The sequence below is a fragment of the Gossypium hirsutum genome, chromosome D09 (assembly GCF_007990345.1).
Source record: "Gossypium hirsutum isolate 1008001.06 chromosome D09, Gossypium_hirsutum_v2.1, whole genome shotgun sequence".
Classification (NCBI taxonomy): Eukaryota; Viridiplantae; Streptophyta; class Magnoliopsida; order Malvales; family Malvaceae; genus Gossypium; species Gossypium hirsutum.
Window position 1 is genome coordinate 6,670,384 of NC_053445.1, and position 72,089 is coordinate 6,742,472.

Here is a 72,089-nt window from a genome sequence, read left to right on the forward strand (position 1 = left end):
TAGAGACTTGTTTGACATGGGCAGTGGAAGTAGAGATGACATTGACGACAGAACACAAACTTTGCCATTTCCAGAACAGAACTTAAACGAAAACATCCCTAGTACTAGTACACAATTTCAATGGGTCCGCCAGGATACGGATGAAGAGATTTACGAATTATAATTTAGTAAGCTTTTACGATTATCTAATTACATCTACGAATGATGATATTTCAACTATTTTATATGTGATATTATTGTTGTAATTGTATACTAAGTTTTCAACTAATTTATTTGTATTGCAGATAAAATGCCTAGAAGAAAAGTGCGATCGCACCGCATTGTTCAAGGTACTCCAAACTCGGCGGAAACAAACAGCACTGAACAACAGACTACTATTGGATCTTCGAATGTTCCAGTTACACCTGAGGAACCTATAGAAGTTCAAAGTAATTTAACATTTAATTTACATGTGTGTTGACTTCTTGTTTGTTTTTTTTTAAATTTCGTATATTACAATACTTTTATTTTTCAGATGAAACTGGTGGGACGTGGAGAGGTCGCGGACGTACGGTACTAAGCGATTTATACGACCTAGATCCAGTCGAGCGTGTCCAAGTATCCAGTAATAGCTTTGGTCAGCCTGTTGGATCAGAAGCTCGCCTTTTAGCAGGATACATAGGCATTCTAGCACGAAATGCAAATATGTTGCCAATTAACTTCGAGTCGTGGCATAAAGTGCCCGAGAGTAACAAGAACCAAGCTCTCGATAACATTAAGGTAACAAAATGTGTATGTCATTTATAATACTTGGGTTTAAGTTTCGTTTACATTTACTTTCTTAAGTTGTGTTTTTTGTAGGCGAGATTTGCTCTAGAGGTCTCCGATGCTTATGTAAAGAAGGCATTGGGAAAATATGGAGAGACCATAAGATTACTTTAAAGAAAGACTATTTTAAGACAAAAACAACACTCGACGAGAGATTACAAAATGTCCCGCCGGGAATGCTGAGGTATCAGTGGGAAGAGGTCGTTAGATTTTGGACTTCGAAGAAAGGAGAGGTATGTGTAACTTATAAAATTTTGTAATTATTTTGGTGTTTAGTATTTCCTAATTAACGTACTAATAATTTCATAATGTAGGATCGTGAAGAAGTTGGAAAAAAAAGTAGGCAGCAACAAAAATTCACTCACACAGTTGGGTAGAAAAGTTTTGCGTGTGTAGCTCATGCAGAGGTATTTTCAATTTTTTAATATTGGTAGATATTTATTACTTAATTACATTAATATTTTAACTATTGTATTGTAGGAACTGTCGTCCGGTCAAAAAGTTGGACGCCTTCAACTTTTTAACATTACACATAGGAAGAAAGATGGAAACCCTATGACTCCTGAAGCTGCAGAAATTATGGTACGTTTGCTTAATTAATACAATTTCACTTGTTTTAATAATTTATAGTGTTTATTTTCTAATGATTTATTTCATTTATTGTAATGCAAATATTATTAAGTTATGTTGCATTGGGTTTTTTAATATATATTGCGTTCCTAACTATTTGATTTATTTTTTAGGAAAAATTAAAGGATAAAAAAGCGGAGTACGAAGCGATTGCTTCCAGTGATAGTTCTGTTCATATTGACGACATTGATAATCAGATTATCACTGAAGTTTTGGGTCCTGAAAGGTATGGTCGGGTTCGATTTCAATGATCTTTTGTTAACCCATCCCAATATTTTAGATCTGGCTCGCAACAATATATGCCTTCAGGGAGTCGAGCCGAAGCTGAAGTTCAGAGGTTAAGAAACCAGATGGCTCAGATGCAAGCGACAACAATTGAGCAAATTACACAACTTAAAGCGGAGGCAACATCGAGAGAAGCTGAGGTTCAAAAAAGATATGAAGAACTCCAGCTACAACTGAAAGCAGATGCAGCAGCGAGAGAAGCTGAGGTTCAACGAAAGTATGAAGAACTCCAGCAGCAGCTTAAAGCAGATACGGCAGCAAGAGAAGCAGAGGCGGCAGCGAGAGAAGTACAGGCTGCAGTTAGGGAAGCAGAGGCTAAAGCGAGGGAAGCAGAGGCTGCAGCGAGGGAAGCAGAGCAGCGTCAAAAGTTCGATGAACTCCAGCAGCAGCTTCAGAGTATGATGAAGATGTTTTAGCAGTCGCAACGGCCGCCGTCTTAGACTATCGTGTAAATATACTTAGATTTTGACTTTTAATTATCATTTTAACTTTTAACATTTTTGTAAGAATAATACGAATTTTATTTTATTTATTGATATTTATTATTTTATTTATTTAATATATAGATTTATTACTTTTGGTTGGTTTAGATATGATTTCTTCTGATTTGTTTTTACAGGAGGGCTGAAAATATAAAAAAAATTTATTTTACAAATCTACCAAATTTAGTGGCGTTTTTGGTCAAAGCGCCGCTAAAGATAAGGGTCTTTAGCGGCATTTGTGGAAAAAACGCCACTAAAGATCATGGTCTTTAGCGGCGTTTGTGGGGAAAGCGCCGCTAAAGATTAGGTTCTTTAGTGGCGTTTGTGGTCGAAGCGCCGCTATAGATCAGGGTTTATTGCGGCGTTTGAGGGAAAAGTGCCGCTAAAGATTAGGTTCTTTCGTGGCGTTTGTAGTCAAAGCGCCGCTATAGATTAGGGTCTATTGCAGCGTTTGAGAAAAAAACGCCGCTAAAGATTAGGGTCTTTAGCGGCGTTTCCACTAAAGCGCCGCTAAAGGTCTTAGTCTTCAGCGGCGTTTATGCTAGAAGCGCCGCTATAGAACAACACCTTTAGCGGTGTTTATTTCTAAAAATGCCGCTAAAGTTAGCGGCGCATTCATTAGCGGCGTCGGTTGCGGCGCTTTTCAAAGCGCCGCTAAAAGTATCTGCGGCGCTAAAAAGCGCCGCTAAAGGCCTAAAAAAGCGCCGCTAAAAGCCTGTTTTGGTGTAGTGATATCAAACCACAATTGTTTATACATTGGCATTAGTCATTCAATACTCAATTCATGAGTACATAACTCATGTATCTCATTTAGTCACAATATATCTTATTTTCACTTATGTTCGGGTCAATATTCAACAATTAACAAATCTTTCAAATTCCTTTAACAATTTACCTTATCGAGATTTTTCATACGAAGAACGACTTACGGATAAGAGTACATCATCAACAGAAGCTTATAGAGCTAGTCCACCAGAACACACCAACAGAAGCTCATAAGAGCTGAACAGAAGCTCGTGAGAGTTGATCCACCCAAATCGCTCCAAACAGAAAGTAAAACACGAGAGTTCGCAACAGATGTTGAACCCCAGTTTACTTGGGTAATATTCCGATGTCTCCCTCCAATACCACCATACACCAATTTACGAATGTACTCGAATCCTGCATTCAATCCAAACTGAATATTAAATTCGATAATATATTTCCAATAATAATTCAATTCCAACAATAGAACACACACATATATATATAATATCCATCACCAAATAACATTCACTTTAAGCAAAATTATACAGAATATAGTTCATACGAACTTACCAGGCTAAATTGTAGAAATACCAAGATTCAGGGGCATTTTGATAATTTTCCATTTCTCTCGATTTTCCACCCGATCTTGATCTAAATTAATAATTTCATTAAATTTATTAATTTAAATAATAAAACAATTCATTTCATGCAGTTTGTTTTTTTGACATTTGTTGAAACCATTTTTTGATAAAACAAAAATTTAGTTGTCGACTTTAAAAACAAAAACTGGAGTCGCCACCGATCCTTTATCGAGGTGTGATCGGTTCACCTAAAAAATAGTTTTGGCCTACGAAATTTGAGAAAATAGGTTCGGGAGTCAGTTACGCACGAGGAAGGGTTAGCACCCTCGTAACGCCCAAAAATCTGTACCAAATTGATTATTTAATGTCTTAGTGTCGAGAATTTAAAAAGATCTTAAAAAAAACTCAAATGATGAAACTTGAAAAGGATAATCAATTGTTCAAGCTAGATAAAGAAATCGAGACCCAATACGTTAGGGTACAATTTCTCAAAACCCCCGAACTTTGAATATCTCTTTTTAGTTTTTTAAAGAAAATCTTCATTTCGAGAAAGCAAAATGTCATGCCTAATACGTTAGGACACCGCAAATTAAGTTCCCGAAAATGATTTTTAAACTTATGCGTTTTGAATAACGAATATTCTCGGTTATTTGGAATTAACAAAGAAAATCGGAACCCAAGACGTTAGGGCTCAATTTTCTCAAAAATCCCTAACTTTGAATATCGTTTATATTTTAAAAGCCTTTGAATAAAAATAAAAATAAAAATAAAAAAATGATTTTAATGTTTTGACAAAATCAAAATATATTTTTAAAAGATATGTTAAAAAATGTGAATGCAATATGAAACAAAAATTTTAATTTAAATTATATGTACACATAAGTATGATATATAAATGAATTTTGCAAATATGTATATGGATATGAGAGAAAAAAAATGCATAAGCATTATAAAATGTTAATGCATATATCTATATGAATACATAAGTCATAAGAATAAAACAATAATAAAACACATATAAAATATATTCATACATTTTTAAAAAAAAGTATAAATATAATATATTAGTAAATATAAAAACATGGAAAACATTTATAATAGCTTTGAATAGTGTATAAAAATATATATGTACACATTATAAAAAAACATATATAAATTATAAAATATGGGAAACGTATAAATATTATGAAATAAAAATGGGTATATTTATATATAAAAAAATTGTAATAATAATAATAATAAAATATGTATATAGAATATATATTTAAAACGTTTTAAAAATATATATATGTATTAATATGCATATGCGCATATAAATAAGTATAATAATAATATATCATATAATAATAAACTAATAACAATACAGTAATAATAATATAAACAGTATTAAAAATAATAATAAATAAATAACACTAAAATAACAAACTAAAGGTTAAGTAAAAAAAGGCAGAATTTAAAGGTTAAATTCCTAAAAAAAAAAAAACAAGAAAGGGAGCAAATTAAAACATACGTAAGTGGAGGAGGCCCAAAAAACAATTTACTCAAACCACCCAAAGCATTGCGCAACATTGGATTAAATCAAAACATTAATAATGTTTCATGAAAAAATTTGAAAATAATAAAAAGAAGCGATTTTGAAAATAATAAAAACATGAAGGGCCCGAATTATAAATAGCCCATCAACTTAAAACATGCAGATCTAATCGGGTTTTGGGTCAGGTCATACGGGCATTCAGGTACACCAAATACGGCGCCGTTTTTTAGATCAAATAAAAACCCCTTTTCCAACCTTAAAAACCATTTTCTTTCTTTCTTTGAAGTTGCGCCGTATCTCTGCCCTCAAAATCCTTCCCCTGCTCCAATGGCAACGAAATGAAGGGGCTTCAACGACGCCACACCGGTAAGTTTCCTTCTACTCCCTTTCTTTATTCTTTTTTTTTTGTTTTTATAAACGAAAAAAAAAACAAAAACAAAGTAAAAACAGTAAAAACAAAAGGAAAAACAAAATCTATCACCTTCAAAAAACGTTTTTCTCCTGTAATTTCTTTTTTAATTTTCAATACAAAATTTTGCTAACCCCTATTACAGATTCGATTTCCCTTTTTATACCCTCCCCCCAAATCTTTTCCATTTGCTGCATATCTCCTCTTAATGTTGTTCGTGGTTCCTTTGTTGCCAGTATGTGGAAACTGCCCGGTGTGCTGATCGTGACTTGTTTCAAAAAGACTAGAGGAAACGTGCACAACGTGCAAGGCTGCTGAACGTGGGAGAGGCAACGTGGGGCGACATTTGCGGAGGTGGGCGAGGGAGTTGTGAAGCGCGTCCTAGGGTTTCTGACTCCTTTGCCAAAAACATGTTGTAGGTCAATTGGGCCGATTTCTGCTGTTTGCGTTAAGCTATTGGGCCGATTGGGTTATTTGTAAAAATGTACTATTTCTTGCATTTTTATTATCTTTAAGGTTCATTTAGTTGGGCCCGGGCTAAAATGGCCTATTACAATATTTTTACAAAATTACCCCTAATATTTTACTTTTATTCAATTTAGTCTTTGAGCCCAACTCATGTAAATTAATCATTTTTAATGCAAGCCCATGCTAGCCGAGTATTCATGGCATTCAATACAGCCTAATTTTGCAATAATTTCACAACAAACCCTTGTATTTTCACTATTTCAACAAATTAGTCCCTAATCAAAAAATTCATCAAAATTACTTAATAAAATACTTTTAAATATCAACCAACATCTCAAATTCATCATTTAGTAACTAAAATCATATATATGCATCAATGGAAACATTCAAAATCTTTAACAAAATAAAAAACTAGAGTAAATTTTAGTTGGACCTAATTGTAACAATCTCAAAAACATAAAAATTACAAGAAACGGGTAAGAATTGAACTCACATTAAGAGAAATTGAAGAACCAGCTCAAGAGCTCTCCCATGTCTGTTTTTGAACCGAAAATTGGAAGAAGAATAAAGAATTGCCTAGAAGCTTTCTAATTTCACTTTTATTTTATTTTAATTTCAATTTAATTACAATTTTGCCATTTATGGCTTTATTTTATTATTTTTCCCATGTTATGCTGCCTCATCTTTTCATTTAGGCATAATTGCTATTTAGGTTCTTCTTTATTTATTAATCAAGCCATTTAGTCATTTTATTATTATAATTAGTAAGTTTTGCACTTTTTTCAGTTTAGTCCTTTTTAATTAATTAACTGTCGAAATGTTAAATTTTTTTAACGAAACTTTACTACTACCTTAATGACACTCTGCAAATATTTATAAAAATATTTACTGCTCGGTTTATAGAAACGAGATCCCGATACCTCATTTTCTAAAACAACTTGAACTAGTGTTTTATCACTCGAATCTAATAATTCATTATAAAACATAAATTACTAATTCAAAATTTTTTTAAAACCATATTTGACTCATAAATATTAAATAATAAAAATACGAGCTTACTCGCCAGATTTGATGGCCTCGAACCACTGTTTCCGAAATCACTGAAAATCAGGCTGTTACAGTTGAAGTTTTTCATTCATATTTAAAAATGAAGTAACCTTAATGTTAATTACTATATATATTTTGCAGACATCAGCTGTGCAACTTTCATGCAGTGAGACCAGTCCTTGTAGAAACATCACCATGAAAAACATGAACTTGAGAAATGAGAAGCAAAAAGGCAAAACTTCATCGTATTGCCTCAATGCTCATGGCTTGAGAAATGGAAGGGTCCATCCTAATGTACCTTGTTTGGACAAACATGATAATTTCTAGACTTTTCGTAAATGCACAATTACTTTATGAATTTTACCATCGAGTAGTTTAAGAGTATTTTTTTAAAAAAAATAGTATTATATATTTCACTACATTGAGATTTAGTATACTAGATTTATAAATTAATTAAATTTAATTGAAAACATTTTATTAAATAATAATCATAATTAGAGTTTGATAAAAGCTCTTTTAAAATTTCATATTTCAATTTACATCTTCAAGAAGAAAAAATATATGTTGTAAACACATTTAACACTAATAAAGATAAAAATATAATTAAAAATCCATAAATTATAAATTAAATTTATATTATTTTAAATTAGATTTTTTTTCATAATTTGTCAATAATTTCTTTCAATATTTACAACTGTAATGAAAAATTATTAGTACATTTAATTAAATTAATTTTATTCTGGCCCAGAAAATTATAATTTTAATGTTTAGGCCCAAACAATTAAGTGAAAGCCGCTACAATATGGGTCAAAAGGGCCATTACACTCCCAAAAAAAAAAAGAAACAAAAACGAAAATGGCTTTCGCCTTCGGCTTTATATTATAGGGTTTTGAGAGCATTTGCTCATTTTCTTCTTTCTTTTTTCTCGCAGATTAGCGGTGTATTGGCGGTGACAGCCATAAAGGTAATTTTTTTTAAAAAAATCTGGCTTAAATTTGTTTCTTCAATTTTCTTGTTTCCAATAATTTTGTAGTATCAGTTTTAATGAATTCGTTCTTTTTTATTTTTATTTTTTGGGATTTTGATGTTCTTTTTGCATATTGAATTAGATTTTTTTAATTATTTTAGTGTGATTGAGATGTCTTATTTGTACAAGTAACTCTCTGAACATGTTCACTTCAAAGATTGTTCTTAAAATTCATTTTATTTGATTTCATTAAAAATATTGTAAATCTGAGTTTTTCTTGTTCTAAATTAGGGATTTTGTTGATTTTTTTTATGATTGTAAAAACCAGAAGGTTGAATTTTGTGTTCTGCCCTTAGTTTCTGTTTCTTTGAGCTGTTTATGATACACACACACACGTATAAAATCATCCTTTTGCGCCGATGGGCAGCCATGCTTGTAAATAGGTTGTCTTGTTGAATATGTTGGAATTATTTCCGGTTTTACTCATTTTAACGTCGGTTGCTGTTGTTTTAATTAATGATGTTGTTAAACAGCAGCTTTTAAGCTAGCCCTTCATCAGGACAGACATACGATTGACTTGCTTGTTTCTAGTTATTAGCTTTTTCCGCCATCGATGTATGTTGCTTTGAGCTGCTATATACTTATGATTATCTTCTTTATGGAACAGTTGCTATGGCATCAGATATGTTTGTGGTTCCACAAACAAGAGGTACTGTCTTGTGTTGCAAATGTGGTATTTCAATGGCGCCAAATCCTGCCAACATGTGCGTAACATGTTTGAGGTCTGAAGTTGACATCACGGAAGGTTTACGAAAGCATGTGACCATTATGCATTGTCCCGATTGTGATAGCTACTTGCAGCCCCCAAGAACTTGGATAAAAGCTCAGTTGGAATCGAAGGAGCTCTTGACGTTTTGTGTGAAACGGCTGGAGACTGATTTGAAGAAAGTTAGGCTGGTAAATGCTGAATTCATTTGGACTGAACCACATTCTAAGAGAATCAAGGTCAAGCTGAAGGTTCAAAAAGAGGTTCTTAATGGAGCGATTTTGGAGCAATCTTATGTTGTTGAGTATGTTCAACAAGATAACATGTGTGACTCTTGTACGAGGTTTCAGGCGAATCCTGACCAGTGGGTGGCTTCTGTGCAACTCAGACAGCGTGTATCCCACAGACGAACCTTCTTTTATTTGGAACAGCTCATCCTGAAACATGATGCTGCTGCCCATGCCATTAAAATCAAGCAAATGGATCAAGGAATTGATTTTTTCTTTGCTAACAGGAGTCATGCTGTGAAGTTTGTCGAATTTTTAGGTAAAGTTGCTCCAACAAAGAGTAGACATGACAAACAGCTTGTGTCTCATGATCCCAAGAGTAATAATTACAATTACAAGTACACATTCTCGGTCGAAATATCCCCCATTTGCCGTGAGGATTTGATTTGTTTGCCTCCAAAGGTGGCTACTAGTTTGGGGAACCTTGGTCCGCTTGTGATCTGCACGAAAGTTACGAACAACATTACATTGTTGGATCCGTTTACTCTGAGGCAGTGTTTCTTGGACACTGACCAGTATTGGAGGCATTCCTTCAAGTCCCTACTTGGTAGCAGGCAACTGGTGGAATATGATGTCTTTAACATTGAAGTTGTTTCTCCTGAATATAATCTTGGGGGCTCGAAATATGTAATGGCAGATGCTGAGGTGGCTCGTGTAAGTGATTACGGGAAGTTGTTTTACATAAGAACACATCTAGGCCATATTCTAAAGCCTGGAGATCGTGCACTCGGGTACGATCTTTATGGGGCCAACAGTAATGATATCGAACTCGATAAGTATAGAGGACTTGTCCTTCCTGAGGCAATTCTGATAAAGAAGAGCTATGAAGAAAAACGCCAGAAGAAGCGTGGGAAGCCTCGTCCATGGAAGCTTAAGTCCCTCGATATGGAACTAGACGAATCTAAAGGTAGAGCGAACGAACAGAAGCTGGACACAGAATATGAGGAGTTCTTGAGAGATTTGGAAGAGAACCCTGAGCTAAGGTTCAACTTATCACTGTACCGTAACAAAGATTACCAGCCATCAGAGATGGTATCGGTGTCAGATGGGGATGATCTGCCTTCGGTTCCATTGGAAGAGTTGCTGGCCGATCTCGAGCTGAGTGAACAAGAAGATGGTGAAGATAGCATGAGAGAATGAATCTTTGTTGTACTTCTCGTATGCTACTTTTTTTGAGTTTTGCCTTGAAATGATGTTTTGAGTTATTGCTTTGTGTTTTTTGTTTCCTTTTTTTTGGGGGGATATAGTAAATAAATTTTCTGATCATGAATTTTATCTCTCTTTTTTTTTTTTGCATTAGGGCTTTCAAAAATATTTTATGTAACAAAATAGTATAAAGTAGCTGTTCAAAGTTGGTACTAAGCCTTAGTATTACTATGAGTAGTGTGTTTATTTACGGTTAGTGTAAAAATAATGGTGGTAGTGAGATTAGTTATTGTAACAATATTGTAGCGTAAGACAAAAAGTAAGTTAAATATCGTTCCGTATTTCATTGTCCATCCAAACTCATCTTAATTGTGAAAAGTTATAAAATAATCACTTAATTATTTGTATCTTTTTTTATCACCAAATAATAAATTGACAGAAAATAACAATTTTAATCAACATTTATATATTGTATTAATTTAGTCTTGATTCTAAAAAATTACTCTCGAGATTTGCACATTGTGTAATTCAGGGTTTTTTCTTTTGTAGTTTTATTTTTATTTGTGATATTGAAGGTTAATTTCAAAAGATGTCAAAATTATTGTCTTAAATTTTTAGGTGTTCTATTTTTGATCAAATTTTATTATAGATTTGATTTCTTTCAACTTTTTTAGGTAATAGGATCACAAAGAAAAGCAAAGTTGAAAAAAAAATAGAAGACTAAATTATGTAATGTGCCAATGTTGAGGGTTAAATTTTTTAGAATCAAGACTAAATTGACATAATTTATAAATATTAAGAGTTAAAAAGTTACTATTATGCCAATTCTAAAAGCTATCACATAACGGTTGATAACTAAAAAAGAAAAAAAAAATATTAATAATTGAGTAACTGTTAATGTAGTTTACTGTAATTGTCAAACTAGATAATTCTCAATTTGATTCATGAAGTTATTTGATAACCATGATGAGTTCCTCAATTCTATCATAAGCGGGAAAAAGATCAATTTATTAAAACCCTAAATTCTTTGAAGAAAAGTGAAAAATAAAATAAAATCTGCACCTTGGAAAACTTGAATGTATTGAATATCAGCATTTAAAAATTTTTGCATGAATTGTGGAGAGAGTAAATATTGAGCATCGATTTCGAATTAGATAGTTTATACATAATTTAAAAAATATATGAATTAAATTTGTTGTTGAAGGTTATTAATTCTCTTGGCATAAATTTACTTATTGTTAATACATCGATAGGAGTATTATTTCGATACATAATTTTTTATAGAGTTCATTAGTATCGAACTCATTAGTTTATCCCATTTATCTGAATGATCGGTTTCAACTCGAAAGGAAGAATTGATAATAGACATAAAATCATCCATTCTAATTCTATATTTGTTTGAATAAGATGTTTAGCCAATTTCATGCATGTTTTCCCATTCATTACCCACGAGGTCTTCTTCCCCTAATTATTTTCATTCTATCACCGAATAATCAATAAGAATTCGTAAATCTAGATCAACTAATTGTTCTCGAATAGCACTTGCTCCGTTGAATGTGACCGTTCTTTTTTATTAAATTTCAACGTGAAACGACTTAACTAAATCTTGCTTTTAGTATGAAGCTTTCTCCCGTGTCAATATCTGTAATCAGGGTTTGATTTTTCATATAAAAAAAAGCTAAACTATTAAAAGAGGGTTTAAATTAGTCAAATTTTGTTAAATAAATCTCAATATTTTTATTGTATTGAAATAAGTCTCCAGTTTGTTATTTGTATTTTTTTTTGTTTTAGAATGAAATATTGATTAGGTAGATTGAGTTTTGACTCCGTTGATACTATTGTTATTATAATAATTAAGAGAATATAAATTCGAGCGAACTGTTTACAGATAAAAAAAAACTTTATAAAAATTTTACCGTTAAAGATTAAAGTTGATTTGGATAGAAAATTAGAGGTTTGAAATATGTGGATAGTGGTGACAAATCAAAAGAATGGTCCAATAATAGTTGCAAGTGGCATAGATGTGATTATGTTAATGGAAGAAGTTGGATTTGATCAATTTTGGAAGTTTTAAAGGCTAAATCCATTCAACATATGGTGGAGTTCAGCTGGATCATCTAAATTATAAAAAGAAGAAAAAAATTAATAAAAAAAATGAATAGAAGTTTGGGCCCTGGGAATTACATGGCCCAACAAAGTTAGATCAAATCAAATTCTGTTTGAAAAAAACTACATTTGGAAAGGTGTTGCGTGAAAAGTTGAGATAGGATGCTGGAAATTAATTTAGATAATATTTAAGTAATTTAATATAATTATACACAAAATATGTTTTTTAATAATTAATAAATTTAATTATACATAAGATATTTTAAAATTTTAAATATAATAATACATTAAAATAAAAATTAATTTAAAATTTGTATACCATTAATACAAATAAAAATATTTTGATAATTTCTCTCCCCAAAAGTGAAAACCAAAAGTCAAAAGCTTATTTGAGCTGGTAGGAGTTTTATGAAATTTATTCAGCTTTCATTTCTTGATTTTGGATTGCAATTTTTTTTTTTATAATTTTGAATTTTGTATAACTTCAAATACATTTTAATGTTATTTTTATATTTTTAATATGTTGTTTAATTTTTATATTTTTTAAATATTTCACAATTCCTAATAATATTTTAAAGTTTCTTTTATAATTTTTAATATTGTCTAATACTTTTTTTATTTTCCTAAATTTTTAATCAATTTCTTAAATTTTAATTTTTTTTAAATTTTACAATCTTCTAATAATTTTTAATTTTTATATTTTAGATATTTAAAAAAATTAGTAATTTTTTAATAATTTTCTAAATTATTTATAATTTTACATTTAAAAAAATTTATTGATGTTGACCGCCACATCAACTACAAAATGATTGAGTGAACAATAGTTAACCGTCATGTCAACACATTAATCGTGAGTGATAGAAATCATTATTCCAAGAGCTTAGTTTATAGGTTCTTAACATTTGAGAGTTTAATTGGGTGTGTTTTTCATGGAGTGGTTTGATTGTTTTTTTATTAATGAAAATTATAAAGTCTTTTTAGAGTTTATTTTATCTATAAAGGCTCATTTCTAACTTTAATTACGGGAATGGGCCAATTTTTTCATTATTTATTGGAAATAGTCAAAAATGACAAAACACGTCAACGTAAGAGCATTTTTGGGTAAAATTTCAGCAAAACGCGCCTTTGGGGGATTGATTTTGCCATGTCAGCACAAAACGCGCTGACGTGGAAGCGTTTTGCTGACGTAGCAAAATCGTTCCCCCGGGAGCGCATTCTGCTCCGTGTTTTTCTAGGTTAGGGCTTTTTACATGTTTAGTCCCTAGAGTTTTTGGGTTTAGGGTTAGAGTTTTGTTAAACTTTTTTAGGGTTAGGGTTGTAGGTTTATGGTTAAAATAATTTAGGTTTAGGGTTTAGGGATTTTAAAAAATAAATTAGGGTTTGGTGTTTTTTTAAAAATTAATTAAATTAGGTTTTAGGGGTTTTAAATAAATTAATTAAATTAGGGTTTAGAGTTTTTAAGAAAATTAATTAAATTAGGGTTTATTTTTTAAAAAAATAACTTTGTGTTTAGGTTTAGAGTTTAAGGAAAATTGTATTAACAATAAGGATTTTTTTCTATAGTAGTTCCTGAAAAAATAATTTTGAAAAAACGGTTCTGAATAAATAGTGTCAAAAACGCTTCAAGTAGGATGCATTGTCAGCAAAATTGATGAAAAAAGCTCCCACATGGACGCTTTTTTTTCTACAGTAGTTCTTGAAAAAATAATTTTGAGAAAATGGTTTTGAACAAATAGTGTCAAAAACGCTTCAAGCAGGATGCACTGTTAACAAAATTGATGTAAAAGCTCCTAGGTGGATGCTCTTTTTCTACAGTAGTTCTTGAAAAAATGATTTTGAGAAGATGGTTCTGAACAAATAATATCAAAAACACTTCAAGCAGGATGCACTATCAGCAAAATTGATGAAAAAAGCTCCCATGTGGACGCTTTTTTTCTACAGTAGTTCCTGAAAAAATGATTTTGAGAAGACGATTCTGAACAAATAGTGTCAAAAATACTTCAAGCAGGATGCATTGTCAACAAAATTGATGAAAAAAGCTCCCACGTGGGCGCTCTTTTTCTAAAGTAGTTCCTATTTGGCCTTAGGCTATAAATGAGCCAAATTTCATTATTAGGTTGCATAAGTTACAACAAAAAAAAATATAGAGGCTAAGCAGAATAGAAATTGAAGATGAGTGAACGTGTTAGTGCTATTATTTACTACGATGGTGAGGTCCATGACACCAAGAACAGCGTTATTTTTTATCGGAAAACACAACACGACTGGTTTTTAACCAGAACATAGATTTGACAGAACTTCGTAAAAGAATTAGGCGCAAAATCTTCGGAATGATGCTAATGAGGGTTTCTTCTATTAAGTATCGATTTTATGTTTTGATTGATCTCGTGACATATGACTCATTTGATATCAAAGGTGGTCGTAGCTTGGAGGCGATGGTGCTGACTCATCTCGCTAGTGGATCACCCTATCTTAAGTTATATGTACAATCTTCATCGCCAAATGAAGCATTTGCAACTTCAACATCTATTGCTGTTCGAGAGGAATACACGACCCCTATTCGACACTCTGTTAGTGGGAGGCAGAATACGTAAGCGCTCGTATTTAGTGGCAATATAGAATACACAACTCCTGCACGACACTCGATTAGTGGATAGGACATGCACATCGGTGGGTCGATGTTCGATGTTGGAAATACGTATTGAGAATGACATCAACTTCTAGTAGTTGGCAATTCACATTTGATTAGGGACGTTACGAAACATTCACAAGAAGGGATGATGTGCTCCCTACGGTGTCCATCAATGAGGGGACCTCGTACGTTACAGATGATGGTGGGTTAGATGATGAGTCCGATGTGGATCTACCTTGAAAGCTCAACCCTGATGGTACAGAAGTTGCATTATTTTCTGAACCAGAGCCTGTTCTATTCGAACCTAAATATATTGAAGGAGGTTCAGATAAAGAAGAAAAATATCCGCGATTCAGAGCGTACTCGCCTCTAGCCCACATGCATACTGTCGATATATCGGCAGATGATGCGTTGGAGTTTTCAGATCTACCACACAGAAGGCGTGACCATACAAGTTCATCATAACTACAATGTGGTTAAATATAAATTTGAGAAGTTCGAGGCCAAGTGTACAGTGTAAGACAGTACATGTTCATGAAAAATCATGTCTTCGGTTAAGATAAAGACAGACTTGTGGGAGATAAAAAAGTACAAAGGTCCATATACCTGTGTTGCCGATATAGTATCACTGGGTGTTTAGGGCTTTTGAATAATAATATTGTTACTTAAAGTTTCATTATTTAACATACTTCGTTGACAGGTGTTTCACAATATCATCCCAATATGGATTCAGCTATGATAGCTAACTTAATACTACTGATGGTGAAGGCGAATCCCAGGACTTTTGTGTCGGTCTTAATTGCCAATATTCGTAGCCAATTGAGGTACACGCCCTCTTACTGCAAGCCTTGGATAGCTAAGCAGAAGGCGTTGAAAAAGATGTATAGTAGGTGGGACGCTTCATATAATGAGGTGTGGCAGTGGTGTCAAGTGCTAGAGATGTATGTCCCAGGTTGCATAACAGACCTTAAAATGAGCCCTGCGTACTACAATGACCGATTGCTATGTGGATGCCAAGTGTTCAAGCGTCTATTTTGGAGCTTTAAGCAATGCCAAGACGCATTTGTGTACTGCAAGCCATTAGTACAAATTGACGATACCTTTATGCATGGTAGATATACCCAGACGGTGCCTCATGTGATCCCTCTGACAACTATGGCCTATATATCGGGGGTTGAGTAGGAGTCATCGGGAAAAGATATGCACCGAGACATGCATTCTAACCTGGCATAAAACTGGAAAAAGGAAACATATAAGGGTTAGGATACATATAAGAGCTAGGATACGCACTTGGTATAACCTAAAGAGGTTGTGGTGTAGGTGTCATCGGTTGAGGCATTGGGCCAGGTGATTGTGTGGGCGCTGTTGATGGGCTCGTGCCGTCATCCCTTCTCATTGAATTTAAAGGGCCTCATCATTCTCCTTGGACACGGATTTACCGACGCCTCTGCTCTTTCGACAGCAAATATGGCTTACTATGATCCTAAACCATGACATGTAATTCAGTACGCACGTTAACTCTGGAATAATGATCGGTTCGCGAGTAGGTATATGATCATATCAATTTTCCCAAATTTTGATATATTCCAAGAAGAATATCGACCAATTCGTATTCGTTTACCGTAAGTCAATTTTGTACTCATCATCGAGCACCTCAGGTGCCTCGAGAATTGATTGTCAGAATCTAATTTTTCGTAACACTCTATCCGTCTGGTGCATCTCAACAGTAGCATAGTTGACCAATGGGACCTTAACATGCCAAATGTTCAAATTTTGAAAGAATTCATTCGGAATTATTGCCCGAATTGTTGGATCCTCGTATGGTGTCCATTGAAACTATATGAACGTGATAAAAATATTAGTTATATACATAATACTAAATACTAAATATGAAACGACTATTTTATGCATATATATTTTATTTAATACTTACTTGCGCTTCCGACTATTGGACTAATAAAAGCCGTATATCTTCAAGAGCGGTAGATATTCCAACATAACTCGCCGAATGGTTCTACCTAATTAAATAAAATTTTAGCATACAATTATATTTTAAATTTATGTAATAATTGTAAAATCAAATATAAATTTTACCTCGTTATGAGTGAAAATATATATGGGTGGTTCACTCGAGGATGTAAAAATGGAAAGCGAAACCGAGCCCATGGTTGTAGTAGTGATAGGCAATACCTCCGATTTTGGCTTTATTTGGTGGCGTCGCCCTACACATCTCCCGGAACAACGTTGCCAACACGGCAGACCCCCAACTAAATTCACCAGCTGCTCTAAAATCAACGAGTTTCAGCAGCCACCTCAGATGTATGGGGTTTCGTGACAAGTCTGACATCAAATAACCTTCAATCATCTCAAGGATGTATGCCCGAACATATCGTATTCTTTCTACTTCAGTCGAATCATTCCTCGGCTCTAGGAATGTGTCCTGTAACTAGCCCATGTCGATTCGACCTTCGTAAATATTATCCGAAATCGCACCCAAAAAATCGTAGCATACGGCTCCTCAATCAGCAGATTGAACAGACCCGGTGAGTGCGAACTCATCCACCAGCAATCCCAATTGTAACTACACATCCTCCAAAGAAATGGTACACTCTTCGCATGAAAGATAGAACATGTACGTCTCGGGTCTCCACCTCTCTATTAACGCACTGATGAATTTCGAGTCCAACTTGCACCTTCGGCCTATAGTGACCACGTGCGAAAAACCCGCTTCCCTCAAGTAATTTTCTATTAACGGTGATGGAGGACCAGACATATTATGAATATAACATTGTAACACCCGATCTACAGACTGTTATAAAAAATTATAAAATAAAAATTAATTAAAATTACATAAAAGAAAAAATATTAAATAATATTCAAAAATTAAAATTAACCCTTACCATTTTCATTTGTTCGACGAAGATATGTTTATGATCGAGACGAATTAATTCCCCAGCCATTGCTAACACGATCAAATATTTTTGAAATTAAAAAAAATACTAATTTAGAAAAAAAATTAAAAGGAAATAATTCATTAAAGAGAGCTTTGAGAAATTTAAGGAGAAATTTGAGAGCTTTGAGAAATTTAGGGAGAAATTTGAGAGTTTTTTGCCAAGTTTTAAAGAAATAAGGTGTGAAAAAAATAGGAGGGGGTTTTTATAGAATTTCTTTTTGACCGTAGAACCCTCAATGGTCAAAAAATCAAGTAGCTGTTGGAAAAAAAACACGGAGCAAACCGCGCCACTAGGGGAGCGATTTTGCCATGTTAGCAAAACGCTTCCACGTCAGTGTGTTTTGTGCTGACATGGCAAAATCGCTCCCCCAAGGTCGCATTTTGCTAAAATTTTACCCAAAAACGCTCCGACGTAGACGCATTTTGTCATTTTCGGCCCTTTCTGGTAAATAATGAAAAAATTGGCCCATTTCCATAAATAAAGTTAGAAATGAGCCTTTATAGGTAAAATAGTCCTTTTTGGACCATTAAACGTTTTTATTATTGTATATTTTGGATTTTGTTAAGTATTAGTTTTCATAAAAAAAAAAGTCAGTAGTGTTGATTAATTCTTAGTTCAATTGGTATCATTGTTATAGCAACAACTAAAAGGGTGTGAATTCAAACTATTTAAGCTCGTATTTTTCTCCTATTTAAAAGTAGGCTAAGTTTAAGTGAATGTCCCTTGGAGGTCTCTCTATGATAAGAATTTGATCAAATTAGTCTCTCTATTAATAAATGGACCGATTTAATCCTTGTACTATTAACACAAAGTCAAATTAAAATAGAGTTAACATTCATTGTTTTAAAAAATAATTTATTATTTAATAAACTAAAAATTTTAAGGTTTTACCTATTCAAAATATTTTAACTATTTTTTATTATCAGTTAGATCTTCAGCCCATTTCTAACAACATTAATTAAAAATTATTAGAAAAATCTTTCTACATATCAATTTTAGGAGAAATGCTAGATTTGATTATTTTAAGACATCTTTAAATTAAAAAAAAAAAGTAGAGATTAAAGGATGGATAATTAAAATTCTATGCAATAAATTGGAAAATAATTGTTTTGATGATGATTTGATAATGATTAGAAGTGATAATTGTGATAGCCCGAAATAGGGCCTAATCGGAATAGTGGTTTCGTAACCACAAATCCGAAGTGAAATAGTTTTATTTTATAAATTTTTATTAGTTACTGATTGATTGAAATATTGTGTGAAAATATTGATAGAAAATTTTAATGATTTAGTGCCAAATTGAATTTTTAGGACTAAATCGAGAAAAATGCAAAGTGTGTCTAATTAGTGATTAAATGAATTAATTGAATTATTGCATGAAATTGGAAGTGTTTATGTGGCAATTAGACCATAAATTAGTGTTATGGACACAAAAGGGTAATTCTAGAAAAATATCTAAGTAATGGGTCAAGGGCATTTTTGTCCAAATTGAGAAAAAGACAAAATAAAGAGAAAATAAGTGTCCATCTTCTTAAAATAAGTGTCCATTTTTGTCCAAATTGCTGCCGAAAGTTTCATGTTACCATAGCTAGGGTTCTTGATTTTTCTAAGCTCAATTGTAAGTAATTTATTGCCCCGTTTTTAATTATTTTCGTATTTTTATGCTTATTGATGCTTGAATTTCATGTTTCTACTATTTAATTTAAATGAAATTAAAGTTTAAAATTGACCCATTCATGATATAATTGTAAATTGATTAGTGATGTTAGATAATGAATGTTTGAAGTGTTAATTACAAGTTTTACTAGATGAATTTTGATGAAAATGTTGAAAAAGGGCTAAATTGTGAAAGATGGTAAAGTGTGCATAAAGTTGTGATTTTGTGAAATTGAGGGCTGTTATGAGCATGAAATATGATTTAGTGAAGTTTGAAATTTAAAAATTTAGTGAATTTTATTTTTACGAGCTTTGGGACAAAAGTGGAATTTTTGAAAAGTTATGGGGAAAAATGTAAATTTGCCAAAATGTTGTGTATGAATTGTATTTGAATGTAATACTGATAAAATGTATTAAATTGTGTTAATATAGATCAAGAAAGAATAAATAGTGGAAGTGATCGGGGAAAAGAGAAAGTTATCGACTAAATTACAAAAATAGTCGTTTTGCATCCGAGGTAAGTTACGTGTAAATAATAGTTATATTTTTATAAATTGTGAATTATATTTGATATGTGAATTAATATTCAATGTGGAAGGAAAATTATTCATGAATTATTCAAGTGTTAAAGTGTTGAAAATAAAGTGTTAAGTGTCAATTCCCGGTTGAACTTAGGAATAGAAGTGGATACAAGTGACATGTCACTAGAGATCAGTGTTACAGTGTTACAGTAAGTCCCGGGTGCTGGGTGATCTAGCATGTGTTGCAAACACCTGACAGCTTGTGTGAATAGGCCCGTGAACATTTCCAGTGTTATTGATCAGTGGTAGCTTCGGCTACATATCAGTGTGGCACTTATGTGCTAAATCTCTATGTATCTGTGTATATTCCGAGTGTTCAACGGGATTAATAATGAGTTAAAGTGAATATGAAATGAAGTGTGTATGGAGGTACAATTGAAAGAATTGAGCATATGTGATAAATGTTAAGTGTGAAAATGTATATGCAAGTGAATTGGTAAGATTGTGCATGTGTAAGTGATTGAAATTGCTAGGAAATGTTTTGATTAGTTATATGTTAAAAGTGCGAATTATTAAATGAGTAGTTATTGTTTACATGTAACTTACTAACACTACACCAAAACAGGCTTTTAGCGGTGCTTTTTTAGGCCTTTAGCGGCGCTTTTTAGCGCCGCAGATATTTTTAGCGGCGCTTTGAAAAGCGCCGCAACAGAAGCCGCTAATGAATGCGCCGCTAAAGGTGTTGGTCTATAGCGGCGTTTTTCTCTCAAACGCCGCAATAGACCCTGATCTATAGCGGCGCTTCGACCACAAACGCCACGAAAGAACCTAATCTTTAGCGGCGTTTTCCCCTTAAATGCCACAATAGACCCTGATCTATAGCGGCGCTTCGACCACAAACGCCACTAAAGAACCTAATCTTTAGCGGCGCTTTCCCCACAAACGCCGCTAAAGACCATGATCTTTAGTGGCGCTTTTTCCACAAACGCCGCTAAAGACCCTTATCTTTAGCAGCACTTTAACCAAAAACGCCACTAAAGGCCAACACCTTTAGTGGCGTTTTTTTAAAAAACGCCACTAAATTTGGCAGATTTGTAAAATAAAATTTTTTATATTTTCAGCCCTCCTGTAAAAACAAATCAGAAGAAATCATATCTAAACCAGCCAAAAGTAATAAATCTATATATTAAACAAATAATATAATAAATATCAATAGATAAAATAAATTTCGTATTATTCTTACAAAAATGTTAAAAGTTAAAATGATAATTAAAAGTCAAAATCGAAGTATATTTACACGATAGTCTAAGACGGCGGCTGTTGCGACTGCTGAAACATCTTCATCATACTCTGAAGCTGCTACTGGAGTTCATCGAACTTTTGACGCTGCTCTGCTTCCCTCGCTACAGCCTCTGCTTCCCTCGCTGCCGCCTGTACTTCTCTCGCTGTCGCCTCTGCTTCTCTTGCTGCCGCATCTGCTTTAAGCTGCTACTGGAGTTATTCATACTTTCGTTGAACCTCAGCTTCTCTCGCTGCTGCATCTGCTTTCAGTTGTAGCTGGAGTTTTTTATATCTTTTTTGAACCTCAACTTCTCTCGATGTTGCCTCCGCTTTAAGTTGTGTAATTTGATCAATTGTTGTCGCTTGCATCTGAGCCATCTGGTCTCTTAACCTCTGAACTTCAACTTCGGCTCGACTCCCCGAAGGCATATATTGTTGCGAGCTAGATCCAAAATATTGGGATGGGTTAACAAAAGATCCTTGAAATCGAACCCGACCATACCTTTCAGGACCCAAAACTTCAGTGATAATCCGATTATCAATGTCGTCAATATGAACAGAACTATCACTGGAAGCAATCGCTTCGTACTCCGCCTTTTTATCCTTTAATTTTTCCTAAAAAATAAATCAAATAGTTAGGAACGCAATATATATTAAAAAACTCAATGCAACATAACTTAACAATATTTGCATTACAATAAATGAAATAAATCATTAGAAAATAAACACTATAAATAATTAAAAACAAGTGAAATTGTATTAATTAAGTAAACATACCATAATTTCTGCAACTTCAGGAGTCATAGGGTTTCCATCTTTCTTCCTATATGTAATGTCAAAAAGTTGAAGGCGACCAACTTTTTGACCGGACAACAGTTCCTACAATACAATAGTAAAAATATTAATGTAAGTAAGTAATAAATATCTGCCAATATTAAAAAATTGAAAATACCTCTGCATGAGCTACACACGCAAAACTTTTCGACCCAGCTGTGTGAGTGAATTTTTGTTGCTGCCTACTTTTTTTTCCAACTTCTTCACGATCCTACATTATGAAATTATTAGTACGTTAATTAGGAAATACTATACACCAAAATAATTACAAAATTTTATAAGTTACACATACCTCTCCTTTCTTCGAAGTCCAAAATCTAACGACCTCTTCCTACTGGTACCTCAGCATTCCCGGCAGGACATTTTGTAATCTCTCATCGAGTGTTGTTTGTCTTAAAATAGTCTTTCTTTAAAGTGCTCTTATGGTCTCTCCATCTTTTTCCCAATGCCTTCTTTAAATAAGCATCGGAGACCTCTAGAGCAAATCTCGCCTACAAAAAACACAACTTAAGAAAGTAAATGTAAACGAAACTTAAACCCAAGTATTATAAATGACATACACGTTTTGTTACCTTAATGTTGTCGAGAGCTTGGTTCTTGTTACTCTCTGGCACTTTATGCTATGACTCGAAGTTAATTGGCAACATATTTGCATTCCGTGCTAGAATGCCCATGTATCTTGCTAAAAGGCGAGCTTCTGATCCAACAGGCTGACCAAAGCTATTACTGGATACTTGGACACGCTCGACTGGATCTAGGTCGTATAAATCGCTCAGTACCGTACGTCCGCGACCTCTCCGCGTCCCATCAGTTTCATCTGAAAAATAAAAGTATTGTAATATACGAAATTAAAAAAAAAACAAACAAGAAGTCAACACACATGTAAATTAAATGTTAAATTACTTTGAACTTCTATAGGTTCCTCAGGTGTAACCGGAACATTCGAAGAACCAATAGCAGTCTATTGTTCAGTGCTATTTGTTTCCGCCGAGTTTGAAGTACCTTGAACAATGCGGTGCGATCGCACTTTTCTTCTAGGCATTTTATCTGCAATACAAATAAATTAGTTGAAAACTTAGTATACAATTACAACAATAATATCACATATAAAATAGTTGAAATATCATCATTCGTAGATTTAATTAGATAATCGTAAAAGCTTACTACATTATAATTCGTAAATCTCTTCATTCGTATCCTGGCGGACCCATTGAAATTGTGTACTAGTACTAGGGATGTTTTCGTTTAAGTTCTGTTCTGGAAATGGCAAAGTTTGTGTTCTGTCGTCAATGTCATCTCTACTTCCACTGCCCATGTCAAACAAGTTTCTAGGGATGTTACGGAGTACAACGTACCAACCCTCATCAGTTGAGTCTTTTGAGTAAAAAACTTGTTTGACTTGAGAAGAAAATACATACGAATCATCAATCAATTGTTGTCCTGTGTGAATCAATTGAGCGAAGTTTACCATTGTGAAACCAAATTGATCTTGCTTGATTCCACGTGCAGTATTAACATCGGCCCAATTACCTCGAAATAAGACAACTTTCCATTTGCCGTAGTAATCCAACTCAATTATGTCAGTAAGAAGTCCAAAATATTTCACATTTCCCTCCACAGGATTATTGTCCCTAGCACTAGCATAACTTGTAATTGAGGAATTAACCACTATTCCACAATTTTGCGTTCTCCTCAATCTCTCGCGATATTTTGTATGAAATCTGAATCCGTTTATGAGGAACGCACTATATCTTTTAACCACCCGATTTGGACTTTGAGAAAGCCATTTAACTTCGTCGGTGACGTTTTTCCCACTCCAAACCTATTGAATGGAAAGTAAACTGCGTAATTAAAAATGTTTTGAGTAAATATTATTATTTGTCGGTGAAAGCTCCAATTACATACCGTTTGGCTTAACCATTCATGAAAAGATTCTGTAAACAACTTATTGATATCTCGATGTTGTATTCTTCGGGAGCGCGAACGAGATCTCAATATTTGTTTGTACTCACTATGTTAAAAATATGTTCAGTTTGTTAGACTATAAACAATTTTTAAATGATGAATATTTATCAAATTTCTAGAACTTACTTGGGTAAAGGTTCCATTAATTCGTGGTGAAACAAAACATATCGATGTGCTTGAACCCACGATAAATCATCTAATTCTGCAATTTCAACTTTATCGATTGGTTCTCCAAAACTTTGGAACAAATAATTATCGGCAAAGTTATGATCCGTGAGTCCAACATTTCTATTTGGTCTGTTCAACCTTGTTTCAACATCTTCCAAATATCTTGAACAGAAGGTCATACATTCCTCTGCCAAGTAGCCTTCAGCAATCGATCCTTCTGGATAACGCTTGTTGCAGCAATAAGACTTTAATTTGGATAGGAACCTAAACGCGGTATACAACATTATCAAAAGTTGTAACTAAAGGCATATAGGTGAATGAAGGAAAATTTTAAAAATTGTAATTAACACATTTCTATGGGATACATCAATCGATAGAAAACGGGTCCGCCAAGAATTGCTTCATGCGGGAGATGGATTATCAAGTGAACCATAATAGTGAAGAAGGAATGTGGGAAGATTTTCTCCATGTTGTATAAAGTTAAAGCGGCTCGATCCTGTACCTTCTAAAGTTCTTGAACATCCAAAACTTTGCCACAAATGGCTTTCATTATATTGGATAGTTCAATTATACAAGACGTCACCTTCTTCGAAATACAACATCGTAGAGCAACTGACAGTAAATCTTACATCAAGATGTGATAGTCATGTGATTTTAGCGAATATAGTCTTCGATCTTTAACACTAACACATCGAGATATATTAGATGCATACGCATCTGGAACCTTTATATCCTTCAACACCATGCAGAACACTTCTTTCTGTCTTTGACATTGAGAAAATAGAAGGCGGCAACCGATATTTACCATTCAAAAGTGGATTCAGATGAAGATCAGGTCGAATTCCCATCTGAACTAAATCAAGTCGACTTTGAAGATTGTCTTTTGATTTCCCATCTACATTCAAAATTGTACAGACAATGTTCTCGCAGACATTTTTCTCAATATGCATAACATCAAGATTGTGTCGTAAAAGGTGGTGCTCCCAATAAGGCAACTCAAAAAAAATACTTCTTTTTTTCCACAGGTCCGCCTCATTAGGATCATCCTCTTCATCGGAGTTATCATCAGCTTCATCATTTGATCTTCTATTTCTTTGCGTGTTTGCCGATTGATTCATCTTCCATAACTGAAATTCATATCTTCCAACATTAACAAGATTTCAGATCCACTTGTCTGCGAAGGAGCTTCTCTGAACTCTTCAGTACCGTCAAATGCCGAACTCTGAGATCTAAATCTATGATTTTCTGGTAACCACCGACGATGCCCCATGTAAGAGAACTTCTTCCCATTGTATAACCATTGCGAACATGTTTGTGCAGCACAACAAGGGCACGCATAACGACCCTTGGTACTCCAACCGGATAAATTGGCATAAGCGGGAAAATCATTAATGGTCCACATCAAAGCTGCATGTAAATTAAAGTTCTCCTTTCTCAGCACATCGTATATCTCGACACCAGCCCATAATTGTTTTAACTCTTCAATAAGTGGCTGTAAATAAATGTCGATATCATTCCCGGGCCCTTTCTCTCCAGGGATAATCATAGATAAGATAAGGGAAGATTGCTTCATGCAAATTCACGGAGGCAGATTGTAAGGAACAAGCACTACTGGCCAAGTACTGTATCCAGTACTCATGATCTTGTAAGGATTAAATCCATCAGATGCTAGGCCAAGCCTCACACTCCTGGGATCGCTTGCAAAGTTTGGAAATTTATTGTCAAATGATTTCCAAGCTAAAGAATCTGCCGGATGCCTTAATAGTCCATCATCGGTTCGTCCTTCATGGTGCCACGTCATTGACTCCGCTGTCTTCGACGACATGAAAAGCCTTTGAAGCCTTGGTATCAGCGGAAAATACCGTAAAATCTTGATCGGCTTCTTTCTTGGCTGTGCATCATTTTCATCGTCGTTCCCATCTTCTGTGTTTCTATTCATCCAACGGGATTCGCCGCATACATGACAGCACTGCTGGTTTCTCCGATCGCCCCAGTACAACATGCAATCATTCGGGCAACTATGGATTTTGTTGTACCCAAGACCTAAGTCTTTTATCATTTTCTTCATATCTTTGCATGACTGAAGGATTTTTGCAAACGGAAACATTTCTCTCAAAAACTCTAACGGCATTGTCAATGAGTTCCCGGTCCACCCTCCCAAACATTTTAACTGGAAAAGACGAATGCAGAAAGATATTTTTGAAAATTTCGATCCCTCATATAGTTCTTCGTTCATCTCATTAAGTAGCGCGTAGAACTTTGCCGCTTCTCCATTCGGCTCTTCATGATGTACACTTCTTACGGGTTCGGTAAAAGCATTTCCACCGAGATTACAATCATCAGATGGCACAAAGTCGGTGGGAACGACTGTAAACCATGACTGTGAATATTAAATGCTTCCTGCAACATCCCTTCCATGTCATCCCCTCTAACAGACTGATGGTAAGCAGTACTATCATAAGATACATCTATCCTTGAAGAGGAAGTACTAGGCGGGCATTCTCCATGAAAAAACCATTGTTTATAACCACGAACAAACCCATCAACAATTAGATGCTTGTATACAACTTCACGATAATGCCAGTTTATGTTGACACACTTCTTACACGGGCAAAGAATCATGTTCTCTTGGCTTGCATATTGAAATGCAAAATTTAGAAAAGTTTGTACTCCATTTCGATAACCGTCGCTTACCCTTGACAAATTCATCCAAGACCGGTCCATTTCTTATTTCTTGAAGCCTAATCTTGACAATAAATTGCACAGGTTTAGGATTTAGGAATAAGTATAGTTAAGCTATGTAAGTTATGTATTATGTAAGTTATTCATTACCCAAGTTATGTAAGTTGTGTATTATGAAAATTATGCTATGTAAGTTATGTAAGTCATATAAGTTATGTAAGTTGTAAGTTATGTAAGTTATTTATTATGAAAATTAAGTAAGTTATGTAATTTATGAATAATTAAAAAAACGTAAGTTATGTAAGTTGTAAGTTATGTAAGTTGTAAGTTATGTATAATATTAATTAACTAACTTATGTAATTTAAGTATAATATTAATGTAAGTTATGTATAATATTAATTAACTAACTTATGTAATTTAAGTATAATTAACAAAGTTATGTAATTTATGTATAATATTAATGTAATTAGTTATGTAATTTATGTATATTAATTAATTAAGTTATGTAATTTATGTATAATATTAATGTAAGTTATGTAATTTATGAATAATTATAAAAATGCAAGTTATGTAAGTTGTAAGTTATGTAAGTTGTAAGTTATGTAAGTTATGTATAATATTAATTAATTAAGTTATGTAAGTTGTAAGTTATTACTGTAAGCAATGTAATTTATGTGTAATAATTAATTAAGTTATGTAATTTATGTATAATATTAGTGCAAGTTATGTATAATATTAATTAATTAAGTTATGTAATTTATGTATAATATTAATGTAACTTATGTAATTTATGTATATTAATTAATTAAATGATATGTACAAGCTTATGGAAGCTAAGAAAAAGTAAAACTATCCTTTCACTTTTGTGTTTCCTCTTCTCTCTTATTCTTACTATAGTTCTTTTAGTTTTATAATGTCTTGATATATAAATTAGTCAAATTTTAATTTTGGTCCTTATACTATTCTTAAATTTGAGATTTTATATTTATATTTTAATTTTTGACATAATTTGCACTCTCAATGTTTATAATGCTATTAGTTAAATGAAATATCTTATTTTAATTAAAATGCTTATGAGAATTTTAAAATTTTTTAATTTCATTAAAATTCTTTGTTAAATTCAGGTCCATTAAATGTGTTAAACTCTTATAATGTCACAACAACAAATTTAACAAATGAACTCCAATTTTAAATTTTAAAAATAAAGAGACTAAATTATTAAAAATAAAAAATTGGAGATTGAACATCAAATATACAAAGAATACAAAAGCTTGAAATTTTAATTATTTAGTCTAAAATTAATTAACCCAACCCGAGACATAAATTGAAAACCATATTAATTTTAATAACTTTAATGTTGTTTTCTAGGCCCTAGCTAACCATTTTTCTAAAGATATTTAACAAACGAAAAACATAACCTCTGAAAGATGTTTTGCGTAATGTGGAAATTGGGTGAAAGATAAAAATATATTTATTACATAATTGAAAATAAATTTATTTTTCTGCTGTACGTTAAATAAATTAATAATATATTTATAATTAAATAAAACAATAAAAGCTAATTTTAGTAAGTCATGTATTTAACATTCTGTTAAATCGGGCAGCCCATTTTTACAATGTATATACAATATCCAAATCTCCTGTGTAAGAAAAAACAGCAGAGAACTAACAAACTCATTCAACAAAGCAGAACAGACATGTAGGAACTCGGTGTAGGAACAAAGCAGAACAGACATGTTGGAACAGACATGTAAGAAATCGTGTAACATAGTTTAACATTGTTTACCAACTACAGAGCTAATTACAAAGTGCTACCAAATCGATTACGTTGTAAGAAAATTACTTTCAACAATTGTTACTGCAACATGGTAAGGCAGCAAGGACATTTTGATTAAAATAATATCAGGAAACTTACCTAAATACGAGCTGATCAATAAGGCAGTAACAAATGGTTAATCCACAATTTTTCCGTTTCAAATATCTTTAACAGTTTGGCAAATGCAGTGTTAATTCTGGGAAACAAAACTTGAACATAAGACAATGGGTAATTTTTAACTCTTCAACAATGAGAAGAACAAAGTATTTAACTAAATTACAATTTCCTAAAACAACTCTAAATTTCTTAAAACAAGCACAACAAAGAAAATAAGTGATACACAAGAAGCACAGTTACAGGTCAGTTATGCTCAACTTATCAAACGCATAAGAAAACAGTTGAATAAAAAAATGGTGTTTTTCCATATAAATAAGCTATACAAAAAATTGTTACAAATGAAGAAAAACTGCAGGGAGAAGAACTGGAAACATTTATCCACAACACTAAATAGAAATTTCAGTTGAAGCAAAATAACAGTCCAAAATATTTGTATATTTAATATGAATTGATTTTAAATGTGACAAAATTTTTATTGTTACTTTTCAAACCCAAATTTCTGGACTCTCCTAAACTAAACCAAAATTTCTTGTTAAATTGTATCATTTAACAAGTCTCAAATTATAAATTAACCTTCAACCACATATGAATCCACAAACATCATATTAACAGAAGAATTTAACAAGTCCCGAAATTTTGCTTTCTCCTCTCAAAATCTTCTAACACCACATGCAAGATTAAATTGGAAACAGAACCATCATATTCCAACGTGCAAAAATGGTTCAACTAAAGCTCAATTTGTCAAGGAAAAGCATTTATACCAACATGGTTCTATTGCAGTAAAACTCGATAAAACCATAAACTCCAGATACGACCCAACACCTAAACAACCATAGACCAAGTTGCAGGGATGCCATAATTTTCATAATTTATATCAACACTCATTATGGTGATAACTACAGAAAATAATTTAACAATAAATGCCTTTAGAAGTATAACCTGTACATTGCTGAAGCCGGAAACCCCGAATGATTTTTGAGAAAAAGAGGAAAACCTTACCGATTTCTTCGACGGCAGAGGAGTGCGATGGTAGAGGACTGCGACGGTCGACGAATGCGATGGTAGACGATCAACGGCAGAAGGGACGGTTATTTTCAAAGCAGCAGATTTGGGGAAGGTTCGGGTCCTGGAGCGCAGCAGATTTGGGGAAGGTTTAGGGTTCTTGCCTTGGGGAAATTTTGGGGAAAATTTAGAGGGAATGAAGATTTCGGGTATGGGAAAAATGAACTGGGGAATAAAATGGGAGGGGAATAAAACGACAGCATCTTTTTTGAACCAGAATGAAACCTTGCGGCGTTTTTAACACAGCGCCACTAATACCGTAAAGGCAAAACGGCACCGTTTAGTTTAAAAAACCCGAAACTTTGCGGCGTTTTCACCATAGCACCACTAATGTCGTTAATGTGCCAGGGAAAACGACACCGTTTAGTTAAAAAACCCGAAAACTTTGCGGCGCTTTTACCATAGTGCCACTAATGCCCTTAATGTGCTAGTTAAAACGACACTGTTTCATTAAAAAAACCCCGACAATTTGCGGCGTTTTTGGCGTAATGCCACTAATGCCGTTAATATGCCAGGCAAAACGACACCGTTTTGTTTACAAAAATGATAAAATTTTGCGGCGTTTCCATAATATAGCCGCTAATGCACATTTAGTGGCATTTTTCCTAACGCCGCTAAATCCATTAAATTCACAGCCAAATACTTCACTGTTTCGTCTATATTATTAGCAATTTTTGCGGCGTTTTTGTCCTAAACGCCGCTAATGTTAAATAAAATTCTTTATTCAAACGGCGCCGTTATGGGATATTTGAATACATAGTTTTTTTAAGTTATATTTATAAAATTAAAAAATTTTGTTTTTTAAGTAATATCTATAAAAAAATAGATTAAATTAAAAATTTTAGAGTTTTTATATTTCATTTTGATTTTTGTATTTTAATTTTATTTTTAATTTTATTTCTTAAGTAATATCTAAATTATCCATAGCAAGCTATTACTTTTTTTAACTTATTTATTATTTCTTTTTAAGGTTATATTTAAATATATCAAATGGTTTAGATTCAATTTTTTTAAAATATAAAAACATTAATTAATTAATTGTATAAAATTTCAAATCTCAAGTGAACCTTAACCTTAACCATTGAAATGATATAAATATTTAAGTCTATATATCTCTCTCAAGGCATAATTTAAACCCTAAATTATACATCTTTTACAATTAATGCATAAGAACATATATTTAAAATATAAATAAATAATAATAATCTAAACCCAAAACTCTAACCCAACCTTCTTAAAACCCTAAACCTCTTAAATCCCTAACTCTTAACCACTAACGTGCAACCCCTTATTAAACCCCTAACACCTAAACCATAAATCACGACCAACCCTTAATCCCTACTCCATAATCCCTAAATCCATATATACTACTCCCTAAACCTTAATTTAAATATGAACTCCTAAACCAGCATTAAATTTTAAATTTATCATATACCCTAAACTAATTAAAAACTCTAAACAAGTTTATTATTATCTTTTACAACTACATAATAACGTATTTAAAATATAAATAAATAATAATCTAAACCCAAAACCCTAACCTAACCTCTGGAACCTTAAACCCTAAATCACTAACTCTTAACCCTAACATATACCCCCTACACCCCTAACCCCTAACCCTTAAACCTTAAATCCCAACCCTTAATTAAACCATAATATACCTAATCCATAATCCCTAAATCCACATATATATTCCCTACCTAAATTAAAACCTTAAAATATGAACTATTAAACCGACCTTAAATCTTAAATTTATCATATACCCTAAATTGAAAACCCTAAACTATATATAGTGATAATTAATTCAATATTTTAAAATTATTAATATCTCTTTTATGATTATATAAGAAATTTTTTAACATATAAATTAAAAAATAATAGTAATCAAGTTTACATATATAACTTTAAAATTATTTTAAATAATAGTCTTTTAATTTTTCCATGTCTTTTATTTCAAATTATTTCTATGTGTTATTTTTTTCTGAAGATTTTAAATATTCAATTAGGAATAGGTTCAATTTTAAAAAAGTAATAAATAAACCAATTAAGGTAAAATGTTTTTAGCGGCGCTTAAGCAGAAACGTCGCGAAAACCCAGAACATTTGAGGCGCTTTAACAAAAACGCCGTTAAAACCTATATTATTCGCGACGCTAATCTAAAAACGCCACTAAAGTCACCGAAGTGTCTCCAAACGACGTCGTCTGGGGTTTAGTTTTTGCGGCGTTTTTATAGAAACGCCGCTAATACTCATATTATTAGCGGCGCTATTCAAAAAACGTCGCTAATGTCACCGAAGTGTCTCCAAATGACGTCGTCTGGGTTTTAGTTTTTGTGGCGTTTTTATACAAAATGCTGCTAATACTCATATTATTAGCGGCGCTACTCGGAAAACGCCACTAATGTTACCGAAGTGTCTCCAAACGAAGTCGTTTGGGTTTTAGTTTTTGTGGCGTTTTTATACAAAATGCTGCTAATACTCATATTATTAGCGGCGCTACTCGGAAAACGCCACTAATGTTACCGAAGTGTCTCCAAACGAAGTCGTTTGGGTTTTAGTTTTTTCGGTGTTTTTGTAGAAACGCCGCTAATACTCATATTATTAGCGGCGCTATTTGAAAAATGCCAGTAAAGTCACCGAAGTGTCTCCAAACGACATCGTCTGGGGTTTAGTTTTTGCAGCATTTTTATAAAAACGCCGCTAATACTCATATTATTAGCGGCGCTATTCAAAAAACGCCACTAATGTCACCGAAGTGTCTTCAAACGATGTCATCTGGGTTTTAGTTTTTACGGCATTTTTACAGAAACGCTGCTAATACTCATATTATTAGCGGCTCTATTCGAAAAACGCCACTAATGTCACTGAAGTTTCTCCAAACGATGTCGTCTGGGTTTAGTTTTTGCGGCGTTTTTATAGAAACGCCGCTAATACTCAATCGGTTGCGGCGTTTTCAGTAAAGCGCCGCTAATGTACGATTTGTTCCGGCGTTTTTTGTATAAACGCCACTAAAAGTGCCCTAAAAGCCTGTTTTGGTGTAGTGTAAGCTATTAGTAGCTTACATCTTTCTTCTTTTCCTTTATTTTATAGTGATTTGAACTTGGTCGAATTGGGGATCGTCGGAGCTCGTATCACACTATCATAATCATCTCGGTATTATGTGCTTTTCAAAATATTTAAACTATGGCATGCATAGAGTCTTAATCATTTTGAGTATGTTCATATGATATGGCTAAGATTAGCTATTGAAATGGTTAGTAAAGATTATGTTTTGGTATTATGTATGTGTAAATGATAGCTAATACAAAGAAGCAGTTTCTTTGATAGCAGCAGTGATGTGAATGTGAAAAATCACCATAAATAGTAGAAATATAATTAGAGAGTGAATTGTATATGAAATTAAAACTTATCAAGTCTATTTTTATATGAAAGAAACGGTGTAGGAAAATGAATTCTGTATTTTGAGATATTTGAATTTTAGTGAGACAGGGTCAGAATGGTTTTTGAAGTCCCCTGTTCTGACTTTGGAAAATCATTATAAATTGTACAGAAAGAATTATGGGTCATAATTTATATGTATAGATTTCTTAGCGAGTATATTTTCAAAAGAAACAAATGATAAACTTATATGGATTCTGTGCAATGAGATAATTTATTTTTAGTGCCAAGAGGTCAGACCTGTCGAGCTGTGAAACAGGGGATACTTTAATGAATAAACTGTACTAATTTGCTAAGTCAAAAATTCTAAAAATTTTATGGTAAGTAGGAATATGAGTCTAGTTTCAGGTAAAATTTATGGATTTAAATTTCGAGTCTCGTAACTCAAGTTATAATTAAATTAGTGACAGTCACGCAGGTGGACAGTTTTGTTGTGAACAGTGAATTTAATTTTAAAAGCAAATTTTTATGCTCCGATTTGGTAAGTTAAATTGGATGACATCTCGTACTTGATTCCGGCGAAGGTCTCGGATAAGGGGTGTTACAATAATGGGCTGGAATGGTCTTGCAAGGTATCTAGACCAATTTTTCAAGCTCGGGTCTAGTTCAATCTGACTCGAAAAATGAATTTACTTTTTTATCCAAATCTGACCTAATTTAAGAAAAGTAAATCCGAGTTCGACCTGACCTGCCCATATTTAGTTTTTTAGATTAGTTTTTATTTAAGAATAAATTTAAAAAAATTATAATACACTAAATGCACTAAAAAACGTTAAAATAAAAGTTTCTAACGCATTTAAAATACATTAAAAGATATTATTATTAAAAAAATATTATCATAAATATATTAAAATTTTATTGTATTAAAAAACACAAATAAATATAATAAATATTTTATTGTATTAAATATATTTTTTAAAAATTTATATTTTGGGTTGGGTTATATAGTTGGGTAAATTTTTTTTAGGTTTTGGGTAATGAGTTTAATAGTTATTGGGTTAGTGATTTAACATAAATATAATTATTATTTAACATATATAATTAATATAGTATTGCTTTATAACATAATATTCGGGTCAGATCAGACTCGAGCAAAAAAACTTTCCCAAGGCATGATCTATATAAAGAACGAGCTTTAAATTTTACCCAAGTCTATTTTTCGAATCTCGTATGTTGTCCAAACTCTTTTATTTTCCAGACGTATTTTCAGATCTGGACAAATGACCCGACCCATGATCATGTCTAAAATAATCAACTTGGACACAAATTGGAAAAAGAAAATGTATAGGTAAATAGTGAAAAAGAAATGTAATAAAGCCAAAAAAATAAGGAGAAGATAAAAAAGGGGAATAAAATTTGTAATTCCACTAAGTGGCGTATGGTGATGGAAAAGGCACTTGGTAATTTGGCTACAACCACACCAATGAAAGTGATTGTCGTCTTTGTCTCTTTGTAAAACATGTTTTTATTAGGCAAAATATAAACCTACCTATATGCAAACGTGGCTTTGTCTCAATGGAATTTTATGTATCTTAATATTCTCTACATATAAGATCAACCCTAACCTAAATAAAAAACATTGAACAAAACAAAATCTTTTGAGTATATCACTTCCATGTTCTTTTTCTAACATCTGATTTTCTTCGTCTAATTTTGCCTCTACTCTATCCTCTTTTTAAAAATTTACTTTTGATTTCTGCTGGTTGGATTTTAAAATTAAATTCCTATTTATTAATTTAAAATTTTATAAACTTATTTTCAATTTTCAAGTTTTAATATGTTCACGTATGAACTTATATAATCTAAAAATATAAATTCTAATTTAAGGAAACTTCATTAACGAGGTGCGTAATTAAAATTTTTAATTCAGATAAGGAAAATGGTTAATAATTTAAAATAAAAATAAATGGAGTTTATTTCGGAAAAATACAGTAATATTTTTTTAAAAAAAAATTGTTTGTTGATTTGGAATATGCTAAGATCACTGTTGGTAGTTAGCAGCACAGAGATGAAAATTTTTTTTATGCTTATTTATTTGGTTTCTCTCTCTTGCCCAAGCTGCCCTTTTTCTCTGTTTCAAACTGCCCAATCTGCCCTTTGTTGAAACACTTTCTCAAGCAGCGCTTAATCTCTCTCTCTCTCTGTCTATCAAAAATTGCCTTTTGACTAAATTTCATAAACTGGGTCTTAGTGATTAACAGCTAAAAATCTACTTTTTATTTGTATTTAGATGTTTTAAGATTAAAAAGTTGTCAGTTTTATTGAAAGGAGGAAAGAAAAAGTTGCTTTCTTTGAGAAGAATTTGGATGGTTTTAGAAAGATGGGGTTTGGCCATCAATCTGAAAGAGAGAAAAAATCATCAAGGAAGAACAAAGATGAAGAAGAAGAAACTGGATGTTGGGTTAAATTAAGATTTTTGGGAAGTTGCATGTCTTCAAGATCAAGAGTTGATAACTCTATGAGTGGAACAACAGGTATGATCTTATTTTTAATCTCTTAAAAATACTTTTTTTTTTAAAAAATGTCTTAAGAAAAAAAGGAATATATAACTCTAGAATATGAGAAATTTTTAGATTATAGCCAAGTATTTTGGTGTTAAACAACATTATCTCTTAAAAACTTTTTCTACTTTTATAGAAATTCATCTGAGATTGATTTCTTTATTAATCTTAATTAAAGGTTATATAAATATTAGTTATTTTGTGGTGCTTATGCTATATACTTGCATGTTAATGGAGTTTCTTTTTTTAGGCAAATAATCAGTTTTTGGTGAATGATGTGATTAGTTGAAACTTAAAAGCAACTAGTTTTTTACCATTTACTATTTTGGAAAAGCCAATAAGATGAATCCTTGAGGCATTTTGATACAGTTTCTAAATACTGTTGTGTAAAAAATGCATATATAATATGTGAAATGGTATCTGATAGTTACTATTGTTGAATGATCTTTAATATCACTGTCTTGTTGTTTGTATAAATTATCAGCTGAAAGTAAATCGACGACGACGAGAGAGAAAAGCCGAGATCAACCGGTTGTTCCTGTGTCTTCCACAACCACTAGTAATGCAGAAACTGCTTCTTCGACACCGAAATATAGTGAGGAACTGAAAGTTGCTTCGCAGCTTCGAAAATTCACATTTATTGACCTTAAGTTAGCAACCCGGAATTTTAGACCCGAGAGTCTTCTCGGTGAGGGTGGGTTTGGTTGTGTCTTCAAAGGTTGGATTGAGGAGAACGGAACTGCTCCTGTGAAACCCGGTACTGGACTTACTGTTGCTGTCAAAACACTAAACATTGAGGGACTTCAGGGTCACAAAGAGTGGCTGGTATGACATCTAAATTTCATATACCATACATTTCTTTCTATTGTAAATTTCATGTTTCCCCTCATGTTTCAGGCCGAAGTGGATTTTCTTGGGAACCTCCTTCATCCCAATTTGGTTAAATTGGTTGGTTACTGCATCGAGGATGATCACAGGTTACTGGTATACGAGTTCATGCCACGAGGAAGTTTGGAGAACCACCTTTTCCGAAGTACGTAACACCGTTGTGGATCATGATGTACCTTTTGCATGGTTTACATGATTGTTTAACCAAAGTATTCCGACACTTAAATAGCTCAGCCATGCATATGCTGCTAGCTGTGTTTAATAAATGTATGGTTTCTATGGTGCTCTTTAACTTAGGTTAAACCGAGAATCAGGGTTTTGTTATCGGAAGGTAATGTCGTCAGTTGTACAAAATTTAGCTTACAGATACGGAACGGTGCCAGAAGTTTTCCTTTTTTTTATGTTAACATGCATGCTTTCCCCTAATAAGCTTGAACGCTATTGGCAACAAAACGATTTATCAAATAATTGGGTTTCGATAATTAGGCTGCCGTATTAAATGTGTGATTATAGTGAAAATTTATGCTAGAATTGACTTGTCATTTTTATTTTGTGTAAACACGTCAAATGTGAGGCCAAAGTGGTCAACTCTTTGAAACTTTTCAAAGTGACATACCGTTAGAAACTTGGAATGAAAATTCTGATGTGTGGTTATTGTTTTCAGATTCGTTATTGTTTGCATTTTTCGTGTTTGATGTTTAATTTTCTCTGGTAACAACCATTTTTTGCGCAGAAGGGTCCTTGCCACTTCCTTGGTCTATTAGAATGAAAATCGCACTTGGGGCTGCAAAGGGTCTCGCCTTTCTTCATGAAGAAGCCGAAAGACCAGTGATATATAGAGATTTTAAAACATCTAATATCCTGTTAGATGCGGTATGTAACTAAAAACAGAAACTAAGTTCCCTCCATAAATTTTGTTTCTTTTATGTCTCGTTTGGTTACTAGTGTAATAACATGAGGGAAATACATATGAATTACATATGAATTACAATAGTTAGATATAAAAAAAAGAATAGTTAGTACAAATTTGAACTTGAAATTAGAAAGATAAGTAATGACTCTTATAAAAAATAAGACCTTAAAAATAAGCGTCTCTTTGCTAAAAGTAAGTCATGCAGTGGTTGAATGTTATAAATTGAATTAGTTTATTGCTCGCGTACATACTAAAATATGCGTAAAAAATAGTACTTCTACCATATGTAGCATTATTGTTCTAAACTTGTTCCCAATTTCAGGATTACAATGCCAAGCTCTCTGATTTTGGACTCGCCAAAGATGGTCCGGAAGGAGATAAAACTCATGTATCTACTCGAGTTATGGGAACATATGGATATGCTGCACCAGAATATGTAATGACTGGTATGTCGTATATTCACTTTTATATCTCTATAATGTTTAGAGTTGAAAAGCTTCTTTTACCTAGATCATTGGCTATATATGTAGGACATTTGACATCGAAGAGTGACGTATATAGCTTTGGGGTAGTTTTACTTGAAATGTTGACTGGCCGAAGATCCATGGACAAAAACCGATCAAATGGGGAACACAATCTCGTGGAATGGGCAAGACCTCATCTAGGAGACAAGAGAAGGTTCTTTCGAATTTTAGATCCTCGTCTTGAAGGCCACTTTTCGATAAAAGGTGCACAAAAAGCTGCCCAGCTGGCTGCCCAATGTCTTAGCCGTGATCCCAAAGCCAGACCTCGGATGAGTGAAGTTGTTGAAATCCTAAAGCCTCTACCAAACCTGAAAGATATGGCTAGCTCATCTTATTATTTCCAAACTATGCAGTCCAATCGCAATAGGTCCAATGTAAATGCTAAAAACGGCACCAGAGCACAAGCAGGATTCGTAGTGAGGAAAGGACAACCTATGAGGAGCTTATCTGCTTCAAGCAATCATCAGGCTCCTCACCCATCGCCAAAGCCCAAAGCAAAAGAATCATAGGTTTGAGTTTCTCTATGTTCTTACTTTGAATTCGGTTCTTATCCGGTATCTGCTTCTTCGGACTGTGATGTCCACTGTTTAATTATTACCAGTAGAACTGAATGAACAAGCCGTACTGAACGTGCAGCATCACCGCCCCCTGTCTCACTTATTTCTCTCGTATTTAGAGGCTGAAAAGCTATGCTGGTAATGGATTATGGCATGGTGATGGGGACTAGGGAGATGGTAGATGAAATAGAATGGGAAGAATGAGGCTAATTTTATGCAAGTTCCATTATCTGTTCTTTGACCCCACAATTTACCCTACCCCTCTTCATTGTCTTTTGTCTTTGATTTGCTGTTGTACAAATGGATCTCTTCTTAGTCTTGTTAACATCTTAACATAAGAAAAAATTGTGTACAATATTTATATGCATACAGTGTTTTTTTTATTACATGACTTAGAATCTGATGATGAAATGATGATGGTATGATTATGAAATGGTATGGTATGATGTTGACACTAAAGCTAAAGTCCCCTCCAGTTAGCCACCCAACACCAACCCTACAATTAGTCAAAAGTTTGTTTGGTGTCACAATCATAATTATACACTCTTCAACCTAGCCTACTCTATCCCCCTTCTCTGTCTTCCACTTTCAATTTTAGTGCTCCTCTTTTTAATATTCATATATATAAATCACAAGATGCTTTGTTTTCGTTCAAAAAGCATTTGGATTTGGAAGATGTGCAATATTGAAGTTAAATTGTATATTGTCTTTTTTTATTAAAAATAAATAAATTAAAATTTGTAAGTTAAATTGCAGAATAAATTGATTATTCTGCTAAAAATTTATTCATGGTACATATAAATAAAATTTTTAACAAAAAAAATCAAATTTCTCTTTAATTTAAAATAGATTAATTTACCTATTTCTTTTTCAGGAAAATACTAATCAATTTTGAAGAAAAATTATTGAAAAGAAAAAACAACTGTACCTGTTTAATCGGCAGTGACTACTCTTAATAAGAGATGCCATGGATGTAACTTTTTTTGGCTTAAAATATTATTCTATTTATGCTGGGTCGATTTCGATTCATATATTTTCCCTGTAAATTGGGGTTGGGAAAATTTAATGCAATGAATAATAAGAAGGAAAAAGAATTCCTATCACATCTATTTTTAATAATCAGCGTTTTTTCAATAATTAGGTTAAAAATAGTTGCTTGGATCAAACTCTCAAATCTTAATTTTGATAATTCTAAATGTATATTTTTCAACAATCTTATATAATTCAGACGAACCGATAATATATTTTTTTATCAAATTTGACTTATAATTTGATGATAAAGTTGATTTTATGATTGGATAAGGGCTAATCCACAAATGATGTCCATGGTCCATCCAAATACGTTGACAAAGAGCATTTAGTTAAATATTATATACAACCCAAATTCTTAAAAAAAAATAAAAATCAATGCCACATTAATATGCAAACTATTAAAATAAATTAGATATCAACAATTACAACATGAAAAAAAACACTAATCCCATACTAATCTAATATACAAATTACCTATGGTCAACCCCTATCCCTTCTATATAAAAATTAACACACCCACACACACAAATATTTTAGCAAGATAGGGAAAATTAAACATATTCAAGTAAAGAAATACTGAATATCAGTTAAACAGGGGATGTTCAAAAAGAAGCCAACATGCCATTTCTTTTTCTTTTTGTTCCGTTTTCTTCTTATTTTAAGCCAAAAAGAAAAAAAAGGACCACTGACATAAGTGTCTATGGCAACGCCATGAAAAAGTGTCAACAGATTACATTTCAAAATTCTAAGCTTACCTTGCCGTACTCTTCCAAGATGGAGCTCTTATAAAGCTCAAGGCTTGAGTGCCAAAGCAAGTCCAACCTTGGCACTCTTGTCAATGGACTTGGTATCCACCTCCCCAGAAATGGTAAAGAGGGATCTGGGGCGCCACTCGTGCTGGATTAGTGCGCTTGCCTTCCCAGCGTTGTTCACCCGTGCCTTAACCATCGTCAATGGATCCAATGCATGTTGTGTACCGATGGTGATGGTGTTTTCATTGGTAGAGAAGCTATGGGTCACCTCGGCACCAACAGCAGTGTTAGTCATGGGATTCACTATATGATAGTATGACGCGTTAAGAGAGTCACCCTTTTCGTTCCTGCATCAATAAACAAGGGACTCAATGAGGATCATATATAATGATAGCAAGCCTAGAGATGAGAACATAGAACACATCACATACAGAGTCAACGATGCAATGAGATCCACATTGGAGAAGCTCAAACCGGCATTGCATTTTGTGAAATTCCCAGTCTTTGTGTCAAACGAGAGATCAGTTCCCAGTGCAAGAACATTAGTTCCAATCACACCTGAAAGGTTAACTATAGGGTTTGCAGTTAATCCAATGCTTGAGCTTATCCCTGCGTATTCATGCAAATACTGGAGTTCAACCTGGTATATAAAGCGGGAAAATAGCACCGTTGATCAGCATAGTGAACATTCTAACTGCTAGAGGCAGTTCTAACATGTTCTTAAATTTAAAAGCCAAATTTGTGAACATGATTGCATACCTTGCCAGACCTCTGATCAGGGACTCTGAAGCTAAAGATTGCTTTCAGCCCGGGTGCAGGTTGATCAACGGTTATGGTGGTATACAGCTGATAAACATAAACTACTTTAGCACCAGAAATAATGTCCAAAATAAGAACCATATTGATTCAATATCAAAGGAATACAAGGGGGAAAAGAGCAACTATAAACTCAACCGAGAAGATTCTTCAATAGAATAGAATTCCATCCAAAAAGATTAGATGTCTAGAAGGTACATCATGCTCTAGTAATTCGATGTTCCAAACAAGTTTATAAGGCAGAGGTTTCTAATGTGAAGGGCATGGAACATAACTACTGAGCTTCTCAAAAAAATAAAATAGATGAAGACCAAAGAGTAAATAGAGAAAAGAGCATCATATCTCACTTGCTAACAAATATGTAACCAAGGACTAAAGCTTATACGTCAAATAAACTCGAAATAAACAAAAGAAACAAATCAAAATACTTACATTGGAGTAGGTATCCACTTTAATATCAGTTGTGACATTCTTATTCTTCAGCTGGGTGTTAACATCAGCCAAAAAGAGTTCGCCTTTCTTTGTTCCGGCAGAGGTAATAGCCTAACAATAAAAAGGAAGGGGGGGGGACACCCATAATACCAGAGAATTAGTTGAAGTTCTTGTAGCAAATCAAGAATGGAACATCACACATGATACATAGCAATAAAAAAGAACGAGATACCCATGCTAAAACTCTAAAAACATGAATCTTTCAACATTTCAAGTGTTGAAGCAAAATATACAGAAATGCACTAAATTAGCTACTGTAATTACTTACTTAAGAGAACCCCCTCCCAAAAAAATCAATGTATATACAAAAATATATGTTTGAAAACAAATATGACAACATCTTTAAAATAGCCTTAAATAAACATTCTTTTATCTAACATAAGCTTATAATAAGACATGCATCAGGAAGATTCTACCAAAAAAAATCTAGAAAATGAATCCAATATTCACTGTTTAGGTTCATTGAAATTAATAACACATGCATTTTGCATCAAATCAAGAAACTGAAAAAATAAATCTACAAAGATCCCAACAAGACTATAAAATGTGACCAAAACAAAACTTGGGTTTCACAGAACAGAGCATCCAAAATCATTTCCTTCATAAAACTACATAAATCTTTAGCAAAAATAAAAAGCTACCCAGGAAATGAAAATCAAAGCTTGAATACTTGATCCAACAAAAAGTTTTAACTTACAACTCCAGTTGGAGAGCTGGTGGTGAGAGTGAACTTGTGGTCAGTCTGATAATCCTTGTAAAGAAGGTCTAAAATCCAAAACAAAAAGAAAAAAGGTTCCGAAAGGTAGACATAAAATTACAGATTGAAAGCTTAAAATTCGTAATTTTAATACCTCTGGCTTTCTTGCCGATTTCAGTGTAGAGACCTGGACCTTTGCCCATGATATCTTAATGGATTAAAGAATCTAGCGAAAATATTTTTTCAATGGGGAAAAGAACATTGAAAGCTATAAATCTCAGAGGTGCAATAAATAGACCTCAAAAACCCTAACTCCACCTTCCATTTCGGAGGTTGGGGTTTTGGTTAAAATGTTATTTTTATTATTGAAAATTATCATGACCGTTGGATGTAAGAAGTGAGTCGGTTCCTATATGTTATCACCGTTGATTCATTGATTTATTCTTTTTTTATTCACTAATCGAAAGAATCTTTCTATTTTTTTAACATAAAAAAATAGATTAAAGATTCTTAATCTTCGTTTCTAGAATTAGACATAACCCATTCCCAATATTTAAATAAAAGAATAATACATTTTATTATATTCGAATCTATATAAATCAAAATTTTTCTTCTCTGTCAATATTTTTTCTAAAATAATAAATTTCAGTACTTGACAAACAAGAAATGAATTTAAATTTTCTTTTTAGGAAATAAATGCAATGTAAGAAATTATTATATTTTAATAAAATTATTTATTACATAATGATTTAAAAATAATACAAAATATTTTAATTTTTATATTTGAATTTAATAAAAGTTTTAAAAATCCGTACAATAATATATTGAATTCAATAAATTTTTTTAAAAAAAATTTGACAACTAAAAGTCAATTTTTTAAGTCATATCGGAGGTGGAATCGGTTAGATTACCGATTCATCGTTTCAATCAGTCTAATCAGTTCGATTAAATAATTATTAAAAATTCAAAAAAAATCCTAGTTCAATCGGCCTAACTATCGATTAAACCGTTTTGTAACGATTCCTGATATTGTCGGTTCAAAATCACTTTTCGAACCAATCTTCCAATCGGTCCCTGGTCTAACTAATCCGGCCGGCCAATCTGTTCCGATTCAAACAAGATTTCTAAAAAAGTATAAGTAATAATCACAATAAATTACATAAAAAATATGATTTTTGATTCATAACAAATTGTAAATTATATTAATTTATTTTCCATTCTTTTTGTAACACCCTTCATCCATCCCAACTATTGGTGTGGATGGGAGATGCCACCGGAGCACTTTTGTCATGATTAATCCAACGATTCATGTTTTTATCATGATTAATCTATAATATTTTAATTATAATAAATATACCTAAAAGTTGTTAACACCATCGTCTTCACTCTGACTATTATCATAAGTACTATCACGGGTGCTAAAACAACTTCAATATGAATAATAAAAACGTTATAAAATAATTAGGTGGTAGGGATCATATTATGATGAAAATTAAAGGGGATTTACGCATATTAAATACATATAATATTTATAAAATAATGAAAGTTTATAAGCAAAGGCAAAGAGTATTTATAAATATAGTATTTGTGACACCCAAGTACAATTCAATCGCCAAATCTAAATTTGTAATATCATATTAGGTTGCTAGAACGATTCAAAAGGGCTAATTTCATTTAACAAGTATCGAAATACTCAAACAAGTAAATATTCATACATTTTCAATATACACTCACATATCAGTTAAATGAATACCAATTAATACATTTTGTATATTCAAGGGTTGTATGGGGATAAAAATGAAATTAGGATTCGAAGAATCCATCTCTTTATATCAAATTATAATATAATGTCTCGAGGTAGGGAAATTCATATCTCAACACCGGCTTTAATTTATTTTAAGTTTTTTTTTTGCTTCAAAGAATAATGTCTCGAGACCTTGGAGACCATGTCTTGAAACAAAGGTCCTCAAGTCTCGAGATGAATCTCCCCTATTTTCTTATTTTATCTTCGCTCTTTTGGATGTCTCAAGATAATGATTTCTTATCTCGAGACCTAGAATAGGACAAAACTATTTTAGCTTTGATGTGCACTTGTCTCGAGATAAAGATCATTTTGTGTGAGTGTTCGATCCAATCGAGTGAACAAAAATTCAAGTTACTCAAGTTCACGAGTTCTATTTTATCATCCTAACTCAATTTAAATTTTTTTTAATTGATTCGAGTGTAAAGAAATTTGAATCGGGTAAATGAAATTCAAATCGAGTGAAATTGTTGGAGTTAAATTAAAAAATTTAAACATGTCAAATAAAAATATTGTTACAGTATAACTAATTCCATATTAGAGCACATAAATTTGAAACTATATATATATTTGAATTTTTTTTCAAAGAAATATATTAAAAAAATAAGATACTTGAGTATGATAAATTTGAATAATTAATTAGGACATGAAATTATTATTTTAGAAATTTTTTAAAATTTTATTTTATTTATTTATTTTTAGAATTTTTAATTTTTTTACAATTTTTAAAATATAAATTTTGAAATTTTTATAAATATTTGAATTTTAGAAATTATTTTGAATTATTTTAATTTTTTTTTTGTAATTTTTGTTTTAAGAGAGACCAATTTGCGTATTTTCAAAGTTGATAGGGACCAAAAGGGTATTTACACCAATCTGTTATTCGAATTATTTAAGTTATTCGAATTTTAAAATTCAATTTGAACTCGAAACTCGAATCAAGTTATTCGAGTTGACTCGAATAATTCAAATAACTCGATTCGATTAACTCAAAGTTAGAAATTTTTTTCGATTTTTCTGAATCGAATCGAGTCTTGCTCACCCCTACTCTAGATCTAGATTAAGTTGTCTCGAGACTAGCTTGATAAGTCTTGATACATTAAACAATTGATTAAACGAAAAGGTAAATTTTGTTCTTATGGTCTTGAGACATGTTTTTATTGTCTCGAGACTCAATGTCAAAATAACCTAAAATGCACATTTCTAAACCTTTAAACCAAACCACAATGTACCTAAAACAAACCTAAACTTTACACCAATACATAATCATCAATTTATCACAGGCAAATGGAATAAAAAACCACCAAATCATAACATTCAATATATCCATGCCTAACCAACTCGTTTGCATAGTCAAACTCATATAAACAAGCATAAATGCTTACTAATCAGAGGATGAAATTCAACTTTGATATACATACATAAATGTGTAAACATAAATGTTTACACACACATACAGTTCAAGACTTATGATCTACTTTAGCAGTCGTTCAAGATTTGCGCACGAAAACAAACAAAATCATACACTGAGTAATATATATCATACACTGAGTAATATATACTCAGTGGTGCTAACATAATTTGAATTCAAATAAAATGTAATAGTAATATAATAAATGAGCCAAGTACATGATTATTCATATGATTAAGAATCATTTCATTACCATTATCTATATATGTATATTTAAATAAATCATTAAACCTTCAAGGTATTCCATGATCATATATCACATAAATATTTCCGTATCAATGTAGTGCTTGCTTTTACATATCGAAATTATGATGAACCCTAGGGTATTTGCATCTTTTGAATCATACCAATGACATTTCTCATATTATATTCGTAATCATATTTCAATGATATTTATACTTAGAATGAAATTTCACATTTTAATCACCAATACACACATAGCATATTATCTCAAATTTTAATCATCAATACACACATAACATATTATTTCATTAACAAAATTAGACTAAAGTACAAATACTCGAATCAGTCCACCAACACACCAGTATACATATTAAAGTGCCCGAGCATAAATGCACTGATCCCACCAACCACACTAAAATACACTCGTACCCTCAAGAAATTTGAGTTGGTGATATGTTCTCAACCCTTAGGGAATTAGAGAACTATCAAAATATATACGCACATAGCATTGAATCCCCTACTTATCAAAATAGACCATATGACATGTCAACTATACTTGTAGCTCTATTCGTCAACGTTAATAGGATATTTTCCAATATTAATAACAAAAAAAAATATTTCCAATATGAGAATCCAGGACCTAAGCATACAATGGATGGTAACGCAATCATCCATTGAGCAAGAGGAAACAAGATCTTACCATAAAAAAAAATCCAAATTTGCACTGAGAAGATAAAGCGACACGAATAACATAAGCCCAATCATCGAAATTGTTGAGCTTTAATCGAATAGGAGTAATAAATTCATCAGGTTGATCTTGAGGACCCAAGAAAAATGGAGAGTTAGGTTCAATTTTAGGTGGTGGTGGTGGAGGAGGAGAAGTATCGCCGCCAACCATTTAGAATGGTGAAAGAAAAAAAAAATCTATCAAAAACCTTGCCTAGATGCCATGACAAGAATAAGGTAATCGCTTGAATCTTATTGATAGACCTCAAAGGTATATATATATCTATACAGTAGTTGTTACGTAGGAATCAAATTGCTAAAAGATAATATTCTGTAATAATATCCTATAATATCCTGTAATAATATCCTATAATATCCCATTAGGAATCAAATTGCTAAGAGATAATATCCTACAATATCCCATTAGGAATCAAATTGCTAAGAGATAATATCCTACAATATCGCAATTGAAATAAAATTGCTAAAAGATAATATCCTAATAGTTTTCCATATAAACGTATAATGAAAATATTAACACAATAGTTAATGAAGATGTATTCATTTGATTGATGGAGAGAACATGAAAGTATTTAAATACTAAATGGTAAAAATCCTGAACGTTACAACAATTGGCCGTTGGAATTTATTCAATTGAGCATCGAAACTAGGTACGAAAGCCAACCATTTTTTTGTATATAGTTATTGGTTAAACCATTTTTTATTTTAGGGGGAAAATTTTGGTTTGTATGTTATATAGACAATGGTTGGTTAGTTAATAACCTCTGCACTCTAATTTTAGAGGCACACAATTTGATGGAAAGGTTTATTTAAGGTGGCTTCAAAGCTCTTGGCTTTCATCATAATAACCAAAAGTAGCTTAAGCACTAGATATATTTGGGTTTCACCATCTTCTTTGATTTCAAAACCAAGATTTCCCTAAAAAAAAAAAGAAACATATCATAAGAAAATAGCTATGGAGGTAACTAAGCTGAGGCTTGTTTTCTTCTTTTCTTTTGCCTTCATAATTCCAAGACTATTGGCAAATATTATTGAAATTGATGACTTTTGGAAGCAACGTGAGCAAGAAGCATGGAATATTACTCTGGCAGCTTATGAGTCGAGCCCAGAAAACATCATCAATCACCTCAACTATAATGTTGATAAGTAAATCATATTATAGCTTTGCATTTTATTTTTTATTTTTCATCTTTTATATAAAAATTCATAGTTTAGGGATAATAAATTAAGTTACAAATGTTAAAAGTTGAACTATAGAATTATTGCATACCATCAATTTAGAATATATGTATAAATTAATTAATCTAAACTCTGAGTTCTTCTTATTTTCATTTTTGTTGATTGCAATTAGTAATCATTCATGCATGTATTCTATTACATTATCACTCATAATCATATTAAGTTACAATAATCATATGCCTTTAGCTTAACTATTATATTGTCATAATTTAAATGCATGAGAGTCACCGCTCATACAATTTAACTTCCTCTACCATTTGAAACTTTGGTAACTTCTATTTTAAATAGTGGTGTTATATATTATCTTGGACAATTTGTTGCAGGGTTATTAGAAAAATTAGTGCCAACCAAACCATAGAATTTGAGGATGATCTTACTAACAACACAAGAAGATACTTGAGAGGAAAACATAAGAAGTACACTGGCCCGTGCATGGCAACCAATCCAATTGATAGTTGTTGGCGGTGTAAGAAAAATTGGGCTAAAAACCGTAAAATATTGGCAAAATGTGTTCTTGGTTTTGGCCACAAAACTAGTGGTGGAAGTAATGGGGATTACTACTTGGTGACGGATAATTCTGATGATGATGTTCTAAACCCAAAACCAGGAACCTTACGTCATGCTGTGATCCAAAAAAGGCCATTGTGGATTATCTTTGCTCGTACTATGCACATCAAATTGTCTCAAGAGCTAATAGTTCAAAGTAATAAGACAATTGATGGTCGTGGAGCAGATGTTCATATAGCATATGGATGTGGAATTACACTTCAATTTGTGCACAATGTCATCATTCACAACATTCATATCCATCACATTTTTCCAAGTTCTGGTGGCCTAATCAGGGACTCTGAAGATCACTTCGGTTTTCGAACGGTAGGTGATGGAGATGGGATTTCCATCTTTGGGTCATCAAATATTTGGCTTGATCATATTTCTATGTCCGAGGGCCAAGATGGACTTATTGATGCAATTCAGGGTTCCACTGCCATCACCATCTCAAACTGCCATTTCACCCATCACAATGATGTAAGTTTTAATTAAAATACTCAACAAGCTACACAAGATGTCACCTATTTTTTTATTCAATGTTATGGATTTGTCTTTTAGGTGATGTTGTTTGGTGCAAGTGACGCCTATTCTAAAGATCAATTCATGCAAGTCACAATAGCATTCAACCATTTTGGCAAGGAATTAATACAAAGAATGCCTAGATGTCGGTGGGGTTTCTTTCATGTTGTTAACAATGACTACACTCATTGGAAAATGTATGCTATTGGTGGTAGCATGCATCCCACCATCATCAGCCAAGGCAACAGATTCATTGCTCCACATGACCTCAATGCCAAAGAGGTAAATCAAAATAGACTTCAACCATGTTGATAATATTCATTACATTTGTAAGCTTGTTAAATACGATATGACCAGAAACGCATTTGTGATCATACCATTTTTTTCATTCCACTTTTGTAGGTAACCCATAGGATCTATGCATCAGAGTCAGAATGGAAAAATTGGGTATGGAGATCAGAAGAAGATTTGCTTATGAATGGAGCCATCTTCAGAACTTCTGGGCCACTCTCACCTCCCGATCTAAAATTCAACGAGAAAGATATAATCAAAGCTAAGCCTGGAACATATGTCAAAACACTCACTCGTTTTGCAGGAACTCTTAAGTGCAAGAAAAGGATCAAGTGCTAGATATGACGTTGACTTTTACCAATTTTTAAAAAAATCATGAAATGTAAAAAATATAAGTGATACATGGAAAAAAAATCTTCTTACACTGGTTAACACAATACAATAAAATGTAACCAACATATTGCTTATTTCTTAAATTCAATAAAAATAATGAATTAAATAAAAAAAACATTTCTAAGATCATATTTTACTTATACTTGATGTTTATGAGCACCAAATAAAGCAAATTGATCTCTTATTTGTTCTTTAATTTGTTAATGTTACAATTATAGAGGGTAAGAAATTGATTATGTCATATTAATCTTTATCAATAAATAATCACTCCTCACCATTTTAAAGATATTATAGAGTAATCATTGTGCACTTACTCATCGAATCGACTTTTATTTACTCAATCAAAATACACATCACTTATAACTTTCTTTTGGATAAATATTTATAAAAATTTGGGTTTAAATTTTATTACATAAAAAGATTATAAAAAATAATACTAAAAAAATGTTATCATTATAGCAAAAACGCTCTATAAACTCTAAATATGTTGTCGGTTGAGTTTTAGGGTGTGTCTGATAAATTATTAAAAATTTTCAACATTTAATATTTTAAATATGTTTGATAATCATTTTAATTTTTATTTAATATAATTTTTCAACAAAAAAGAGTTGAATAAGATAAATAAGTAGGTAACTACTTATCATTTATTGTAGAAAATATTAAGTTGATTTTATTTCATTAAAAAATTTAAATAAATTATATCTTTTTTTAAAAAATGAAATATTCAAATTTACATATTTATTTTTCATCCAAAATAATATAAAATATTATATTAATAAGATTAAATTTAGAGTTTAGGATTTAGGGTTTAGGGTTTAAGGTAACCTATATCAATTCCAAATATAGTTTTGAAATTTGAAGTACTTTGCATTCCCTCGTTAAATTTCTTCGAAGTTTAAAAATGAAAAAAAATAAATTCCCTTCTTCTAAAACCAAGCAAATAAAACGTACTAGAAATTCTATCACATGCGTATGTATATGAAAACTACAAATATAAAATATAAATGTGTGTTTAAAAATAATAAACAATAAATAATGAAACGTGTGGCTTGGAACTCATTAATAATAATACATGAAATATCTACGTTATTAAAATTAAAAATTAAAATATTCGTCGCTATAGTCATCAATCTTCAGTCGGTATCGAGTTAACTTGTGCCACCAACTCAATCAAATACATTAGTAGTTTATACACTTGATGGAAGTAATAAAGTATGCATAATAGAATTAAATGTAGAAAAATTTTCAAAATAAAGCTTTAGCTTAGTAGTAAATTAAAAATTTTACTAATGCAATTGGCTTGGGCTTAAATCTCATTATATGAATATTTTTATCAGTTTTTAAATTAAAAGATAAAAGTACCCTCGAATAACATAACTTATTTTAATTATGAAAGGGTATTTTTGTAATTTTTCTAATCAAGTTGATGACCCAGTTGAGGGTAATATCATCTCAGTTAGGAGCTTAAATAATAGTATAGTTATATAATTGATGGAAGTAATAAAGTGTGCATAATAAAATTAAAATATTAAAATAGAGATTTAGCTTAGTGATAAAGTAAGTAATAAAGTATGCATAGTATAATTAAAATGTAAAAAATATTAAAATAAAGCTTTAGCTTAGAGATAAATTAAAGGTTCCACTAATGTAATTGGTTTGGATTCAAATCTCATCATATGAATATTTTTATTGGTTTTTTAAATAAAAAGACTAAAGTGGCCACAAAAAAATAAAACTTATGTTATTTACGGAAAGGTATTTCTGTAATTTTTCTAACCGAATTGATGACCCAATTGAGGGTGGCACCTATACAGTCAGGACCTTAATTAATAAGTATAGATATACAATTGATGGAAGTAACAAAATGTGTATAATAAAATTAAAATGTATAAAAATATCAAAATAAATCTTTAGCTTAATGGTAAATTAATGGTTTTACTAATACAATTGTTTCGGGTTGAAATTTGACCATATCAATATTTTCATTGGTTTGTTTAAATAAAAAGAATAAAGTACATTTGAATAACTCATTTTGTTCATTCTTTTCTATTTTTGCTAGTCGTCTGAATCGTGAATTGCCTTATGGCTCATCAATCAGATAGATGAATTTTTTTGAATGAACTCTTCAATTCAAGGAAGAAGCGATCCCTTCTCTCGCTATTGGTTTATCCCTAGATCTACCCCTCCCCCACCATCACTCATTTTAATTACAAAAGTGTATTTCTGTAATATCCCTAACCGAGTTGGTGACCAGGTTGAGGGTGACACCAACTAAATTAGAAGCTTAAATAATAGTATATAAATAGATTTCAAAATATATTTTAGGTCAAATTCTATTATTAGTCCCTATACTATGTGTATGTTATGGATTTAGTCCATGTATTCTAATTTAACCACTTTTAGACTTATACTTTTCAAATTTTAAAATTTCAATCCTAACCCAAATGGTATATGTTAAATTTGTTAGGTCTAATTCTGCTCTTTTCAATATCTTATGCAATAAACATATACCTCATATGTAATGTCACACCAACTTATTATTTTCACATAATGTAACACCCAGATTATTTAAATAAGTTTTTGTGAATTTTGTCAGAAATGTGTATTTGCTTCAGTGGCTAAATGTTTTGATTGTATCTTTGAGGTCTTGGGTTCAAGTCCCAATGTTGGAAATGTTACTATTTTTTATCCTAGCCTATTCCCTTTTGGGTGGGCTTATGTTATATTTTCGGTAAACTTATATTAGAATGAGCCTGCTGGTTCAAGAGGTAAGGTGTTAGCTTGCCTTAGGGCATTCTTGTGTTCGAACCCTAGTGTGAGTGTCTGTCAGTTGTGTAGTAGAAGTTTGGTGGCACTGAAAGTCTGTGGTAGTTGGATTTGGTTAGTGGGGGAGTGGGATAGTGTTTTATTTTTATTTTTAATTTGTTTTAATTTTGTGTTTTTCCTTATCTCTCTTTCTCAAAATTCCTCCCATATTTCTCTATTCTCTAACAAAATTTCCTTTCTTCACCTTTTTGATTCTGTCACAAATCTTTTGTTCAATCGTGGTGTTTCAAAATTCTGATTTTTCTCGTCCGGTTTGGTAAGTAGAGTTTTTCTTAACTTTAGCTTTTGATTCCTATAAACCCGATTGGAATTATACCTTTTGATATGGCATATTGGGTGTAATTAGAGAATTGAAACTCTGTGAATGTGTTGCTTAGGAGAAGTCCAAGATGTGGTTGAGGCGCCTCTAGCGACGTAGAATTCGTATGGTGGGTGTTCGTAAGAGGTAAGCGTATGGATGTTCTTTTGGAAGTGTTGTGCAAGTTGTTTGGGTTGTTTTTGGTGATTGAATATTACAGATTGGTACTAATGTAACACCCCAAACACGGCCTAGACGTTATGGCCGAATTTGGCGATGTCACATGGAAAGGGATTTGAAGACAACATTGTCGAGTTTAAAAATCGTTATAGTAAGTTAGCTTTTATTTAATTCGAAAAAAAACTAGTTGATTTGCTTTAAAACTTGTCTCTTAGTGGAAGCTTTCTTAACCAATTAATTTAGGGAAAATCATTTCTATTTATGAAAAACCTTAGTTTTTAGAAAAAAAACTGTGTTTTGTGGAGTTGTAGTTTTAAAAAAATCTATAAAAAAAACAGTATAAAGCCCCAAATTTAAAGCCAACCAGTTTATAGTCCAGAAGATACATCAAAAACCCCAAATAAGTAATAAATTCTAGGCATTAATGGAAAATAGTCTAAAATTTACGTGTGGCCACCGTCGAGTCCTCCGCTGCACCGACCCGTCAAGTTTGGGGATTACTTGTACAGATTAAACAGAGAAAGGGTGAGTTTTTGCAAACTCAGTGTGTAATCCCCACAGAAAACATGCATACAGATAATCAACAGAATTTAGTTAGATACAGTCTAAGGCCTGTGCCCATCACAGAATCAGTTTCGGCCTTAGCCCATTTAGATATAATCTCATAAATACATTATGGTCTTGGCCCGTATCAGATACATAATGCAGATACAGTAAATTAGAATCTTACCCACCAGCCTCTACCCACCATCTCCGTCCAACCCTAAACACCATGTGAGGATTAAATCAACCCACTCATCCCTACACACCATGTTGTACTGAAATGCGGCACATAATCAGAAGGTTGCAGCTAAGCTACTAGATAACAGGCTTAATAGCCTTTCAGACACTTCCTCCAAATATCATCAACCTACCCCGATGCAATGCAACATAAAAAATATTTCATGCCATTATGCAATTAATAGTACATACATTCAGATATCATAAGTCATGCTCGGTATAGAAATCAGACTGATAGATCACACATATAGGGGTCTAAGTAAAGCTTACTGACACTACAGTAGGTCCACAGTCAACTTGGGTGACCCGTGCAACCTTATAGAACTTTTCAAAAAAATGGGCTGACACACCTATGTGGCCTACTCGGCCCAAATTGTCCTTGACCACGTGATCCATTTTTAATGTAACCCGTACTTGTTAATTACTCATATATGTTTTCACTATTTACTTATATGTTCCTTCAAAGCTGTCTACTTGAGTCACTGTTACTAAATTATTTATATCTTGATCTACAGAATTCTGAATTTAGATCTGCTTGATGTTTTTAAAACTAAACTCAAATACCTTTCTACCATAAACTTTTTAGAATTTTTGGTTTGGCCAATAAGTACAATAAAATCTTCAAACTTACCCCTATTCTGTTGTCTAACAGCTTTGTCCCTTCTTTGCTAAAAAGTAATTATCTCTTAGTACAAAATTTGGATGATGTTTCCATTTGTTTATATTGAAAATAGACTCATGAATAATTTAAACATGTAAATTTTAGCCCCTTATTATTTTTCTCCAATTTTTTTTATGATTTTCTAAAGTCAGAACAGGGGAACCCGAATTCATTCTGACCTTGTCTTACAAATTTTATTATACCTCACGATTTATAATTCCATTACTTACATCGTTTCTTCTATGAGAAACTAGATTTAATAAGATTTAATTCCATCCTTTTTCATCCTCTAATTTGATTTCCACAATTTATGGCGATTTTTCAAATTTAGCCTACTGCGGCTGTCCAAACAGCAAGTAATTTTGGCTTTTCGTAGAATCTTTTTTTTTGCGTTTTGGGTACACACCTGGTTTTGTTTGATGCTAAAACAGTCCCCGAGCACTCCAAATCATATAATAAATATAATCAAATCAATTTAACAAATTTATAAGCGAATTGACAACCAAGAATGAACAGAAACCCAACTTACCACCAACGATAACCCTCCATTTAACTATTGTTAAGACGAGAACACTGAATTCACCAGTCCGAGCCTCCTCCTATGCCCAAATCGCAGAGAAAAAACATTACCACTTCAGTCGCTAAGAGAGTTATGACAGAAATGAAGAGAAAAACTTACCGAAACTAAGCAAGCACTAATCACGTGCGAAAACGAAGGGAAAGAATTTGTGCAAGAGAAGAGGGAGAAGAATAGATGGCAGAATTTTTTTGGGAAAGAGAGTCAAAATTCGGTTATGGGAATAAAATAAAATAAAATCCCAATAACCCCCAAAATCCCTTAATCTTCTCCCCTAATTCCCATTACACATCCACTACTCAGAATCCCCTTATTACACAACTTTATCCCGAAATTTCAGCAAAAAAAATACCTTTTCCCGTATAGGGATTCAAACACAAGACCTCCATCATAATAACATACCATTTAACCACTAGACCAACACGCCCATTCTAATGTAATTTACCCAAAAATCAAATAAAAGCCTACTGAACAAGAGTAAGACCTAATTCATTCAAAATACCAAAATTTGCCTAAGTGAAGGCTCGAACTTTGGACCTCCCAAACACTCCCAGAACACATAACCACTAAAGCTGACAGATATTTGTGTCGTATTTTCACAATAATGAAATTAGAAATTTTGGGGCGTTACAACTGATTTGGTGAGTATTAACTGCTATTTTTCAGTTTCGAAGGTTTCAGGATTGCTTTCACATCAAAAATGAACCAAGTGTGTAACGATAACACGAGAAAACATCAATTGATGAAAGCAAAAAAATCCAGCCTATCGACACCACACGGGCATGTGGTCGGCCATGTGCGATACGCGGTAGTGTGACCGGTGTGTGTGGCCGTGTGGGCCACACTGGCTAGGCCAATTTGGATGTGTGGGACCACATGGGCAAACCACATGGGCGTGTGGGCCGTGAGCTAGGCCAATTTGGGCGTGTGGGCTACACGGGCATGTGGGCCGAAATTTTTGAATTTTCCCCTAGGGTCGTATACGTCGTTCCGATAAACTGTGGGCCTTAAGTGGGATCAGTATGGGCTTAGCTAAGCCTTAATGCATGAGGTTTGATAAACTGTTTGTATGGTATCTAGCATAAGAAATACCTAAGTGTATGTAACATAATGTTAAGTATGTGATCTGCTATGTATATGCATGTTTGTTATCTGTTATATGAGCATGTTAGATATGATAATTCAGGTATCTGGTATCTGATTATTTTGTTTTATTTGATATTCTGATGTATCTGATTGTAGGGCGAGATATGTGATATTTGGAGGAAGTTTTCTTTGAGGCGTAATATCGTTGATACTCTGGCAGCACGACTGTAATTATTCTGATAAGTGTTGTACATACACTATGTGGTGTGTAGAGCTAGGTGGGTGTTTTATACCCCACGTGGTGTGTTCGGATAGTCGGAGTTGGTGTGTAGAGGATGGGGGTAGGACTTTGCAGATTTGTATGATTTTATTGATAATCTGATACTATTAAGGACTTATGTCAGTATTTGTTCTGTTATGCGATAAATCTGAATATATATGTTTTCATTGCGTTACACACTAAGTTTTTAAAACTCACTACCGTTTGTCTGTTCTATTTAGGTAATCCTCAGGTATAGGTGGGTCAATGCAACGAGGGCTCAGTTGTGACCATACGTCCATAAACTTTGTTTTCATAAAAAAATTTGTTTAACTTTCTAGTTTCTAAAAGTTTTGTAATTTTTGCACTCTCTAGACTGTTTGGTTTTAATTTTTGGATTTGGACTTGTTTTGATCTTTTCCTGCAATGTTCGACAAAATAATTTACGAAAATAACGATTTTACGGTAACAAACGTTTTTTAGAACACAAACTCGGTTTTCAAAACTTAATTAACGACTTTTAAACTTCCGCTACAAATTATGATCTTATTTGAAAGAATATACATTCGATGGTTTCTCTAATGAGTATAACAACATATTTCTAAATTAAAGAGGTACGATGTTTTTTTTAAAAAAGGAAAGACAAATGTCTAACTTTTCTTTGTAACATCTCCAGATTCGGCCATAACTTCTAGGCCAGATTTGGGGTGTTACACATAATACTCATGAAAAAAAATCACATTATTATAGTTAACGAATTTAACAAATATTGATTACGTCAATACTAATTTTTTAAATTTAAAAAATTATAAGGACTAAAAATTATTAAATTAGAGAACAAAGAATAAGTGCACAACTTCTACATAGTATGAGATTAATAACAAAACTTAACTTAACGAACTTAACTTCTATAGTTTGAGTTAGGATTGAAATTTCAGATTTTGAAAAATATAATGACTAAGATTGGCCAAATTATAGCATAGAGACTAAATCCACAACTTATGCATAGTATAAGAACTGATAGTAAAATTCAACTAATATTTTAATGGGATAAATATCAAAATTATACATGAACTTTGATCTAATGTGTAATCTTACACATGAACTTTAAATTGGTGCAATTATACACATGAAGTTTTTATTGTAGTTCAAATGTATACATAAGACCTTAATTTTGATCCAATCATATACATTTATAGAATAAATATATTTCAATTTATTTTTATATTGGATAAGTATAATTATTAATGCATGCAATATATAAACATAAAATGATATTATAATAATTGTGTTAATAATTTGTGAGAAATTGATCAAATAAAAAATTCATGTATAAAGCTGCACAAAATCAAAGTTCATGTATAAAACTGCACATTGTTGGAAAAATGTGGCTGCAAAACAAAATTGTTAGCACTGACTGAAAAATAAACCAAGCATGAATAAAAGAAAGAATCATTATGTTCTGGAAGGACCATTGCATTAGAAGTAAATTCGCCTTAAACGGTGTAATCGTGTAGTGGACGTTTCAGCCCAAAGTTAACACAAAATCTAAATATTCGTACACTTGAATAAGGAAGGTGGAACACAATTGGTATTGATATTCTCCAAGGAATCGAGAAATAAAATAAAATATAAAGCTTTAAAGTTGGTCGAAAAAACTTGGCTAGGAAAAATCACACTAGGTTCAATTCCCAAGAAAGGTTGGAGGGGTCACAAACAGTCCCGCTTAAAATCTAATCCCCTAGACAAAATTTCCTCTAATGTAATTTTAGTAAGATATCACAGTTTTTTAGAATAGAAAGATGAGAGAATCAAGAAGAATGAGAGAAGCTCTAATTTTTTTACTTGTTAGAAATAAGGAGAAATGACCTTCTATTTGTAGGATTCTCAAAGGGGTAAAATGGTCAAAAAATTCAATGATCATATTGCAATGGTCAGATTCCAACGACCATAATCTAACAATCAGATTCTAACGGTCAAATTCCAATGATCATATTGTAAACAGTTAGATTCCAATGACCATATTGTAACGGTCAGATTTTTGCATTACCAATATTCCCCCACTAATGCAAAGGAATTGGAAATTTTGGTAAACACAAAAAAAAGATAAAATGTGAATAGAGCAAGAGTGAAATTAACTGATTAAGTACTAGTATCTTGTTGATTTGAACTAGTACATATTGAAATCAATGATTATTCTCTTTAGCAAGTGAACAAATTTTAAACTTGTTAAGATAGGAGTTAACTCATGACACACGACTAATCTTAGATCTAATTGATGTTCCGCAATAGATCAACAAGTTTTAGCCAATACACATCGAGATGCTAGTAAGTGCTCTAGAAAGACTGCTCAATGTCTTTCATAGAAGGTGGCTAGTCCTTCACACTTACGTAGGTGATTTCATCAAGTTTATCTCAATATAGACCATCCAAATCAAGACTATGAAAGGATTAAGAGCATTTATTAAGCTTATCCTCTCAAATTTAAATTCGGTGAATTCATCAAGTTCGTCTCAGTAAAACCACCCAAACTCTAAGACATGAAATCATTAAGAGTAATAAAGTCAACTTCACATGTCAGTGAATTCATCAAATCCATCTCAATAGGACCACCCAAACCTTGGGCTATGAATTCATTAAGAGTGAGAACTCAACCTTATGCATGTACATCGTTCACCGTAGGGATAGGTAGAATGTACACTATGAGTCTTTCCATGGTTTCGTTTGATCACATTCAACTTAGAGAACTAATTTGGGTATCAACCATGAATTCCTCAACCACTGGGCTTAAGACTCATCCCCTTCGACGAATCAAGAACCATTTTCCTAGTTAACCCTTTGGTTAGTGGATCATCTAGGTTCATGTCAGACCTTATGTACTTCAAAACAAATACTCCATTCTCCTATAAAGGAATATCTGCAAGTAAAGTCCTAAGCCACTTGGCCTCTTGCCTGACTCAATCAAGAGTCATAAACTCTGATTCTATCGTGGAACAAGCAATACATGTTTGTTTAGTAGACTTTCAAGAAATAGTTGCTCCACCCAAAGTAAAGACATACCCACTTGTAAAGCTAACTTTTTCAGTTACCCAGTCAGTATCACAACATTCCTCTAGGACTATAGAGTAATCGAAAAATTCTAACTTCTAAGTTATTGTACTTTAATTTCACTCAGTATCATTTGGGTAAAGCTCAACTTTCATAACTAACATAGTAAATTACGGACCATGACACTCCCCCACATACTATGTTGATGCCCTCATCGACATGAAGCCACACTTTTAGTAACCTTGTTGTATCGAGTTGACATTTTAGCTTCTAGTTCATCTTGGGCCTTTAAGGCCTAAGGTTATCATGTTGGATCTGGTGCCCTAAGTGTAATATTTTTGTCTAAGTACACTTTTAATTTTTTGAATAGATTGGTTAATAAAATTATTCTTAAATTACATTAATACTTAGTATATTTTCCTCGCATGGTTTTTGCACACAAAGCAAAATGGAAGCAAATGTTGCTCACTGGTTGTCTAATCTTTAACTAATATTAAGCAATATTACATGGTCAGATCATAATACATAAAGACATCTTGTATTAGTAGATGAACCTAAACATGTCGTCTATCAAGTCAAATTGGGGAGATGCCTCATCTTGGGCATCGGAGCGAATGACTCCCAGAAGATAGAGACATAGATATGATTGGTTGGTTTGATAGTACATTGGGCAGGACCCTACTGGAATAGATCATGAATCTGTTTATGGATTTATTCACTTGTGACATTCAGAGTGTGACATACTTAAATCCTAAGTGGATGACAGATTATGTATGCATGACTCGTACACTTTGACGTAAGTAAAAGCATGAGTTCGAATACATAAGGAAACGAAAGTTGGTGCGTTGGGTGTACGACTTCTAAAGTAGATAGCGTCATTCACAACAATGGAATTCATAGCTCAAGATATGCGTAAATGATATCCTTTCATTGGTATTACATGGTTGATGAAAAGTAAACATGGCATTGGGTATTTCGTCTTTGTGATGAATGACTTACTTACTATTTGATAGTAATTGACTTTTCATGAAAAAAGATGTGGCACCCCAAAACCAGCCGAGACGATCTAGCCCTAAATTTGAATGTCACAGTAACCACTGAAGTGACTCTCTGTTAACCCATAACAAAGCACACCATCCAACTAATCACACCTCACAATTTATGTATTTTTTCATATTAAAAATCCTAACACAAGCTTTATTAACGAAAACAACAAAAAGTTCACGAAAATCAAGTATATAGTACTTGTGACCCTACCTCATAATGAGCTTATAAGGAAAATTTTCAACAGCACGTAGTTTGGCAAGGCTCGCACCTTGCTAGCTCGCAGTCAACCCTGTAAACCCTTAGCTCGTAGTCAACTCTGAAAACCCCTATTTCTGACGCACCAAAAACTAGTGAGCTTTAAAACAATTCTACCATCGCGTAGTTAACAGGCTAATTTGCAAATAGTCAATCCGCGAACCCCCTGTTTTCACATGTGAACCCTATACTGGCGAACTCTACGCCTTGTATATTTCCTTTTTACTTTATAGCTTATTCAATGTTTCTACATGACAACCACTTTTCATTTTACGAACCCCTTACTCTTGCGACCCCTATCATGTTTTTTGCTACTAATTCATTCATCAATTAGACCATTCGCAGACATCAATAATTTCACACGAAAGTAAAAATTCATTTCTCATGCATACCAAGCATCAAATTGATTTGACATACTTAAGAATTTAAGATGTGCCACATTATTTGGTGAGCTCATTAGTCTGCATATACTTGTTAGTCCATCAATTTATCAAACAAATCAACATGCCATCATAATTCAAACATTTAATCATTCAATCAAGCAGTTATAAAAGATCCAAAAATCCCAACAGTAGCTAATGTTCAATTTACTAGCCATCAACATCTATTTAAAATTTCCAAGTCTAATCTAGTCCCTTGAAATAGTCCTACATTACCGTTCTTATTGGGATTTGGAAACACAACACATACTCAAGAAATTTGCCTTGCAATAGATAAGCAGGAAGCTCCATGTAACCTCTTAGACCCGGCCTAGACGTTATAGCCGAATTGTGAAGGCCACATTGGACACCTCAGTGTCGAACCTACTCTATTGATAGTTTAAAACCTACAAGTTCCATTTACTATAAAATCGAGGTTTCTATTGTTAACTTTGGAGAATGTCCATTTACTTAGTCAGACAATGCTTAGGTCAAATTTGTGAATTGGGTGAATTTTTATAAAACCTTACTGACGGTGTTGCCTTTGCAAAATCATTTTATTATCGTCTTAGCTATTGAAATGTATCATTACTAGTCAAATTAATTACTTAGCCATATATCATGCATAGTACATTTCTCTAAATATACTGTGTATCTATACCAAATATGAGTGTCATGCATGCATGAAAAACCCCAACAATCTCAAAAAGTCCCAAACCACAGTTTAAAGAAACTTTACAATCTAAAACCAAATAATAATTGTAAAATAACCTAAAAATATAATTAAAATTAAAATAATATGACGAAGTGAAGTCCGAAGTCTGCTGTACGTCTGCATGCCAATTCCGATCTTAAGTTCGATCATTACCTGAGATGTTAAGGTAATGGGGTGGGCTTAACAAGCTCAGTGTGAGACTAAACAAGCAAGTATTAAGCATTCATACAAGCAATCTGATAGAGATACCAATAGCACAATCAAACATTATCAATAGTAATTTTAAATGCACATGCTCATGAAAAATACACATGTGAGATCCTACCCATATCATCAAACAACCAAAGTAAGTATGACAATCCTATCATGGGATTCATGCTGAGATAAAGCATTACTCAATTTACGAAAACTATATTACATTACGATATTTTCGATTCTCCCTTCTCTTACTCAAGTGAACTCTCTAAAAGCAGTAACTTCTTGCTATTAGATATTTACCCCCTTATAGACCTCGAGCCCTTTAAGTAAGACTAAATCTATATATCAATAGAATAAGATAAGCGTGGAAAAGTGAGAAAATTCTTTTGTTCCCATCAACGCACAATCAAAGAATCAAGCATGAGAGCCTCTTCTATTTTCTCTTTGGTGGTCAATTGGCAGTAATGATGAATGTTCTTCAAAACTTTAAAAATTTTGTGACGCTTCTGGGGAAAAGATCAGTCTTAGCAAGCAGTATCTATAGGATAAGCTGTTCTGGATTTATTTTACTTTCTTTTTTCACAAGACCTTGTGCCTTTGGCCTTCGGTCCGAACATGCTCCTGTTCAAAGCCGGTCTGCCAAACTCCAAAGTATATAAGCAGATCTCGATGTGGTAAAACCACTAATAACCAATAATGGAGTGAAACTGCCAAATAACAAATAATGCAATATAATCACCAATCCCCTTAATACTCTAAATATAGTACACTAACTACGAATATATGCGAACTTAATATGTCTTCGGCGCTCTACGAAACTCCTCTGTCAACCATAAAATCTTATCCCAATGCATGTACAATATGTCACAAAAACTCATACATATTCATATTTTAATACTTTTCATATCTATTTGACATGTTCAACATGTCCTCAATAATCACATACTTTTGGTAAAAGGAAACAGTATTCCAACTTCCAAATTACCATTATGATGGTATCTATCAATATCATTCAATTTCACATACTTTGCGAATTTCGTTGTGCATAAATAGCAACCACATGAATATACATCATTGCAAAGATTTCATGCATTTAAATCATGTATAAACCTAATATCTCAATAATTCATATCATTCAATCAAACATTCTCATATCACATAATATAATTATGCATAACAATCTCAATCACACATTCATACTGTCAAACTAGCAATTTTACCAATACATCAATCTTTTAAGGCTCGAAACATACTTGGTTTGGCCACTCACAAAAATAATATTTTTGCTATTAATCCAATCTAATAAGCAAGCTAATTTATCAAATGTAATATGAAAATTATTAATATAAAAAAAATTTACGAGTTTAGGACCCACACCTTATTTTTCGCTTTCTCGCAGCACAATACTGAAACTTCTAATTTTCCTTAATAAACATTTGTATGATCCTAAGCCAAAATTCAGTATAAATTAAATTAATTTACCTTCTAACCAGCCCCCAATTACCCACTTACGGGTTCAAACCAATCGTCAAATTTATAATTATTTTACGAATTCAAACTAATTAGATTTATTACACTATATCGATGCAAACCGTACATACGATCGTTCTTCAGCTTTACAGTTGATTTAGCATGTTCGGGTCAGAATCTAATTCAATAAAGTACTGGAAAATAAATAGCTAATAATGATTAAATTCATTCATCTAATCAATCCCTAATTTTTACCCAACAACTATGCTGAAACAACAAACTAGTTTACGCTTAATTGAACTTACGCTTCCCAATTTGTGAGTTTCAAATGTCCAATCAACCAAGAACAGTTTTCCTTAATTGACATGGCTTTAATATCTGATTAGGAGGCTTAAAGAACTAAATTAATTTTAAAATTAAGTGGGAAAAAAATCAAGAAACAAAACACCCCCTTTTCCCACACCTAGGTGTATGTACCACCACCCATGGTGGCTAGAATTAGGGCTAAATTTTAAAACGATTTAAGATCTAATTAAAATATGGAAAAAAATACCTTTAAAAACATTTAAAGTCCTCCAAATTCCAGGTTTGAAAATTTAGGTTTTTAAATTGTAATATTACCCTAGAAATTAAAAGAAATAGAGATCTTACACAAGCTAATGGTGATGGATGACAATGGCACTTTCTTGGAAAGGTTGGAGATGATCTTGAAGACTCAAGATTTCAATTTTGGGGCTGTTCTAATTGAAGAAAAGTGGAAGCAAGATGGGGATGGAGATAATGCTCAATCTTGAAGACAACAGAAAGAAAAATCAAAGGTAAATGGTGGTGATAGGTGCGACGGCAACAATGGCGGGAGAAGGAGAAAAGAAAAGAAAATAAAGATCAAGGGAGAGAGAGGAGGTTAGGGATGGGTAAGGTAGAAGAAAATAGAGTTAGAGGCTGATTATTTTGAGAAAAAATTGTATTTATATCTAGGTTTACTAGGCTTGAGGAGCAATATATTAAAAAACAATGCAATTTTTGCAAAAAAAAATTATTTTGTAAAAAATGGGACTTAAACTTAGGACCTCCAACTAACTTTCAAGCATTCACATTTAGTGACTAAAAATTGAGTCAATTACCTATTTTTGTTATTTTCTACATTTTTATTGAGTTAAATTTGGGATGTTACAACTCTACCCCTCAAAAGAAATTTCATCCTTGAAATTACCTGGTTCAAAAATATGAGGATATTGAAGTCGATTTGAGTCCTCCGACTCCCACGTAGCCTCTTCAATGCCATGATTTCTCCACAGTACCTTAACTAGTGGAATTTGTTTTCATCTTAACACTTTGATCTCATGTTCTAATATTCGAACCAGATCCTCCTAAAATGACAAATTTGGTCTCACCTCAATATCCTTAACTAGAACAATATGTGAGTGATCATATCAATACCGTCTCAACATTGAGATGTGAAATAAATCGTGAATCCAATCTAACTTAGGAGGCACTTCGAGTTGGTAAGCCATAGGGCCAATCCCCTTAAGCGCTCGACAAGGACTAATAAACCTAGGGCTCAACTTACCCTTACGACCAAACCTCAAGATTTTCTTCCATGGAGAGACTTTAAGAAAAACCAAATCTCCCACATTGAACTCAATTTCATTGCACTTCAAATCGGCATACGACTTTTGTCTATCTGAAGTTGCCTTCAGTCTTTATTGAATTATCTGAATCTTATCTTTGGTTTCAGTGACCAATTATGGGTCAATCAACTTCTTTTTACCCACTTCAGTCCAACATAAAGGCGAGTGACACTTACGACCATAAAGAGCTTCATAAGGTGCCATTTGGATACTTGACTAATAATTGTTATTATAGGCGAACTCCGTCATAGGTAAATTTTCTTCCTAACTACCTTGGAAGTCGATTAAACAACTCCTCAGCATATCCTCCAATATCTGAATGACCCTTTCTAATTGACCATCGGATTATGGATGAAAAGCCGTATTGAAATCCAATCGAGTACCTAAGGCCTCATGCAATTTCTTCTAGAATCGAGACTTGAATCTAGGATTCGAATCCAAAATAGTCGACACTGGCACACCATGCAATCTCACTATCTCAAAAACATAAAGCTTAGCAGACTTCTGGAGAGAGAAATGAATGTGAATAGGAATAAAATGGGTGGACTTAGTCAACCTATCCACCACAACCCAAATTGAATCCTTTTTGGTAGGTGTCAAGGGCAACCCACTAACAAAATCCATTGTCATTCTTTCCTACTACCACTGTGGTATTCAAATCGGTTAGAGCAACCCTAATGGATATTGATGCTCCGCTTTAACTTGCTAGTAAGTCAAACATTTAGATAGAATTTGGTCAGTTCATGTTTAAGACATGGCCACCAATACACTTGCCTCAAATCTTGATACATCTTAGTACTACTAGGATCCATATCATAAGGGCAGCTAAGTATGGATTGTCCCAAATTCTGATCATTAGGCACACAATACCTCTCTCTAAAGCACAAAAGTCCATCGGAGTCAATCACGAAGTCTTCAGTCGATCCATCATCAACCTATTTAAACCAAGGCGTTAGAGTTCTATCCAAACTCTACTTATCCTTAATTTCCTAAACCCAAGCAGGCTTTACTTGTAATTCTACCAAAATACCACTATCATCAAAGAGACTCAAGCAAGCAAACATGGCCCTAAAGTTAGACATTGTCTTTCTGCTTAAGGCATCGGCCACAACATTGGACTTTCTAGGATGATACTTGTTCGTAAAGTCATAGTCTTTTAACAACTCAATCTATCTCTTTTACCTCAAATTAAGTTCCTTCTAGGTGAGGAGATATTTGAGACTCCTGTGATTGGTGTAAATAATACACTTCTCACCATACAGGTAGTGTCTCCAAATTTTGAGAGCAAACAAAATAGCTGCCAACTCCCAATCATGAGTGGGGTAATTACCTTCATGTGGCCTAAGCTGTCTCGAAGCATAAGCTACCACTTTGCCATCCTGGATCAAGACACAACCAAGTCCAACATGTGAAGCATCCTATACACAACATATTCCTTACCAGATTTTAGTTGAATTATAATGGGAGCTTTTGTCAACACAGATTTCAACTTTTCGAAACTGGCTTGATGTTCGTCTCTTCACTTCAAATGAGCATTCGTCCTCAACAGCTTAGTCAATGGGGCTGCTATTAAGGAAAAACCCTCAATAAACCTTCGATAATACCTAGCAAGACCTAGAAAACTCCATATTTTCAAAGCATTCTTCGGTTGCCTCCAATCTAAGATAGCTTCAACCTTTTTGGGACCTATGCGAATACCCTTAGTTGATACCACGTGACCCAAAAAACATCACTTCCTTTAACAAAAATTCACACTTACTAAGTTTAGCAAAAAGTTTCTTTTCACGAAGTATCTGTAAAATCACTCTCAAATGCTCATCATGCTCGGAATCTATCTTAGAGTACACAAGGATGTCGTCAATGAAAACCATGACAAACTGATCAAGGAAAGGCTAAAAGATAATATTCATATAGTCCATGAAAGTCTCTGGCGCATTAGTCAACCCAAAAGGCATGATAAGGAACTCGTAATGTCCATAATGAGTCCTAAAAGTGGTTTTAGGGATATCGAATTCTTTCACTTTGAGTTGGTAATACCTAGATCTTTAGTCAATTTTGGAAAAGAGAGTTTCACCTCTGAACTAATCGAATAGGTTGCCAATACTTGGTAAACGGTACATATTCTTGATAGTTAATTTATTCAGTTGTCGGTAATCAATGCACAATAGTAAGGTTCCATATTTCTTTTTCATAAATAAAATCAGTGCACCCCATGGCAAAACAATGGGTCTAATAAAACCCCTATCCAACAGTTCTTGCAACTGTATCGTTAACTCCTTAAGCTCTTTCGGTGCCATTTTGTAGGGAACGATGGACACCGGTGTCGTTCTCGACAACAACTGAATTCTGAATCCTACTTCCCTCTCTGTAGGTAACCCTGACTGTTCCTCAGGAAATACATCATGAAATTCCCTGACTGTACAAATAATTTCAACTAAAGGATCAATGGCACTTGCATTTCGGACATAAGCCAAAAATGCTTCGCACGCTTTTCGCACCATATTTTCTGCTACTAAAGTAGAGACCACATTGGACAGATAATCATGACATTCCCCCACCATAATAACTTCTTTTCTAGACTCAGTCACCAAAGTCACACTCTTCAATGAAAAATCTAATCAAAATTGATGCTCAACCAACCAATCTATTCCCAAAATTAAATCGAATTCATTAAAAGGAAGATCCATAAAATTGACAAGAAACACCTCTCCATGAACCTCTATAGGGCATCTTTTATAAATTCTATTCACAAGTGTTGAGGATTCTAAGGGACTAACTATAGTTACAGTGGTTTCGGTTTCTTCTACCCCAATTCTCAATTCTACAGCCACTTTACAAGCAACATGCGAATTAGTTTCCTCACACCTTATTTTTCACTTTCTCGTAGCACACTATTGAAACTTCCAATTTTCCTTAACAAACCTTTGTACAATCCTAAACCAAAATTCAGTATAAAATCAATCAATTTACCTTTTAACCAGCCCCTAATTACCCACTTATGGGTTCAAACCAATCGTCGAATTTATAATTATTTTACGAATTCAAACTAGTTAGATTTCTTACATTGTATCAATGTGAACCATATGTACGACAGTTATTCAACTTTACAGTTGATTTGGGATGTTTGGGTCAACACCTAATTCAATAATATACTAGAAAATAATTAGCTAATAATGATTAAATTCCTTCATCTAATCAATCTATAATCTTTACCTAACAATTATGTCGAGACAACAACTAGTTTACGCTTAATTTCACTTACACTTCCCAATTTGTGAGTTTCGAATGTCCAATTGACCAAGAACATTTTTAAATAATTGACATGGGTTTAATAGCTAACTAGGAGGCTTCAAGAACTCAAATTAAGGCTAAAATTATGTGGGAAAAATCCAAGAAACAAAACACCCCAATTTCCCACACCTAGGTGCATGCACCACCACCCATGGTGGCTAAAATTAGGGCTAAATTTTAAAACGATTTGAGATCTAATTAAAAGTTGGAAAGAAACCTTTAAAAACATTTAAAGTCTACCAAATTCTATATTTGGATATTTAGGTTTTTAAATTGCAAGATTACCCAAGAAATTAAAAGAAATAGAGATATTACACAAGCTAATGGAGATGGACTGCAAAGACACTTTCTAGGCAAGGTTGGAGTTGATCTTGGAGACTAAAGATTTCAATTTTGGGGTTGTTCTAATTGAATAAAAGTGAAAGAAATATAGGGATGGAGATAATGCTCTATCTTGAATACAATAAAAAGAAAAATCAAAGGTGAATGGTTGTGATAGGTGCGACGACAACAATGGTGGGGGATGGAGAAAAGAAAAAAAAAAGATCAAGGGAAGGAGTGGAGGTTAGGGATGGCTAAAGTAGAAGAAAATAGAGTTAAAGGCTGATTATTTTGAGTAAAAATTGTATCTATACCTATTTTTACTAGGCTTCGGCAACAATATATTAAAAACAAGAGAATTTTTGCAAAAAATTATTTATTTTGTAAAAGATGGGACTTGAACTTGGGACCTCCAACTAACTTTCAAGCATTCACATTTAATGACTAACCATTGGGTCAATTCCATATTTTTTTATATTTTTCTACATTTTTTATTGAGTTAAATTTGGGATGTTACACCCCACTTCTCAACTGCCTTACAAGCTACTTTTATGTACAGTGAAATTAAGGAGTGTGAGCTTATTGAAGCTTAGTGGGTTCACAAAACATGCTACAAGTGAACACATCAATCAAGTTAAAAGTGAGCATAATACAATAGTTCGCATATTATTATAGTTCTCATGAATTAATATCTCGCATGACATAACAACTCACATGAATATCAATTCGCATGAATAAAGCAGTTCGCATGAATAACATACTCATAGCACATCAATTGATATATTGACAATTTGCTACTATAAAACTTATTCATAAATTATATGCATTTGATAAAAAAATCTCCAAATACACAAATGACTCAAAGAGTCCTATGCTATCTCCAATAAGTGCAGCATGAGTGCTAACACTCTCTAAACACACCATGCTAACTACAGTGAATGGAGCTAAGCTTTATATTCTCTTGTCTTTCCATTTCTATCTTCGGGCCGCAATGCCCTATCACAACAGTAAAGGTGAGTACTCACAATCCTATGGCATGCCAAGGATATCCAATGGTTTCAAAGGTTCACAATGCCAACATATCACATTTAAAAAAATTCGTAGTACACAATACAATAGGGCTCACATTTTAGCAGAGCTAGCACATGGTATAGCTCACAATATCACAGTTCGCAGTATGTAGCTTAGCTCACAATTCATAACTCGCATTTCAATGAGTTCGCAATAAATCATGGTTCGCATATGATATAGTTTGCAGGCAACATAGCTCAAAATTATTCAATAGTTCGTATAATCAAAGCATAGCCTACATACAATCTTAATTCGAATACATCATAGTTCACATATCATGGCTCGCATATAGCATAAAATTTCACAATACACAACTCGAATAAATAACGCATGGTTCGCAATACATTCAAAGATTGCAATAAATACATAATCATAAATCACGTATGAATACTTACTCCTGGGACTTAAGTTAAATGGTTACACCACCTAAGTTCACCATTAATACTTGATTTGTGACTGCAATATGTAATGCATTCACCTATCATGGCTTCTTTGCTTTACCGAGCCTAGGTAAGTTTTTTTTTCCTTTTTCCTTGATCGAGGAAGATCATTGGCGATCTGATGCTTCGTATAACAACACACACAAACACAATAGATTATAATCGATCTAAAGTAAGACGACCTTCCTAACCACCTAACATCTTGCCATTCGCACTTCTCTGGTGAGCTTGCCTCGCACACCTTCGAAACTCTAATTTTTTCACTCTCACTCAATTTAATCCTTAATTCTAGCTTCCTAACATCATAACTAACGTTTAATTACAAATGTATACTACTAATTTCATTCAATTACGTTGATCTTTATTTCCAGAAAAATCACATTTATTTTTTAATCGAGTAGAAGAGAAATCATTTGATCCATTCAAATTCATTAAATATTTTTTAAATTCATATTAAAGACCTCTTAATTACATTAAAATAAGTTTAAATTCATTTTAAAATAGTCACTTAGCTCACAATTCTGACATCTACCATTTTTTAGAAAAACTAAGCTTCAAATCGATAGATCTTATGAATTATTGATTAGATTGATAAAAACTCAAATTAAAACCACATATTATCTATGTTACTATAAGAAATCAAATAATTGCCTTTTATTTGAAGAACCTATAAAAATGTGGATGAATTTGTGAATACCACTTGAAAGAATAGTTGAAAAATCAAAAAGAAGTTTCTTTTGAAATTGGAGAAGAAAAATGTGTTTGGATGCTTAGAAAATCAGGATGGTTGAGAGAATTTTAAAAGAAAACTTCTAATTTGGATCTAATTAAAATATTCAAATGAGAAGAAATATGGAGGGAAAGGACAGTGGGTGTTCTAATATAGCCAACAAATTTTCAAAAATTGGTTTATTTCTCTTAAGGCCCCTTCCTATCCTCTCTCTTTCTCTATTAAATCCTATTTCAATTAAAACTCTTTATTTTCACATTTTACATCTAATTTAAAATTCTTTTCAATTTAAACTCTACTAATATATTTATTAACCCAGTTATTATTATTTTTAATTAATTACTATGACCCTAATTTCGATATCTAACTCAAGTCCATGACTTAATTACTCGATTCTACTAACCTAATTTTTGGGATGTCATAGAAGATGTAATGGTTATCATGTGATAAAATAAGATCATATTGGGAGAACGAATTTTATCCCAAAGAGATCAAGGATATCCTATAAGGGTAACAAACTTATGACAAGGTCATTGGATAAGCACTAAGTAGTTACTTTCGTAATGGTATGTCGTTGAGGAGAGTTCAGTCAGTCACGATACTATAGTGGAATGACTTCATGACTAAATAAGTTTATAATTAATAGGTGAGAAGTAGGAACTTAATTGTAAATCATTTGAGTCCTAATTACATATGTCCAATTTGTCCCTCGCTAGCTCGTTGAAACCAGAAATGAATTGTGAGTTTGAATAGAAACGAACAAAATGAATAGGAAAATATAAAAGGAAAACATTCAGGAATGATTATGGTTTTTTTTTCTGAAATGGAATAATGGAATCATTTGGAAATGAATCTAGGTTTCCAAAAATGGAAATGGAAATGATTCAATTGCAATTCTATATGTACTACTTAAAAATTATCGAAAGAATGAGTTTATATTTTTGAGCTATTTTGATTCCTAAAAATGAAAATAAATCATTCGGTCACAGTAAGCATGTCGAGTTATGAAATATTGAATATATTTTCTCGAAACTTT

General features: G+C 32.7%; 5 protein-coding genes and 1 long non-coding RNA gene across 18 annotated transcripts; 4 read left to right on the forward strand and 2 right to left on the reverse strand.

Moving 5' to 3' along the window:
- The first annotated feature begins 981 nt into the window (after window positions 1-981).
- LOC121221118 (uncharacterized) lies at window positions 982-1,351 on the forward strand. The gene is made up of 3 exons (XR_005918415.1): window positions 982-1,040; window positions 1,122-1,214; window positions 1,288-1,351. It is a non-coding gene; the product is annotated as an uncharacterized lncRNA (long non-coding RNA).
- A 6,459-nt stretch (window positions 1,352-7,810) lies between these two features.
- LOC107892343 (60S ribosomal export protein NMD3) lies at window positions 7,811-10,280 on the forward strand. The gene is made up of 2 exons (XM_016817405.2): window positions 7,811-7,954; window positions 8,625-10,280. Exon 2 carries the CDS (start codon window positions 8,630-8,632, stop codon window positions 10,148-10,150), a length of 1,521 nt encoding a protein of 506 aa, XP_016672894.1. The 5' UTR covers window positions 7,811-7,954; window positions 8,625-8,629; the 3' UTR covers window positions 10,151-10,280.
- An 11,803-nt stretch (window positions 10,281-22,083) lies between these two features.
- On the reverse strand, window positions 22,084-30,164 carry LOC107892341 (uncharacterized). 10 transcript variants are annotated; one of them, XR_005918416.1, is made up of 6 exons: window positions 29,889-30,150; window positions 28,872-28,968; window positions 23,044-23,187; window positions 22,713-22,957; window positions 22,433-22,631; window positions 22,084-22,351 (listed from the first exon to the last, which is right to left on the reverse strand). XR_005918416.1 is itself a non-coding variant. In XM_041101630.1 (2 exons), exon 2 carries the CDS (start codon window positions 26,507-26,509, stop codon window positions 25,853-25,855), a length of 657 nt encoding a protein of 218 aa, XP_040957564.1. In that variant the 5' UTR covers window positions 26,510-27,014; window positions 29,889-30,164; the 3' UTR covers window positions 24,806-25,852. The 10 variants fall into 10 exon arrangements, 1 of the variants encoding a protein (XP_040957564.1); XR_005918419.1 differs by having other exon boundaries at window positions 22,259-22,351; window positions 23,143-23,187; window positions 29,889-30,151; XR_005918417.1 differs by lacking the exon at window positions 28,872-28,968 and having other exon boundaries at window positions 29,889-30,146.
- Window positions 30,165-35,398: 5,234 nt separating this feature from the next.
- Window positions 35,399-39,154, forward strand: LOC107892340 (probable serine/threonine-protein kinase PIX7). 4 transcript variants are annotated; one of them, XM_016817403.2, is made up of 7 exons: window positions 35,454-35,862; window positions 36,374-36,714; window positions 36,787-36,922; window positions 37,511-37,650; window positions 38,013-38,136; window positions 38,221-38,723; window positions 38,816-39,154. In XM_016817403.2, exons 1-6 carry the CDS (start codon window positions 35,709-35,711, stop codon window positions 38,721-38,723), a joined length of 1,398 nt encoding a protein of 465 aa, XP_016672892.2. In that variant the 5' UTR covers window positions 35,454-35,708; the 3' UTR covers window positions 38,816-39,154. The 4 variants fall into 4 exon arrangements, with proteins under 4 accessions (XP_016672893.2, XP_016672892.2, XP_016672891.2 ...); XM_041101632.1 differs by having other exon boundaries at window positions 35,474-35,862; window positions 37,514-37,650; XM_016817404.2 differs by having other exon boundaries at window positions 35,399-35,862; window positions 37,514-37,650; window positions 38,221-39,154.
- Window positions 39,155-40,345: 1,191 nt separating this feature from the next.
- Window positions 40,346-42,979, reverse strand: LOC107892339 (mitochondrial outer membrane protein porin of 34 kDa). The gene is made up of 6 exons (XM_016817400.2): window positions 42,715-42,979; window positions 42,561-42,628; window positions 41,804-41,914; window positions 41,315-41,401; window positions 40,987-41,195; window positions 40,346-40,902 (listed from the first exon to the last, which is right to left on the reverse strand). The coding sequence occupies exons 1-6, from the start codon at window positions 42,761-42,763 to the stop codon at window positions 40,596-40,598; spliced, it is 831 nt and encodes a 276-aa protein (XP_016672889.1). The 5' UTR covers window positions 42,764-42,979; the 3' UTR covers window positions 40,346-40,595.
- Window positions 42,980-47,614: 4,635 nt separating this feature from the next.
- LOC107893027 (pectate lyase) lies at window positions 47,615-49,868 on the forward strand. The gene is made up of 4 exons (XM_016818016.2): window positions 47,615-47,905; window positions 48,322-49,024; window positions 49,106-49,348; window positions 49,469-49,868. Exons 1-4 carry the CDS (start codon window positions 47,715-47,717, stop codon window positions 49,694-49,696), a joined length of 1,365 nt encoding a protein of 454 aa, XP_016673505.1. The 5' UTR covers window positions 47,615-47,714; the 3' UTR covers window positions 49,697-49,868.
- Window positions 49,869-72,089: the final 22,221 nt, after the last annotated feature.

What these genes read in the sequence shown, in the direction of transcription:
- LOC107893027 (XM_016818016.2), top strand. Translation starts at nt 47,715, where the DNA reads ATGGAGGTAACTAAGCTGAGGCTTGTTTTCTTCTTTTCTTTTGCCTTC. An exon ending in CTCAACTATAATGTTGATAA is followed by an intron (nt 47,906 to 48,321) that starts GTAAATCATATT and finishes AATTTGTTGCAG; the next exon opens with GGTTATTAGAAAAATTAGTG. An exon ending in ATTTCACCCATCACAATGAT is followed by an intron (nt 49,025 to 49,105) that starts GTAAGTTTTAAT and finishes TTTGTCTTTTAG; the next exon opens with GTGATGTTGTTTGGTGCAAG.
- LOC107892340 (XM_016817402.2), top strand. Translation starts at nt 35,709, where the DNA reads ATGGGGTTTGGCCATCAATCTGAAAGAGAGAAAAAATCATCAAGGAAG. An exon ending in GGAGAACCACCTTTTCCGAA is followed by an intron (nt 36,923 to 37,510) that starts GTACGTAACACC and finishes TTTTTTGCGCAG; the next exon opens with AAGGGTCCTTGCCACTTCCT. An exon ending in CTAATATCCTGTTAGATGCG is followed by an intron (nt 37,651 to 38,012) that starts GTATGTAACTAA and finishes TCCCAATTTCAG; the next exon opens with GATTACAATGCCAAGCTCTC.
- LOC107892343 (XM_016817405.2), top strand. Translation starts at nt 8,630, where the DNA reads ATGGCATCAGATATGTTTGTGGTTCCACAAACAAGAGGTACTGTCTTG.
- LOC107892339 (XM_016817400.2), bottom strand. Translation starts at nt 42,763, where the DNA reads ATGGGCAAAGGTCCAGGTCTCTACACTGAAATCGGCAAGAAAGCCAGA. An exon ending in AAGTGGATACCTACTCCAAT is followed by an intron (nt 41,402 to 41,803) that starts GTAAGTATTTTG and finishes TATGTTTATCAG; the next exon opens with CTGTATACCACCATAACCGT. An exon ending in CTGATCAGAGGTCTGGCAAG is followed by an intron (nt 41,196 to 41,314) that starts GTATGCAATCAT and finishes TTTATATACCAG; the next exon opens with GTTGAACTCCAGTATTTGCA.
- LOC107892341 (XM_041101630.1), bottom strand. Translation starts at nt 26,509, where the DNA reads ATGAACGAAGAACTATATGAGGGATCGAAATTTTCAAAAATATCTTTC.